At 38.6% G+C, this 72,089-nt stretch overlaps 1 protein-coding gene across 1 annotated transcript; it reads right to left on the bottom strand.

The window, feature by feature from the left end:
• Positions 1-54,768: 54,768 nt before the first annotated feature.
• Positions 54,769-69,319, bottom strand: LOC149791346 (uncharacterized). The gene is made up of 4 exons (XM_089969889.1): positions 69,235-69,319; positions 66,936-67,177; positions 65,078-65,221; positions 54,769-59,840 (listed from the first exon to the last, which is right to left on the bottom strand). The coding sequence occupies exons 2-4, from the start codon at positions 67,156-67,158 to the stop codon at positions 59,662-59,664; spliced, it is 546 nt and encodes a 181-aa protein (XP_089826015.1). The 5' UTR covers positions 67,159-67,177; positions 69,235-69,319; the 3' UTR covers positions 54,769-59,661.
• Positions 69,320-72,089: the final 2,770 nt, after the last annotated feature.

The raw sequence follows: 72,089 nt of genomic DNA, 5'->3' as shown, positions 1-72,089 counted from the left end.
ATGTTACAATTAAGGATGATTATTGTAAATCAGAATTATCAGAAATGTCGAATGCGCCATCTGTGCATGATCAAATCACCAGACACAAAACTGTTTATTTGAATGGACCAGGTAGTTCTGGCAAAACAACTCGAGCGATTGAATTATTTCGAAATTCAGATATGATTGTGCTAACACCTACACACAGACTTGCCAGGGAGATGAAACAACGAGAAGTCAAGTCTTGTACTTGGCACAGCTTTTTCAAATACAGCGGCGGTGCATTGACGCCAGCGCGAATGGGAACAAAATATATTCCTGGGAAAATAATTTGGGATGAGATATGCACGGTACCGTTAGATATATTAAAATTACTCCTGGATTGGCTGCTAACAGCGAATACTGCAGCGATAATGTGCGGCGATCACGGTCAGCCACCTCCGTTTGTCGGCATATCTCCACATGATTGGCTGAGGGATTTTGTTGATTATTACGAAGAAGTGTCTGATGATCATAGAGCACTTGATGCAACGTTGAAAGAATTTAAAACATTAATCAGATTACAACCGAATAAAATTCAATGCAAAATTATGCGCGAGATGATTCCTGAAACTTCAATAAGCGACTTTTGGAGCGCGTGGAAACCAGACGATTTGATAGTGGCAAGTAGAAAGATAGTCACAGACACACTTCAACAGCAGTTATTTCAATTACAACAAGAAAAGTTTCCAATGCTGCCAGTGCCGTTATGTTATAAACCAGCTGATAGGCGGTTACAGAATATAGATGTTGATATTCCTGGGACAGGGAAACAGAATTTAGTATTGAATGATATTGTGTTAGTTGATATTGATGCTGTCAAAGATGCACTAAGCATGAACAGATCCCCGTGGACGCTAGGATACGCAATGACGATACATTCATCTCAAGGACTAACTATCAGTGATACAACTGTCTGGATTGTTGACGACCGCATCGAATGGTCAAACTTAGTCTATTTAGCTGTGTCCAGAGTCAGAAGAATATCTCAACTGCGAAGAATTGTCTTGGAAGAGTCAAACGCCGATAGCGATGAAAACAACAGCGACGCAGTCGCCAGCGATATAATAAAAAGAAAATTAGCCGGTTACAAACAGAGTGACAAAACAAAAATAATCGCGATTTCGACCTCGACACTGACTTCGTTGTTGCGCTGAAACAACAGCAGAATAATCACTGTGCGAGCTGTAATTGTATGGCGGTATTCGAGTAATAATCCAAGACAATTCACCGTAGATAGAAAAGATAACAGTCGCGGCCATACACGTGATAATATCATGTTGACCTGTCTTGAGTGTAATCGACGTCGGGTTGCTGGCACCCTTGGCGATAGTTAAGTGATCGCGGTGGTAATTGGGTGTCCTCGGGAATTACTTGTAACACTGGTCAACAGTGAAATCATTACTGACTTGAAAAGGCCCTAATCTGTAGTATTTTGGTGTGCCGAACACGAATATAACCGTGAAAAATTTGTATTGGCTCTCGTTTTGAAGATATTCATATACCTCATTTTCTATGTTTCACTGTGTAAATTTCTCCAGTAGGACTGCAGCAACATCCGGAATAATGATGTAACATTGCATAATACCATCATGCTCACATCATCCACAGTTGATTGCATCATTTTCTGATGCAATGCAATACTAATGCCATGCGGCTGCTGAAGTAAGTTGACGTCAGCAGTGTACTAGACATGTGTAGGCCTATTATACTAATGCCAGGCGGCTGCTGAAGCTGACGTAAGCAGTGTACTATATAAAGCCCAATCAGATAGGTTCAGCATTTAAAATATTTTAGACGTTGTGCGAGACAGTTCAAGCTACTGTTACATAAAACTTATTATTTTATCCATTTACGTACAATAAAGAACAGTAATGCCTCAAAAGTGTGTTAATACCGTGGACAATTTTTGCTATATTTGTGGGGAAGTGACATTTGCCAACCAGAAGAAAAGTATCAATTCTCAAGTGAAGAAGGCATGTCATCTTTACTTCGGATGCAAGGTTGGTGACCAAGACAAGCCTTGGGCTCCGCATATATGCTGTGCTACATGTACAACACAGCTTTCACAGTGGTTGAATTGCAAAAGGTCATCAATGCCGTTTGCAGTCCCAATGGTGTGGAGAGAGCCAAGCAACCACCTAAATGACTGTTACTTCTGCTTGGTTCCTCCTCTTTCCGGCGGAATAACGAAGCGAAAGAAGTCGAGAATAGTCTACCCAAACATTCCGTCTGCATTGAGACCAGTTCCACATGGTGAGGGACTTCCTATTCCAGAACCTCCAGCAGAATATTCTCTTGATTCATCTGACGAAGACAAAGGTGAGTCGACCTGTTCTTCTCCTGGTCCATCAGCATGCAGTGATCCAGATTTTCACTGTGGTGCATCATCAACCCCACACAGAATAACACAGGAAGAACTAAATGACCTGATTCGTGATTTGGACTTATCAAAGAACAAGGCAGAATTGCTAGGATCAAGACTCCAACAATGGAATCTTCTAGAAGAAGATGTCACAATTACTGCATATCGAAAGCGCCACCAGCAATTGGAGCCTTTCTTCAGAAAGGAAAGTAATCTGATATTCTGTTCCGATATTGAGGGCCTCATGAATGCTTTAAAAATCACTCATGACCCACAAGAATGGAGACTATTTGTGGACTCTTCGAAACTGAGTCTCAAGGCTGTGCTTTTGCACAATGGAAACATTCTTCCATCTATTCCAGTAGCGTATGCTGTCCACATGAAAGAGACATACGATAACTTAAGGCAGCTACTGAATTCCATTGAGTATAACAAGTACAGCTGGCACCTCTGTGGTGATTTGAAGGTAGTTGCCCTTTTAATGGGACTGCAGCAAGGATATACAAAATACATGTGTTTCTTATGCGAGTGGGATAGCCGAGCAAGGGAAATGCACTACATGAGGAAGGAATGGACTCACAGGCAGAATGTAGCCATTGGAGAGAAGAATATCCAACACCCAGCTCTGGTTGAGGCTCAGAAAATCTTGCTACCACCCCTTCACATCAAACTAGGTTTGATGAAGAACTTCGTGAAAGCCATTGACCGGACTTTGCCAGCATTCCGATACCTGCATGAAAAATTCCCTCGACTCAGCGAAGCAAAGATTAAAGAGGGAGTTTTTGTGGGTCCTCAGATTCGAGAGCTTTTCAAAGATGACCGGTTCAACAACTTGCTGGAAGGTGACGCGAAACAAGCATGGAATGCTTTTCGCCTAGTTTCTACAAACTTCCTCGGAAATGTTAGGGCAGAAAACTATAAGGAACTAGTAGAAGACATGTTGATGAAGTATAAGAAACTTGGCTGCAATATGTCTCTAAAGATTCACTTCCTTCATTCCCATTTGGATTTCTTTCCTAGCAACTGTGGTATTGTTAGTGATGAACACGGCGAACGTTTTCATCAAGATATCGCAACAATGGAACAAAGATACCAGGGAAAATGGTCCACTACAATGCTGGCTGACTACTGCTGGACACTCCTCAGAGATGCTCCCGAACAGCTGTACAAGAGACAGGCGAAGAAATCTAAGATGTAGTCAATGACTTGATTTTTTATAGGTAGGCTATTACAGTTGACCTTTTACTATTGGAATGCATTTCGTTATGTAAACATTAATTTCTTGCAGATTACAAAAAAAACTAGAGCCAATTTTGCAATTTGACTGTCATATTCGTGTTCAGCACATAAAAATTGATAAGAATTGACTAATTTTATTTCAGTAACATGACTTTTGTAAAAATTTGTTGTCCAGTGTAATTGCTCACGTGTGAATCCACGTTGAGGAGCAGTTGAATCCAACCTGTAGATTGCTGGTCTGCCTGACGATCTTGTTATGTTAGATATCTTGTGTGTGGTAACACTCCAGATAGGATCAGTTGCTCTTTTTTTACCACCTTCAAGTTCACGTGGTTCATATAAATATCTTACAGTGACATCACCCAGTATTGGCTGCGCTGAAGAATCACGTTGCACGGATATATATGTTTTTGTGATCGCGATGGCAGGTTTCATGTTGGTTGTTCGAGTTATTTCATTATTTAGCGCAGCTATCACACTTGGTAATCTTGCAACCCATTCGCGCGATCTCGTATCCTGAATAAATTCCTTCGCGTATTGATATCCAAATAACCGCTCAGCAAGTGTTCGATTAAATCGCTCAACAATTGCCTGATCACGGTGAATTTCAGTATGCCCTCGTCTGATGGTGACGTTATGTTGCTTCATCAGCGACGATACTGCACCTTGAAATTCTTTGCCAGGATCAACTTGTAACAAATGCGGCCATTGTTGAGGTCCTCGTTGATAAATTTGTTCAAACGCAGAAGCAACCTCAGACGCTGTTTTAGTCGCTAACGGTTCCGCATCTTTATATCGACTTGCAACATCAACTACAGTTAACGTGTACTTGTATGTGTTTTGACGTCTTCGGATTTCAATAGTATCGTGTGGCAGAAATAATATATCAGCCTGATGAACTTCATTTGGTACACTAACATTAAAATGTGCAAAGTGAATTTGTTTAGGACGCGGTAGATAAATTTGCCATATTGCCTGCTTGGATAACCAATTTTTAGCAGTAACTCGCGTAACTTTTGCCGCTTCAGCGAGTTTACTAATTGCTGCGCTACCTTTCCAGTATCCGCTTGGGGAATAATAAATCGACTCCATTATATACCAGCACCTAGAGCTAATTTGCCTTTCATTGCAGATTTTATTAACCAGGATGCTAACCTCTCCTTGAAAGATTTATCAGTGATGGCATTTAACGCGTGAATTAATTTCACATCCGCGAGATGGCGCTGTTGTAAATCCTTGCTTCGGTAAGCTACATCATGCGCATGACATGCGCTATCGATAGCATTTATCGGATACTCACCTGGATTGGGCTGATCTTGGGCATTAAGTCTGATATAAAGTCGGGTTCCAGGACCACAGCAATTATATCCTGGAAGATGTTTTTCTCCTGGGTATTTAGCCCACGGAGTTCCTGGTAATTTTCCTAACTTGGCTGCGATATCACCGCCACGCTTTTTTTTTTCGGAATAAATTTAAACTTGCTTGTGCCACATCGTTCACACTTGCCTGTAAGCGCAGATCGATTATTTTTTGTTGTAGTGGTTGTTATATCTGTGGTTGGGGTACGTGCTCTACATTTCACACAATATAAATCCATATTATTTTATAATATATCTAATGGAGATTACTGACTTTTCTGCTACAAAACGACGAGAGCCAATCAAACATAACTCAGCGCTACCAAACTCAATTCGAATGATTATTATAGGCCCATCTGGGTCGGGTAAGACGCAGTTGTTACCTAACCTAATCATAAAATGGATGGCGTGGAATAAACTGTATTTGGTAGCTCCATCTGTGGATGATCAACGTTGCTACAGCGTACTAAAAGATTTTAACGAGAATGCAAAATCGATAAGCGAAGGTGATGATGTTATTGAATTTATCACTGACATCGATGAAGCACCAAGTATTGATGATATTGATGGAAGAATTAACAATTTAGTCGTTGTTGGACAAACAATCAAATTCTGCCAGGATATTTTCACGCGGCAGACACAAAAATACTGATGTGATTTATGTAACCCAGCGATATACACAAATCCCAAAAGTGATCAGGGACAACTGTAACATTCTTGCGCTATTTAGCGGCGTTGATACCCATACACTGAGAAATATACATCAGACTTCTTGCAGCGGCGACATGGACATAAATAAATTCAGAAATTTCTTTAGTCGTGCTCAGGCAAAACCACACGGATTTGTAACAATAAATTTACATGATCCTCGAACACGGTATCGAGTTGGGTTAGATAAAATTTTTAACTAGCCAAGCAAACTCTGCCAGGGACTTTCACAGAGCAGCAGAGGGGCTAAACATCCCCGAGTGTTTTCGCAGCATAGACCCTTGTACGAGAAATAGTTGTACCGTGGATATTTTCACAATATAACCCTTCCAAGTCAGCAGAGAAAGCCCATTTTGTCATGTTTTTTCTGAATGGAGGGTTTATTTTGTGAAAATAATATCTCTGTCTAAAATGACCTCCATAGAAGGCTCTGTTAAGCGAAATATTTTGTGGGATTCGCCCCCTCTGCTGTTACATATTAAGATGATATTACCTACTCCAGCATTTTCAATGCGTCAATGCACCATGAGATAAGGTTTTAGTAAAGTTCAGTTTCCCTTATGGTAAATTTAATTTAACTGTATTTAAATGAGTTAGTCATGCCAACATTAGATGGTGTAATATGTTAACACAGAAGACATTGTGAAACAGAAAGTTTGCAACGCCTTCACAGGAAAGCTAAACCAGCCAGTGTACATTACATATTTTACGAATGTGAGTCGGGGTCTTTGGCTTGTTATATCATCCGTCATGTGACAAAAGCATGAAATAGTGTGTAATTTAAATACAGAACGTGTGTATTGTAAACGTTTTACAGGTATCTTAAATAGGACAAATGTCTGCAGATTTACGATGCACAAATTTGCAAGTATCTCGAGCATAACTGAATTAAAACCAATCATTTAGAATCATTGAATTTCACAACGTCAACTATTCAAATAATATTTTCAAGTGTATGTATATACAAGCCTCGTTATATATATAGTCAGAATGTGGGCGTTTGATTCATAGTTTCATGAGAATTGCGTCTTCTAAACGTGCTGAAAAAAATTCAGATGGGAAGAGATGTAAAAATAAAATGAAAAATCTTTCTATAGAATTGATCCAATAAGTTTACATTTGACCATTAGCCCACCTGTCCGTCATCTATGGATATTCCGTTTGTCCTGATGATACCTATCAGCCCTCTATGGATATTCCATTTGTCCTGATGATAACTGTCCGCCCTCTATGGATATTTCATTTGCTCTGATGATATCTGTCCGCCCTCTATGGATATTCGGTTTGTCCTGATGATACCTGTCAGCCCTATATGGATATTCCATTTGTCCTGATGATACCTGTCCGCCCTCTATGGATATTCCATTTGCCCTAATGATACCTGTCCGCCCTCTATGGATATTCCATTTTTCCTGATGATAACTGTCAGCCCTCTGTGGATATTCCCTCTGCTTTGGTGATATCTTTCAGCCCTTTATGGATATTCCACTTGCCCTGATGATACTTGTCAGCCCTCTATGGATATTCCATTTGCCCTGATGACACTCTGATGGTAAATCCTTTCTTATCACGACCAAAGTCCCTCGTGTTAGATTTTTAAAAGAAAATACAGTCCATCTCGAAACCTAGTGAAGAGCAAGGATATGTTTATACACGTTTTACTGAACGAAGGATACATACATATTTTGGTGTCTGGTCATCACGACACCCACCCACATTTTATTTACAATAGATATATGTGCTATCATACTGACCATATTTTCATATATGTGATTCTTTAAATCTTATTTTTTACAGACTTTTTCTGGATTATCGGGCAAGGTTAATAGTAATTTTAGATTCTGGTCACTGATTTTGATTTCCAGATCCGGAACACGGATTTCTGGATTAAAGGAGCAAATTATTTTTTAGGAATTCCATTCCCGTTGAAGTATGTCCGCATATCGAGGTTTCCAGAAAAAGGGAGTCAGGATTAACAACGTTCCTCTGTATTTATATTTCATATCAGTGTTATATTAATACCGATCTATGAATGAAGATTCCTCGGTAATAAGATGTGGGATCATATTATATATAAATAACTGGTAAAATCAATTAAAAATAATGAAGGCGGAGACATAACATAATAACATAAAATGATCATTTCAAGAATGTATTTTGCACAAAGCATTCTTCTGTTTAATTCTGCCTGAACCGACGACTAGACGTGTACAGACTGTAATGGGTGATTACCGACGACTAGACGTGTACAGACTGTAATGGTTGATTACCGACAACTAGACGTGCACAGACTGTAATGGTTGATTATGAACTGTTTACAGCGGTGACGGATCCTGCATTTGACTGTATGAAACAAATATTGGACACTGGAAACTAAGCATTAATTTCGATACATTTACTAAAACTCAAATGTTCGAGTAACTGCCATTTTCTTAATGGATATATTTACGAAATAATAGCAATTAAAATATGAATAATAATGATAACTGTTCAGTTCTTTATAATTTTTTACCTTTGTATTATATAGATTTGCAACATGCATTTTCTTCTATTAACGAAACTCGATTCATGCAAGAACCCAAGCATGAAATTAGCCAACACTTCATAGCTCTGAGTTTGGGACGCCTTATTGTACTATATAACTATCCTGTAAGGAGGGTATGATGCCTTATCACACATTATAACTAGCATATAAGGAAGTTAGGACGCCTTATCACACCATATAACTAGATTGCATGGAAGTTAGGTCGCCTTATCACAACATATAAGTAGACTGTATGGAGGTTAGAACACCTTATCACGTCTTATAACTAGACTGTATGGAGGTTGAGACGTCTCATCACAACATATAAGTAGACTGTATGGAGGTTAGAACACCTTATCACTCCTTATAACTAGACTGTATGGAGGTTGAGACGTCTCATAACACCATATAACTAGACTGTATGGAGATTAGGACTAATTATCACATCATATGAATAGCCTGCTTTGGGAAGGAGGCATTACATTAACTACTAATCTGAATGAGGATTATGACTCCTTGTCACACTATCTACATAGCCTGTATGGGATAAAGATGTGTATCACATCGTCTAACTAGTCTGTGGCGGATTAGGGCGCAGCATAGCACCATCTAACTAGCCTGTATTGGAATTAATTTGCCTTATCACACCATCTAACTAGCCTGTGTTGGGATTAGGATGCCTTATCGCACCATCTAACGGGCCAGTTTGGGGATTAGGGCGCATTATTTGATAAGGACGCCTTATCGCACCATCAAACAAGCCTGTATGGGATTATGAAGCCTTATTACACCATCTAACGAGCCTGTATGGGATAAGGATGCCTTATAAAACCATCTGACTTTGGGATTAGGACACCAAATCTCACCATCTAACAAGCCTGTATGGGACTTGGACACCATATCACGCTATCTAACTAGCCTGTATGGGCATTAGGACGCCTTATCACGCCATCTAACTAGCCTGTATGGGATTAGGACGCCTTATCACACCATTTAACTAGACTATGTGGGATTATAACGCCTCATCACCCCATCCAACTAGCCTGTATCGGATTTGGACACCTTGTAGCACCACCTAACAAGCCTGTATTGGATTATAACACCACATCACGCCATCTAACGTGCCCGTATTGCGATTAGGACGCCTCATCACACCATCTAACTATCCTGCATGGACGGATAATCACATCATCAAATCAAGTCTAATATGAGATTATGATGCCTTATCGCACCATCTAACTAACCTGTATGGAATTCGGACGCCTTACCACACCATCTAGCGAGCCTGTTTGTGGAATGATATGATAGACTTCAGAATAGCCACCATCGTCTTCTCTAATCTATGGTTGTCGATCTACTTTATTCATCATCGATATGGAAAACGATTTGCTAGTGAAGGCGACCTATCTCGGACATAATTACAAGAAAACAGTGGACGAGGGTCACCATGATTTTTACCAAGCAAATGTACTTTACATGTTTCTGATGCGTTGATGTGTTGTAAGACGTTTTATTTTTCTCCAAACAGATAAAACAAAACGAAAAAAAACACACTCGAAATCCATTTATTTATCAAGTCCCTTATATATACAAATTTCATATGACCCAAGACTCAATAGAATGTTCTGGAATTCCTTCGATTTGAGTAATTTTTAATGGAATACTCTATGATATTGTAAGAAATTTATTTCCTGATGACTTTAAGCCAGGAAACAATGTTTGGCATTGAACTCAAATGATATTGTATAACTCGTCTATCACTTAATTATGACAAAAGTGATGTAGACAAAATTGTATTCACAACCGTCAATCATGGTCAAATATTAATTACACAATATATACATAAACATGATTATGACTTCAATTAATTTTATTCAGTTTGTTCCTGTTTTGAGTAACTTCTATAAAATTATGTATATGTTTCATTGCCATTTTATTTTCATCCAACTGCTTAACCGTTTTTTTTCTGGTAGACAAAATCCAGAAAGGTTTATATTAATTTCTTTAGATGTTCAAATCCGAGTCATCGTTCTTTAAGTTGAACCAGATAAAATGTGTAAGGACAGATTATATCATTGTTATAGCCTTAACACAGTTTGTCAACACACGATATGTTATAAATATAGGTCAGTGTGACTGGTATTCTTATTAAGGACGATCGACCCATGGAAGATACTGACAAATGTTGTCACATACCTACATTAGCCGAGCCCGAAACTCGAACCCATGCGGACAGAGGTGAGATAGCAGGGATCGGTAAAGGCTAGCGCCTTAGACTACTCGGCCACCCAGGGCCCTTTAAGAACATATTTAAGATGCGTTTTAGTCTACTCGGCCACCCTGGGCCCCTTAAGGACATATGACAGACAACATAAATAGAAACTCTTTTCCTTTATAATAATATTTTACACTCAAACATCAAAATTAATCTACATATATAGTTTTCAAACTGATGTCCCTGGAGGAATAATTAACAATCACCCAAAATAATATTAAACTTCCAGAATTGTCAATAATATTATCCGTTACTTATTTAATTACATACGCACCAATGTAACATCATACCTACTTACCTACTTCATTATTTCCATGCATCTGGAGGTGTAACTGTATAAATATATTTATACATATTCGGACAACAAAGATGTTATTTAATTCTTATTTAAGCACTGAATAAACTTTTACAATCTTCAACGCTTCAGTGTTGTCTTTACTGGTTTGTAAATTGGCTATTGCTTTTCGATTAAAACAGTGATTTCTGCAGATCATACAAGTGAAACTATTCACTTTAAAATCAGACGAAGGAACAAAGGCCACTCAGGACGTAGGAAATAACTTTACTGGGGCATGATAGTGAAATGAGGTGAATGAGTTACGGTCATATTTCAGATATCACCATGGTCAGTTATCCCAAATAATCTGCTAAAGTCAAAATATCAACTTAATCTCGTATGTGTGTGCGTATATGTATGTCACTAGTATGTGTGTTACTCTGTTAACATCGGTGGGGATGAGCTGATGTTAGTATTATGTAACTATGTCCACAATGAGTACATATTCCCTGAGACGAGTGTTCTGTTTGAATTGTTGTTTGAATATTACTGTTATGTATGTCCCCAATAGGCGTAGTTTCCCTGTAGATAAGAAGTAAGGGTGAGGTGGAATTTTAAACTTACTAATATGTACTTAGACAATTGGTGCAGGTTCCCAGGAGATCAGGGGTGGGGGATGGATGATGTTAGTAGTATATATGTCCACAATAAGTGCAGGTTTCCCGAAGATAAGCGGTAGGGGTAGGTTGGAATTTTAACATCACTATTATGTATTACCAAAAATAGGTGCAGGCTCCCTATGGACAATGTGCGTGGATGGGTTGAGTTTGAATGCTACTAATATTGACCTTCACAAGAGTAGCAGATATTATGTGTAATGGTTGCTTGTGTTCAAATGTTAGGTGTAGTGGTTGCTTGTGTTTAAATGTTAGGTGTAGTAGTTGCTTGTTTTCAAATGTTAAGTGTAATGGATGCTTGTGTTCAAATGTTAGGTGTAATGGTTGCTTGTGTTCAAATGTTACGTGTAATGGTTGCTTGTGTTCAAATGTTAGGTGTAGTGGTTGCTTGTCTTCAAATGTTAGGTGTAGTGGTTGCCTTTGTTCTAATGTTCAGTATAATGGTTGTTTGTGTTCAAATGTTAGGTGTAGTGGTTGCTTGTGTTTAAATGTTAGGTGTAGTAGTTGCTTGTTTTCAAATGTTAAGTGTAATGGATGCTTGTGTTCAAATGTTAGGTGTAATGGTTGCTTGTGTTCAAATGTTACGTGTAATGGTTGCTTGTGTTCAAATGTTAGGTGTAGTGGTTGCTTGTCTTCAAATGTTAGGTGTAGTGGTTGCCTTTGTTCTAATGTTCAGTATAATGGTTGTTTGTGTTCAAATGTTAGGTGTGGTGGTTGCTTGTGTTCAAATGTTTGGTGTAGTCATCTAGTGATGACTAGCAAATTGATGGCAAACAGTCATGTTCGTCTTCGTTATTCGAGGAAAGAGAACCCCTCGAAGAGAGCCAACGTCATGAATATGAAGAAGATTCTGCTCGTTGTGAAGTTAGGCCGTACCAATTTCAGCTCGAACTAGTCGAGAATGTTGGCGAGGACGAGAACCCTAATAATAACATAAGGCATATTGAGACTGGACAGTGCTTGGCCTCTTTATTCTGGTAATTATTATTATAATTATTGTAATTCTTGTAATTATTCTTTCGTTAATGTTATTCCAATTTCATAATGAAAAGAGAATAGTCGAATTTGGGCAAAAAACTTGGATGTTTCAAGAGCAGATGTTCATTTAAGCTAGATTCACCAGTAACTAGTGGTGTTACAATTTAAACACCTAAGACTCAGACTAAGAAAGATACAGAAATAAATGCTTTATTAACTTTATGACTCAAGTTTGTTCGTTTAAAATATGACAAAATGCAGACCCCGCGTGTACTTTTTAACCCAACCAATGGGAGTAAAGTTATACTATAGTCCATGGAGAGTAAAATTAAATATCTTTTCTAAAGTGAAAAGGTGATCACAGACCTGATGCATCCAGATGTTTAGCTAGCATGTATTCGTGTGAGTCTAGATGCACAATGCTAGTGGCATAGGATGCATAGTGGTTTATGGGGCAAAGTCGTATTGAGAATACACATATCTGATTAAATCTGCAGTTCAGCATTGTGGTACGAAAGGTTCAACAAAAGTCTGACCATGCATCGCATATACACATATTTTGTACTTTGACATGCAAGACCTTCCTATACATTTTACCTACAAGTTTTCTATCTTACATGAAAATGAATGAAAGAGGGGGGTTTATCATGTAGATTGATTTATTCAGGTGTACCCGTGGAAACTGCAGTAGTAAAGAAATAGTCAGTGAGTGTAAAAGCTGTAAAGAGTTCGGCATGGTTCCGGATAAGACAGAGTAGGTCATTGTGGATAGCGATCATGCGGAAGTTCCCAAGAGTCGGTGATAACTACACAGCTTTCTAAGCACTTGTAGTTATTTCTTACAAATCGGGATGTGTGAGCCTGGACAACCGTCAACGTGTATGGCTTCTGCAGATGGCTATTACATCAGCGGTAAATGTATATCAGTTGGCTCTGTCTTCCTGACTATTTCCTCCAGAGCTGCCATCAAATTTTTCACAGTAATTAAGAAGCGCTGAAAAATGCCATCCACGGCTTATATGCATGCTGACAAGTTACCAAAAGAATTAATGGAAATGGAAATAAGATTTAAATAGCATTCATTTTAACATGCAAATACAGATAAGTTGAATGAATAATTATTTTGCTGTAATTTATGGGTGAATATGTGGCACGCGACGTAAATCCACGTAATCAATCAATCAGGCACAAAACTGAATCTGCATTGTCCTTGTTTTGATTAAAATAAATATGGATGCACACTGCATATGCAGTCATCCATGACATCTTGTACAGTCCCTGTAACAAAATCAACTTGAAACTTGAAAAATGTGGTAAATTATGATGCATGCCATTGGTGTTGTTGTTGTTGTTGTTGTAGGGTTTAACGCCATTTTTCAGCACTATAGGCTATACATGGCGGCCCGTATTAATGGTGGAGGATGAACCGGGCAAATCCCGGAAAGAACCATCGACCGACGAGAAGATACCGGCAAGCTCTCTCACATACCCACTTTGGCCGAGCCCGAGACTCGAAACGATGTAGACAGAGGCAACATGCCATTGCATTAGGTAATGTACTCACACACTAAGTCTTACGTATGACTGAACATAAACTAACAAATCAATCAAACCACTTTTATTACTTTAACAACCATAAAGTTGATAAGTAAGTTTGATAACTTACCAACATATTGCAGATTCTTTCCGCAATAAATAATTACATATATTTATACGGCGGCTCATATGATGATGGGGCCTTGGAAGAAATATGAAACTATAAGAACCATGTAAACATTGGAGAGATTTGGATTTTAAACCTAGCTTTAACAATTTTTCAGTCATATCGCTACGATGTCTTCAGTGTGGCAGTAAATAGCAATGTGTTGCACTTTGGCGTCATGCCGCAGACATGCAGCATGATGTTCCACCCAGTCATTTTATCCTGACAGCAGGCCGACCAGTCCTAACACTAACCTCTTAATGCTGAGCGCCAAGCGAGGCAGCTGTTAGTACCATTTTTGCAAGTTTTTGATATGACGCGGCCAGGGGATCGAACCCAGGACCTCCCGCATTCGAGGCGGACGCACTAACCACTAGGCCAACGGAGCGGTTAAATATTGTTGTAAAATACACATCTAAATATCCCCTCTCTCTCTCTCTTTCTCTCTCTCTCTCTCTCTCTCTCTCTCTCTCTCTCGGTCAGTGAGAGTTCAGCGTACAAATGCCGGACCTTTAGTCTTGTGGTATATCCTACCGACTAAGAAACATACGAACCATGTCTGGTTACCTACAACAACAGTTAGGCTTTTTTGATATCCCTTCCCATGATAATGACCAAAATAATTATATATAACCACATACTTTCCTAAATATCAAATTATGTTTATTAAAAGGAACACAAATAAATCAATGAAAATATTCAGTCACATCAAACCAGTGCATTCATTAATTAGAAATAGGAAAGCAATTCTAACAGATAGAGTGCTTACGGACAACAGGTACAAGCTACGTAGCAATGTTGTTGTTCTTTTCTCGTTGTTTTTGTGTTTTGTTTCTTTTCAGGCAACATTAACCCCCGTAAAATCAGCCCCACCATGAGTTTCACATACGCATAAATAACTTCCCATCATTCCCATACCCACTGATCTAACAGTAGTGAATGGGGCCACCCTAGGGACAATGGGACTTACCATGCAAAAACGGGCCATACACTCTGGGGACAATGGGAATTTAACATGGTGGGCTTGTCTAAGGACAATGGAACTTTAACGTTAGAAAAAGGTATATCAATTCTGGGGACAATGGGACTTTAACATGGGTGGGACTATAGAGGGACAAAATGTATTGGGTCTGTCTTGGGACGATGGGAAAATTACATTACAGTAGAGATAATACAGACAATACACAAGCACTGATACAACATGAGAAAAGAAATTGAGGCAAGAAAGTCATTTCTTTTCGAGGCCTATGAGGGGCCCTGAAAAAGGAATTTGGGTTTATGTTAACATCCTTTCGTTAACACAGAGGGAATGGCGTTGGTCTCCTTCTTTTCCTCAAACTTTGTCTGACTTCTGTTCCGTATATCATAACACTCTTTAAACAGCCTTGTCTCTCCACATAAATTCTTCTTTTCCAAACGCTTGTATCTGTCTTCCTGACAGTGATCCACGATGATCTGACATGCATGATTAAGTCCGTACGGAACAGCATTGACGATACGAGAATATAGGATTCTACGTCGGTCCACATGTTGGTGACGAGAACAGGTGAAGGAATGCAGCGAACTGCGGTTATTTATAAGGAAGGGGGGGGGGGATCGAAACGGATTGAGTTTGTTGACCAATCCAAACACGCGTTACAAAATTCAGTCACCCTACGTCCAATCCAAAGAGAGCAGTCTATGATGTCACATCCTCTGTATAGAGGCGCTTGCGTTTGTGTGCAGTCAGTCCATGCGACACAGTTTTCAATCATGAAGGAAACTCAGAAGACAATGAATGGGTGTGTACCGGTCGTGGAGACGAGAAGCGATGAAATAGCAGCCACTACCCAAGTGAACACTGACCTACTTCCAGAAGAGGCTACTTTTAATTGGGATTTTGTGGATTTTCTTGCCTCGTAAGAATTTGTTCCGGTACCAGTACCTTTGCCAATACCTTCTCTTTCTTTACCACTCACTGATCATTTCAAACAGAGACAGAAGAAAGCATTAGAGAAACTTATACATCAAAAGGAAGCAGAACAAGCGTTTCTTCTTTAACAACAGCGAGAAGAAGAGGCAAGAAAGAAACGACAGGAAGAAGAAGCAGCGAAGAAACAAGGTAGTGAAAGTCAAACGGTAACGGTACTCAAACATTTTAGCAGAGTTAAGAAGTCTGAAACAAATGTATCAGACTTCTTTATTACGACCGAAGAGAATAAGACCTTCCCGAGCTAAACACCTCAAACCTGTGACTACGCCTGCTGTACCACTCCCAGTGATTTCTACTCAATCATCATCGACAGGAGGCAAACCACAAGTAGGCCTTGGCTGTGGCAAAGGCTTAAGGCAGTTAAAGTTGATTTAAACAAACAAAGACCCAAAGGCCCTTTTCAGGGCCACCCACTTCTCTCGAAAAGAGATAGTATTTCAATTGCCAACATCAATTAAAACTCAAAAAGCCCTTTTTTACCCCTATGGTTTGTGTGTATGTGTGAATGTATGAGTGCGTGAGTGTAGGTTCTTATTCTAAAAATCAAAACTAAGAGACACTTACGTTTTATGCCTGGTCTATTCTGATCCAGTTTTTTACAATCCAGTTCACAACAGAACACTTTAAAATGTTCATAAGTTTCTTCTTTGTCTGTCTTCACTCTGTTTTTTTTTTAATTTCTTCACTATAACAGTTTTTTTTCTCCACTTCTTCACTTTTTTCATTTCTTCTTTTCTTCTCCATTTTCTCTTTTTGCACGTGTCTGGGTTCTTCCTTGGGGGAGGGAACCTCTTCTTCTTCCTCTCCATAACCCATCTCTTCTTCTTCTTCTTGCTTCTGTTGTTTCTTAGGGCAATCTGAAGACCAATGTCCTTTTTCTTGACAATAATAATAGGTATCTTGACTTTTGTCTCTTCTAACCCTTGTTTTGCTTTTTTGACGGTCGGGACACTCTGAAGAACAATGTCCTTTCTTCTTACAGATATAGCAAGTATTTTGACTTTTTATCTCGAAAGAAGGGTGAGTAGTCCGTTGGCTTGTCTGAAGAAAATTTTCTAATGACCCCTCGCAAAGCTCTGATCAAAAGTTCGATCTGGGTAGGCTCTTCCATTGTTCTGCTCGGTTTGAGAGTGAAATGAATAGTGGAAGGGCAAGACAAACACCCTTTATATACGTTGGTCTGTCATGGATATAAAGTGACCTATGGTGTTTAACAAGTAGTCACTGGACTTTTTGAAGTCAAGATGAAATGATCGCATCCATTCGTGAAGAAAGGAGAAGAAAGTAAGAGGCAGAAACGTGATATATCGCCTCGTACAATAGCTGAAGTCTTGGCACAAATTCATGCCAGTGATTTTCAAGATGACATGAGTGAACCAAAATCCAGGCCCAGAGAGTCTTCACCTAGCCAAATTTCACCAGTAAACCCTGGAAAGTACTATCACATTCGAGAGACGGAAAAGCGGTCCTCTAGAAAATTTAGAACCACGGCTTATACTTACAGGGTGAAGTTTAAAGATTTCAAGTCCGACGTACCGTTGGAGAAAGCAGAAAGGTTCATCACCGAGGTGTGGGATTCTTTGTTAATCACACTGAAGTGACAATGTCAAGCCAAAGAAGACGATCGATTGAGACTTTCCATACATCACGACAGTTTGAAATCCCCTGTTTGGATCGAGTTTAGCAGCCCCGCAGAATTGACACCTTCCAAAGTCATGGACAAGATTCAACACGTGCAACAATCCAATGACCAATTTCACATCACCGATGGAAACGCGAGACTACTTATGACCCACGTCTCTCCTCCTCAAGGGACTGGACGCAAAAAGGTCTTATTGGTGGACGATCTTCGTAGCACCAAAACAAGCCTCGTCCAAATTAATAACCCTCATGACCAGATGTGTTTAGCCCGAGCCATCGTGGTGGGAGGAACCTATGCCAACAAGAATGACACAGCAGAATGGAAAAGAGCCTGGGAGAACATTCGAACATCGAACCGAGCCAAACAACGAAGTGAAGCAGAACTCCTGTTACAACAAGCGGGCCTGTCCAAAGACACACCCTGTGGCATTCCTGAAATGCAAAAATTGCAAGATGTCCTAGCTCCACGCTACACCTTGAAAGAGCACCCTCAACAAGTGCGTGGACCTTTGTTGTTTCGAGGCCAAAATTTTAAAGATATGTGACTATGGCTATAACAATCGAGAGCAACACAAACATTGTGGATCGAAATGCTCAGGATGTTTGGCCTCTCAACCCTGTGTGGACGAAGGATGAGAACGAGTGCATTGTCCAGCTTGTCAGTGCACTTTTGTCAGCACTGCGTGTTACCAACAACATCTTAAAGACGAAAGGTTCACAGCAGAAATGTGCTTGTCAACTGCTGAGATTGTGCCATACAAATTAATAGATTGAGAGAAGTCATTCTAGACTATTAGAAGCCAATGGAAGACTCTTATCCCTCTTTACATAGGTCAATTTCATTCACAACGTTGTCAACCATGTCCAAAATAGATAGTTACTTGACAAAAAATGTTTGTTATTGAATTGAATGGTTAATTTTTTTTTTAAATGTTGATTGTTAGTTGTGAATTATTTGAATAAAAATGTTGTTTTGAAAAAAATGCGTCTGTCGTTTGTTTTGCTGTGGGTATCATGAACCATGCTGTTAGACTTCTCTCTATCTCTCACATCACACTAATTGAGCGTTGCGATTCGAGACCTTGTAGGGATGTTTTCCTTCGCGTCCGCGCTTTTACCATAAAAGCAGGGGTAGTCTCCAGTCTGACCATCCATTGTCGACTCCTCCTCCTCCTCCTACGATGTGCTCAAGATTAGCCAAGCTGAACGAAGCTTACGTGAATTTGCATCGTGTCAGGCAAAGTCTGATACCAGAGCCGAAGAGATAGAAAATGTCAGAATGTTACAAGTCACTGCAGACCTAATAGAAGAGCTCCGAGCTCCCCAGATGGGAAATTAACAGGGAGAAAGAAGAATGGACGAAGAAGTACAGACTTCAGAAACACCAGAGAGCAGCAGTAACAGCAGCAGCAACAGGAACCTAACAGAGATATTGTCGAATGCCGTGTCGATACTAATAAGTTCTCCTTCTCTTTCCGAAGAAGCAGACCTTATCCTGTGAGAAACTCTGTCACCAGACTAGGCCACAATCTTGGACCCTAAAAGACTGCATCACTTCGTCCATACAAAAACAGCCCTTTTCAGCGCAACCCCATACTCTAGAAAAGAAATAGACATTCCATTGCCAATTGTAGGTTAGTCAGTTAGAAAAAATAGAAGTGAGTCTATAAGCACGTGATTTCTTTATCTTGGTTAGAAAGTGTGACTCTTAAGTCCCTCGTTTCCGTCGCTAGTCAAAAACTGTTGAATAAGTAATTGACAGTAGAAAAAAGTGAGTGAGTGTTTCTTTTAAGTATAGGAAAACGTTCGTCAGTCTGGCTACCCATCGTTGATTGATCAACAGTACAGAATGAGTAGAATAAGCAGCAGACTGACTAATTTAATGGACCTTTATATGCACCTGGAGTAAGCCAGGTGACTCCTGGACGAGCTGGCAGCGGAGGCTATTGTGGAAGAAGCCAGGATAGAAAAGGAGGAGGAAGAAAGAAAAATGAAAGAGGATGAAAAGAAGAGAGGGATCCGACCTCACCTGTTCATGAGGCCAAGTTGTGAGGTGAAGCCTATGGTGAGTGCACCTCCACAGGCAATGGCTGCACCACAGCCACAACGTGAACAACAACAACAACAACCAGTACAGAACCCACAGGAGGCAATGAGATCAGTTCATCCTCGAGTGTGGCATAGAAGACAAAGAAGGCAGAGGGAACAACAATTGTTCACTATTCCACAAACGGAGGAGTGGGTTAGTGAAGCCACTCAACCCCATCTGCTCTTCCAACTACTCGAGTGAATTGGAACAATGATTGGAGTCGACCTTGTGTCTCTGGTGCAAGACACGGAAGGTGCCACCATTAGCCAGGTGCATCTGGAGGTCATGAAAAACAGCCCTTTTCAGGACTAACCAAAAATCTAGAAAAGAAACACTATTCAATTTGCCAATGTGTGAATGTGGAGTAGTGTGATTATAAACACTTACTCCTTTCCTGATGTGATTGTGTCTGTGTGTTTACGTGTTTGTAAGTGCTCAAGTACGTTTGTGTGGATGGTAGATTATTGGGTTTTGTAAGCTCTGAAGTATGTTTGTATAGATAGTTGAGAGTATGGTTTTTTAAACCTTCTCGTGTATGGATAGTATATTATGGTTATGTTTCTGCTTCTCCGTGTGTGGATAGTAGATTTTGGTTATGTTTTTAGCTTCTCCCGTGTGTGGATGGTATATTTCGGGGTTTGATTTGGCATCTCTGCGTGTGTGGATAGTAAATGGTGGGTTTGCTTCTGCTTCTTGTGTGTGAATGGTAAATTTTGGGTTTGATTTGGCATTTCAGCATGTGTGGATAGTAAATGGTGGGTTTGTTTCTGCTTCTTGCGTGTGTGAATGGTAGATTTGGGGTTTTATTTGGCATCTCCGCGTGTGTCGATAGTAAACGGTTGGTTTGTTTCTGCTTCTTGGCGTGTGTGGATGGTGGATTTTGGGTTTGGTGTGGCATCTCCGCGTGTGTGGATAGTAAATGGTGGGTTTGTTTCTGCTTCTTCTCGTGTGTGGATAGTAAATTTTGAGTTTGATTTGGCTTCCTCTCGTGTGTGGATAGTAGACTGTGGTTATGTTATTAGCTTCTCTCGTATGTGGATGGTAGATTTGGGGTTTGATTTGGCATCTCCGCGTGTGTGGACAGTAAGTTGTGGGTTTGTTTCTGCTTCTTGGCTTGTGTGGATGGTAGACTGTGGGTTTGATTTGGCATTACCGCGTGTGTGGATAGTAAATGGTGGGTTTGTTTCTGCTTCTTCTCGTGTGTGGATAGTACATGTTGGGTTTGATTTGGCTTCTTTTCATGTGTGGATAGTAGATTGTGGTTATGATTAAAGCTTCTCCCGTGTGTGGATTTTGGGTATGATTTGGCATCTCCGTGTGTGTGGATAGTAAATAGTGGGTTTGTTTCTGCTTTTTGGCGTGTGTGGATGGTAGATTTTGGGTTTGATTTTGCATCCCCGCGTGTGTGGATAGTAGCTTATGGTTATGTTTTTGCTTCTTAGCGTGTGTGGATGGTAAATTTTGTGTTTGATTTGGCTTCTTCTCGTGTGTGGATAGTAGACTGTGGTTAGTTATTTGTCTCCTCACCTCTGTATGGATAGTAAATACTATGAGAAAAGATAAAATAGGGGATGTTTTCCTTCACGTCAGTTCAAAGAATTGAAAGAGCCTTAAATATGTTAACCAACTGAAATTAGCCAGGGAGATGATAGAGAGGATAATAGAAGAAGTGAAGATGTTGAGAGGATTAATTAGTCCCTCCTATGTCAGAGTGGGGACAATAAAATAAGCTATGGATAAGGTAATAGAAGAAAGATGTTATTTGGAAGAGATAGAGCAATGGTCAGAGTGGCCCTTTGTAAAAAAAAATGAGATCGTGAACAACCGAAGAAAGCGGTAGAACAGATCAGAAAGATGGTATATATAGAAGTGAGGAACATCAAGGAAAGTTGATTAAAAGAGAGAAGAAAAGAAAATATAAAGGATAAGGAAGAGTTTGAGAGGCTAAACCATAACTGGACCAAAATCCAGAACAAGTTTAGAGCCATGGGCCACCCTGACTGGATGCCAGAGTCCCAAAAGAAGAAGAAGAAGACAGGAATAGTGGTAAAGGTCAGGAGATGGCTGAAGAAGTGGAGGAAATAGAAGAAAAAGAAGCCAAAGGCCCTTTTCAGGGCCCCTCATTGGTCTCGAAAATAAATTACTTTCTTGCATCCCAATTCTTTTTTTTTTCATGTTGCATCAGTGTTTGTCTCTTGTCTGTTGTCTGTGTTATATCAGTCTCCCATGTTCAATTTCCCTTGACGCTATACAGGGCCACGATATATTCCCATGTTCATTTTCCATTGACGCCATACAGTCCCACGATATATTCCCATGTTAATTTTCCCTTGACGCTATACAGTCCCATCTATGTTTATTTGCTCGTGACGCTATACAGTCCCATCCATGTTAAAATCCCCCATGTTAAATTTTCATAGACCCTAGGGTACAACTCTCATAGTTTAACATTAAAGTCCCCTTGACCTTAGGGTATCCCACTATACTACTTCAAACTATTAAATGTTAACTGACACTAATTGTGGCAAGCAAGCCAAGATATAATGTAACAAAGACAGTAAACACCAAATGCAAAATTTCTAAAAAAAACTCAATATTTCGATCAGTCCTGACATAAATTTGGTTAATGGACTCTGTTACATAGTGATGTCATACAATTCTTAGAAAAAATGTGTAAAGACTGACCTAAGCCTGTAAAGTCTGAATTAAGTGGGTCGAGGTACCATGTAGGAAAATAAAATAGTTACAGAAAAATAAGACAAAAAAAAAACATTTAAAATCTGTCTGAATGTTTCAGCTCTGTAATGCTTTAAAAGCCAACTACAAGAGAAGAAACTGAACTTTACATTCTTTGGATGGTCAGAAACTTTACACGATAGGATGAGATGTTGCGCTTGGCTTCTGAGAAATCCTCTCTACGAATGTTCACTGATCGTTGCACCCGCTATTTCATCATGCTCCTACTTTCCCACCAGCGAAGACGAGGTAGTCTAGGATACCGAGGATTCCAATTATCAGCCCCAGAATAAAGGCTATAATGGTCAAGGCGAAGGAAGCACTGTAGAACTTCCAAAAGAAGGTCGATTCATCAGCATACACTGCAAACGCTATCATGGCACAGAAAGCTGAAAATATTATTATAAATAAAACACTACTGAGACCCAAAAAAAATCGATTGAATAATATTAGTGTTGCCATTAAGGATTTCATAACCAAACTTGTTTTCTCGATATTGTTGGTTCTTATTTGGGAATAAAGAATTTTTGTAATGTTCTATCACTGCTAAAGAAACTGCCGTAAAGATGAGAGGCTTTGGTTTTCCACCAGACTCACTATTCATAAGCAAATCTATGAAGCCACTAAGAAGAATGTCACAAATATAGTCCATGAAGCGAAATCAGCCCACTACAGTACTACGATCATGGAAAATTAAAGCTACAAAGAGTTTATCGAGATTACTAACAAGCTAATGTCAAGGAACAAATGTACACCACTTCCAGATACCTTCTCTCTAGTCGACCTTCCGGACGAGTTTGCAAATGTATTAGGTCACAAAGTACAAACCATTAGAAATAAACTTGACACCACAATTTCAGTTGACTCGTCGTCACCATACAATTGGGATACAGAATTTTAGCGGCAACCATTAGCAGCATTTGAACCTGTCTCTGTGGATTTCGTACGTACAATCCTGATGAAGAGTGCACCAAACTCATGTGAACTTGATCCAATCCAACACCACTGCTGAATGAGAGCTTAGATCCAGTATTGTATTCACTAACTGATGTTATTAATACCTCTCTCTCATCCGGGAAATTCCCATCAATTTTCGAAACTGCCATTGTAAATTATCTGCTGAAGAAACCAACACTAGACCATAACGATTTAAAGAACTACCGCCCAGTTTCTAATCCCCTATTCATATAAAAAAATCTTAGAAAAGGTTATTCTATCCCAGCTTGGATCTCACCTGAATTAAAACAGCCGTTTTAGCAATGTACAATCTGCATATCGCCCTTGCCACAAAACTCAAACTACTCTTCTAAAAGTAGTTAATGACATTCTCTCTGCTTTGGATAGCGTAAAGATTACAGTCCTCACCCTCCGTGATTTGTCTGCATCATTTGACACAATAGACCATGATATATTACTTCACCGTTTCCAGCATGCATTTGGCATTCATGATACAGCCTTACTTTTTTCAAGTCCTACTTGGTCAACAGGACACAAATTGTATCTGCAAATGGAATACACTCCAGCCCAGTTGATCTATGTTGTGGTGTTCCACAGGGGTCTGTTCTTGGACCTGTTCTCTTCATTCTATACAATCAGCCGCTCTCAAGTGTTATAGATCATCATCCAGTGTCTCACCACTTGTATGCTGATGACACCCAAATATACAAATCTAGCCACCCAACTAAAGTTGATGCTATCATCCAAGGTGTAGAGAGGTGCATTTCTGATGTAAAACCATGGATGACATGTAACAAGCTGCAGATGAATGATGATACAACTGTTGCCATTCTGATCACAACACAAAGACTTTCTCATTCACATCCTCTACCTCAAACAATACATATCAGCAACACCAACATTAAATTCACACAGTCAGTACGAAACCTAGGTGTTACTCTGGACAGTACTCTCACATTGCACCAACATGTCACGAACATATGCAAGGCTTCATATCTTGAGTTGAGACGCACCAGCTCAATTCGCAAATATCTTTCGGTTGATGCCACTAAAACACTTGTGTGTTCATTAGTACTTTCAAGATTGGACTACTGTAACTCAATTATGTCTGGTTCATTTCAGTATCTACTCCAGAAAGTTCAAAACACAGCTGCTCAGATCATACTTAGAGTACCAAGATCAGAGCACACCTCCCAGCTGCTCTGATCCCTACACTGGCAATCCATTCGATCCAGAATCAAACACAAAATTTGTTCTCTTTGCTTCGTTTCACTGACGGACTCCAGTCCAACATACCTATCCGACCTCACCCATGTGTAAACACCAGCAAGATACTTACGCTCCTCTTCTGACAATCGTATACTCATTATTCCCACTATGAAATCAAAGTCATATGGACAACGTCCTTTTGCATACCAGAGCCCAGCAACTTGGAATGAACTGCCCACTGAACTTAGACACAAAGACACAGTGATTACATTCAAGGGTGCTCTCAAAACTCGCTTATTTCGACTGCCTCTGAAGATTAGGCTCTATGCAAAGTCCTCATTACTATTATCATTATTATTATTATTATTAAACACCTTCTCACTCAGTGAACAGTAACGTGTTTTGGATTCTCTAAGGTCCTCATAAGCCGGATATCATGCTGCGTTCTGCAATAATTCATGCATGCTTTGGCAATGTTATCTTTGTTTATAGTTAGGATACTGTCTCTGTAAATATAATCGTATACAATGATTAATTAATGCCAAAGGACATAGACAAAATTTAATTTCGAATTTGACTTCAAGTTCCAAGTTGTCTTTGAGGGAAAATCTTCTATTCACAGAGTTAGTACAACCTACGACAGCGAAAGACAGTCTTAGTCTAAAGCTGGACAGACAGACAAACAGGAAGAAAGAGCGAAAGAATGAAGGAATATAAAATGTAACCTTGGAAAGACGGTATTACAAATTATGTATGTATACAGTAAAACTATTTCACATTCAAATCGAGTTATCACTTTTGCCACAAACTCAGTCTCTCTATAAATAAAGAAAGATTTTATATATATATATATATATATATATATATATATATATATATATATATATATATATATATATATATATATATATATATATATCAACACCTTGAATTACCTCCGGCGAAGCTCAGGCAGTCAGCGACGAGGTACAGAACTTTCTTGGACAAAACCCACATGAAGATGGACACAAGAACCAAGGCCGCCAAGAATAACAGCCAGGAGAGGATAGAGAACGCTCATACAGCACGGTACCCACGGCCCCAGATTATGCCTGCAACGGGAACAGAACTGAGTGACTAATATGAATAGCAAATTTAAACATGAATGTAAATGAATAACTTTACAACGTCTGTGTGTGTGATTAGGATTTTTAACGTAGCTTTAACAATTTGTCAGTCATATCGCTACGATGTCTGCAGTGTGGCAGTTTATAGTGATGTCTAGCACTGGGGCATCATGCTGCACACATGTAGCATGATGTCCCACCCAGTCACATTATCCTGACACCAGGCCGACCAGTCCTAACACTATCCTCTAAATGCTGAGCGTCTAGCGAGGCATCTGTTGGTACCATTTTTGTAAGTCTTTGGTACGACTCGGCCAGGGTTTGAACCCACGACCTATCGCTTCCGAGGCGGACGCTCTAACCACTAGGCCACTATCATGCACGTTAGAGAATTTTACTTCGTACTCTGAGGAGAATCGAAACCTGTTTCGCGGGTCAACGGCACCCATTGCCTTGTCTGGTCACACCAGTCCATGTACCATCACGATTAAGCACACATCCCCAAATGTGATGTTGCAACATCGTGGTTGTTTACTCGTGCATATCAGTCACACTCGCATGTCGACGTGATGGTTAATTTTCAGCTCATTACACAGTCTTTCCGGATTCCTAAGACAGAATTCAAGGTAAATAGAATTAATAGCAATAATATATATATATATATATATATATATATATATATATATATATATATATATATATATATATATATATAATGCAGACCATGTATCTAAATTCAAATGTATAAATAAATGTATTTTAAACATAAAACATCAATTATATCTTATGTCCAAATATACGGACACATCTGTTACAACGGACTGTTCCCGGCATTGTAAGAATTGATATTATGCAAGACATTTAAAGAGATGTTGTTGTTGTGTTGCAGTTGTTGTTGTTGTTGTTATAGGGTTTAACGCCTTCTTTTCAGAGCAAAGATAGGCTATACATGGGTGTCCAGTATAAACAGTAGAGAAGGAACCCGGGAAAACCCTGAAAAAAGAACCACCGACCAACGAGAAGCTACTGGCAAGCTTTCTCACATTGGCCGAATCCGAGACTCGAACCCACGCAGACAGAGGTAAAGTAATAGTGATCCGTAACGGTGAGCACTAGGTAACTAGCGCCTCCCCCCCCCCCAGAGTAACGTGTTCCATCTATCTATAATCCGAGCATTAAAAAGGTAGTTCCGCGGAGATTTCAAGAGGCCTTGCGATTAGATATTCTTGTCATCACTAGAAAACACAAACTTTCTCATAACTTATTTAAAACTGAATACTTTATAGTTTACAAATCTGTTCGATACACTATTTCATCTTGGAAAGCTTAAAAGAAAACGAATATTATTATTATAACCAATAACTAGTTTTATTTTCATACAGTCACTTAAGTTCGTCCACAAACGAGTATATTACATTGTGCAGAAATAAGATTTGAACAATCTAATGTTGACATTCAAAGAACAATTTCTAATTTAAGCAATACAATGCATGTTTGGGTACACAAACTATGTAATGTCTCATCAGATCTTGATCATCTGGACGATTGGATTTTAAAGTGTGACTAAAGTAAGTATACCTGTTTGACTAAAGTACGTATACCTGTTTGACTAAAGTACGTATACTTGTTTGACTAACGTACGTATACCTGTTTGACTAAAGTAAGCATACCTGTTTGACTAAAGTACGTATACCTGTTTGACTAAAGTACGTATACTTGTTTGACTAACGTACGTATACCTGTTTGACTAAAGTAAGCATACCTGTTTGACTAAAGTACGTATACCTGTTTGACTAAAGTACGTATACTTGTTTGACTAACGTACGTATACCTGTTTGACTAAAGTAAGTATACCTGTTTGACTAACTTACGTATACCTGTTTGACTAACGTAAATATACCTGTTTGACTAAAGTACGTATACCTGTTTGACTAAAGTACTTATACCTGTTTGACTAAAGTACTTATACTTGGTTGACTAAAGTAAGTATACCTGTTTCACTAAAGTACGTATACCTGTTTCACTAAAGTACGTATACCAATTTGACTAAAGTAAATATAACTGTTTGACTAAAGTACGTATACCTGTTTGAATAAGGTACGCATACCTGTTTGACTAAAGTACGCATAACTGTTTGACAAAAGTAGGTATACCTGTTTGACTAAAGTACGCATAACTGTCTGACTAAAGTACATGTAACTGACTAAAGTACGTATACCTGTTTGACTAAAGTACGTATACCTGTTTGACTAAAGTACATATGACTGTTTGACTAAAGTACTTATACCTGTTTGACCAAAGTACATATAACTGTTTGACTAAAGTACATATAACTGTTTGACCAAAGTACATATAACTGTTCGACATATAGAATAATCAGGAAATTGTGATATAAAAAGGGTAACCGAAAGATCATGCGTACCTCTTTTTTTTTGTATCGTCGATGATACCATTCGCAAATGCGTAGCGTTCACATATCTTTAATAATTTCCTCAGGCCTGCTATAGATGGGCATATCAATAGCATATCATAGCAAAACTTAAACTGTTAAGAAATAATACATTTGCTGTCGAATGTATCCCAATTTCACACTAACCCGGCTTACGATTTAGTTTATCTCTATACATATTAAATAAGAATGGGGAAAGAACACCTCCTTCACTAGTTAAAGTTCTGTAGAGCCATTGGAATATAAAAATGCCAAAAATATATTGTTCTTGATAAAATAAAAGGACATTAGTATACAATGAGTATGTAGAGAAAATATTGCATGTTTAGGGTTAGAAAAGTTTCCCTTCTGCCATATCTACCTACATGAAGATAAGTTAGCGTTATTGTTTGTGATCAACATCTTGGAATGTTATTATGATATGAATATAATTTGCTATATAATATAAGGTTTCATACTGCATCTTGTCTTGTATGTTTTAGTGTAAACAATCGCGTAATTATAAGCCTGTTTCCATGACATGAGGACTTTAGAAATTATTATTATTATTATTAATGAAAAATGCATATCATCATTGTTAAATGGGATATTCCACAGTAATTTTAAAGCATGCAATACTGATGTTAATATATGAGTAATAGATATGTCCGTTTGAAATGCCTATAGCTCAATCAAACAAACACATACATTAGGTACTTCTAAATGGCTGGGTTGGTGCAAAACGTGGTCCCATTAATAATGCTTAGTTAGTAATCGTAGTTATCAATATCGTCACTCTTCCATGTCGACGTCATTATTCTACGTAATGGGATCGTGTGTGGTCCATTAGAAGTAGTCCGTGTAGACATCACCACTGTCATCGTCATCTCCACCACCAAGCTTTTCATTGTCGTTGTCATAATCATCATCCACACATTATAGCGATGGTATATTATGACTGGCCTTACCTGTAGATATATCGTACTCTCCGATGGAACTGCATATCTTGTACATTGGGCCTTCTCCGCAGATAACCCAGAGGCCGGCATAGTTCTTATGGCCATTGATTTCAATCGAATACCAGTATGGAATGGCAAATCCAATCAAGTCGATGATGAAACACAAGTTCAACAAGATGAACACAATTTTGCACAGCAAGGACTTGTCTCCAAAACCCATTTTACTGCGATGATGAACTGTCAGTTTTCTACTAATCCGAAAAACAGAAAAAATTAATTTAAGTCTAAAACTTTCACGGTTTCACTGGCAAGATTAAACTTTTTTGTCATTAATTACGACGGTTATCATAACCTTAGTACACGATGTTTCATATTCTTTTGTTTTTGGAAAGTCGACTAAGTAGATGAGAATGCGTTGCAATAAAACTTTTGTCGTTTAATCGGTACTTGTCTAACTTAGATGTTTCGGTAGCTGGCATAGTTTTTCAATATTCAGAGCTGTTGATAAATCGCTTAAACGGAGGTCAGTATAGATTGAACGACACTCATCACAATTTCCCTGCTAACCACATAAATCAGCTAAAAGTCGTGCAATTAATCCCTGAGTTATCGTCTTGTGTTTGGTCTCCATGGTTAAAAACCGGCCATGTTTGTTGTTGTTTATCTCTCCCAGAAAACGCTTTGCTTCGTGCGTGCCAGGAAACGTTATGGTTCATGCATCTCACCCAATTTCATTTGATTTAACTACAAAAGTTAATGATTGCATAATCACCTGCTGCAACAGCTCACATTGAAAATAAAACAGGTGTACATTTTATAGCAAATATAAGAAGATTTAGTCGCTCAATATCCAAATTATCTTACTTCGAATAAATTTGTCTTGGAGTACTTTTTTATTTTGCTGTTGTTGTCGTTTTTAAAATCGCTGTTTCAATCTTGAAAAAGTTCGAGAAAGGTACTTTGAATTTCAATTGCATTTACGTTTTATGACTACCTCGGATTCTACATATTGAGATGATGTTACTTACCCCGGTGTTTTCAATGCGTCAATGCACCATGAGATAAGGTTTTTATTAACGTTGGGTTTCCCTTATGGTAAATTTAATTTAACTGTATTTAAATATGCAAGTAATGCCAACATTAGATGGTGTAATATCTTACCACAGAAGACATTGTGAAACAGAGTTTGTAACGCCTTCACATGAAAACTAAGCCAGCCAGTGTACAATACATATTTTACGAATGTGAGTCGGGGTCTTTGGCTTGTTCTATCATCAGTCATGTGACCAAAACATGAAATAGTGTGTACTTTAAATATACAACATGTGTATTGTAAACGTATTACAGGCATTATAAATAGGACACATGTCTCCAGATTTATGTAGCACAAATTTGCAAGTATCTCGAGTATAACTGAATTAAAACCAATAATTTTGGAATCATAAAATTTGACAACGTCATATATTCATGTAATATTTTCATGTATGTGTATACAAGCCTGGTTATGAATATAGTCAGGATGTGGGCGATAAGACCATAGTTTTAAGAGTATTGCGACTTATAAACGTTCTGAAAAAAAATTAGAAGGAAAGAGTTGTAAACATAAAAAGAAAAACTTTCTATAGAATTGATCCAATAAGTTTACATCTGACCTTTAGCCCACCTGTCCGCCCGTATGGATAATCCGTTTGTCCTGATGATACTTGTCCGCCCTCTATGGATATTCCATTTTCCCTGATGATAACTCTCAGTCCTCTATGGATATTCTATTTGTCCTGATGATACCTGTCCGCCCTCTATGGATAATCTATTTGTCCTGATGATACCTGCAGTTCCTCTATGGATATTCCATTGGTCCTGATGACACCTGTCCGCCCTCTATCGATATTCTATTTGTCCTGATGATACCTGTCAGCCCTCTATGGATATTCTATTTGTCCTGATGACACCTGTCCGCCCTCTATGGATATTCTATTTGTCCTGATGACACCTGTCCGCCCTCTATGGATATTACATTTGTCCTGATGACACCTATTAGTCCTCTATGGATATTCCCTTCGCTCTGATGACATTCTGATGGTAAATCCTTTTGTATCACAAGCTAAGTCCCCCGTGTTATATTCGTAAAAGAAAAGACAGACAATCTCGAAACCTATTGATGAGCAAGGACATGTATATGCACGTTTCATTGAACGAAGGATACATACATATTTGAGTGTCTGGTCATATATATATATATATATATATATATATATATATATATATATATATATATATATATATATATATATATATCAACAAATCATTGGGATACAATTCCCTCCTGCACTCACATACATACATACATACATATATACATACATACATACATACATACATACATACATACATACATACATACATACATTTACATCAGTACTAAATAACCTGTTGTGTGGATGTGCGGTAGAGCACCTAACCAAACAAACTAAACCAAACATATACGGATGTGCACTTAACATCGTCGCTGCAGTTACTCCTATTCATGCTATAATTGTTTCTTAAGACTATCATAGCATTCAAAAAACAGGCTCGTCAGATGGTGTGATATGGCGTACTAATCCCCATACAGGATCGTTAGATGGTGTGGTAAAGAGTACTAATCCCCATACAGGCTAGTTAGATGGCGTGATAAAGCGTACTAATCCCTATACGGGCTCGTCAGATGGTGTGATATGGCGTCCTAATCCCATACAGGCTCGTTAGATGGTGTAATAAGGCTTCCTAATCCCAAAGATATGGAACGCCAGAGCTGTCTTAAGATGATAACTTTTATTATATGATGTGGACACCTCTTTATATGTTTTCGTCCTAATATGATGTGGAAACCTCTTTATATTATGGGTTTTCGTCCTAATATGATGTGGAAACCTCTTTATATGATGTGTTTTCGTCCTAATATGATGTGGAAACCTCTTTATATTATGGGTTTTCGTCCTACTATGATGTGGAAACCTCTTTATATTATGGGTTTTCGTCCTCATATGATGTGGAAACCTCTTTATATGATGTGTTTTCGTCCTAATATGATCTGGAAGTAATAAGGTGGGCCACCATAGGGACAATGGGACTTACCATTAAAAAAACCCTGGGCCACTATAGGGACTATGTAAATTTAACATGGGAAAAATTGCTGGGCCACTATAGGGACAATGGAATTTAACATGGGAATAGATTTTGGGCTTGTTTAGGGACAAGGGGAATTTAACATGGGAGAAAAAAAAAACTACTTTAGGGACAAGGGGAATTTAACATGGGATTTTTTTAAAAAAATTTTTTAAAAAAGGGTAATCAATTGAAAGTCAATCTCTTTTCGAGACCTTTGAGTGGCCCTGAAAAGGGCCTTTGGGTTTATGTTAATATGCCCTTAACATAAAGGGCATCTGCGGCATCTTCTTGTCCTCAAGCTGCGTCTTAGTGTAGGGCCATAAATCAGAGTCCTCTTGAGGCATCCTTTTCTTTCCACATAGAATCTTCGTATCCACAGACTGGTGTCTGACTTGTGGACAACTGTCAACTTGGATCGGACATACATTAGCATGTCCGTCCTAAACATCATTGAAGACACAAGGGTGGATGATTCGACTGTGGTCCACATCTTGAGGCGCCGAGAACAGGTGAATCAATGCAGTGAACTGCGCTTATTTATAGGTAGAGGAAGGATTGAAACGGATTGAGTTCATTGACCAATCCAAACACGCGTTACAAAATTCAGTCAGTCCGCATCCAATCCGAAGAGAACAGTCTGTGACATCACGTGGTCTATATAGATTCGCTAGCGCCTGTGTGGTGTCAATCCATGCGACAGTGATTCAACATGACGGAAACTCAGAAAACGATTCATTGGGGTGCACCAGCAGTGGAGACCACCCAAGGGAACCCGTCTTACTTTCAGAAGAGGTGAATTGGGATTTTGTGGATTTTCTTACCTCGCAAGAATTTGTTCCGGAACCTTCGTCACCTTCATTACCACACGGGGAGAATTTTAGACAGAGACAGAAAGTAGAATTGGAGAAATTTATACAACGACAAAAGGAAGCGGAACAAGCTTTTCTTTTACAGCAACAACAGCAAGAAGAGGTAAGAAGAAAACAACAACAACAACAACAACAACAAGCAGCAGCAAAGAAACAAGAGGGTGAAAATCAAACGGTCACGGTACTGTTAGACATTTTAGCGGAGTTAAGAAGTCTGAAACAAATGTATCAGACTTCTTTATCACGACCGAAGAGAATACGACCTTCCCGAGCTAAACACGCCAACCCTGTGACTAAGCCTACCGTACCACCCTTAGTGATTTCAACCCAATCATCAGAAGTAGGCATCGGCCGTGGCAAAGGCTTAAGGCAGTTAAAGTTGATTGCTTAAACTCACCCCTACACCAAAAACCAAAGGCCCTTTTCAGGGCCACCCACTTCTCTCGAAAAGAGATACACTTTGAATTGCCAATAACTCAAAAAAAAAACAACATTTTACCCCTATAGTACGTGTCTGTGTATGAGTGTGTGTGTGTGTATGAGAATAGCTTCTTCTTTTTAAAATCAACACCCAAAGACACTTAACTTTATACCTAATTTCTTCTTTTATAAATATTTACAATCCAATTCACAATTCAAAACATAGCAGTTTAAAAAGTTCATAGATTTCTTCTGTCTCTTTTTTCACTCTCTCTATTTTTTGAATTTCTTCACAGCCACAGTCTTTTCCTCCTCTTCATCCTCACTTTCTTCCCTTCTTCTTCTTTTCTTCTCCTGTTTCTTTTTCTTTACCTGGCTGCTTTCTTCCTCTGTTGAATCCCTCTCTTCTGAAGAAGAATCCCTCTTTTCTTCTGACTCCTCTTGTTTCTTTTTTGGGCAATCTGGAGACCAATGTCCTTTTTCTTGACAATAATAACAGGTATCTTGACTTTTGTCTTTTCTAGCCCCTTTTTTTCTTTTTTGATGGTCTGGACACTCTGAAGACCAATGCCCTTTCTTCTAACAGATATAGCAAGTATCTTGACTTTTATCTCGAAAGGAAGGAGAGTAGTCCGTCGGCTGGTCTGAAGAGAATTTTCTAATGACCCCTCGCAAAGCTCTGATGAAACGTTCCATCTGGGTAGTCTCTTCCATCGTTGTGCTCGGTTTGAGAGTGAAATGAATAGTGAAAGGACAAGACACACACCCTTTTATATACGCTGGTCTGCCATGACTATAAATTAGACTATGGTGTTGAAACTTTAGTCATTTGACGTTTTGCACTCAAGATGAAACGATCCAATTTATTTGAGAAGAAAGAAGAAGAAAGTAAGAGGCAGAAACGTGATCTATCGCCTCGTACCAGAGCTGAAGTCTTGGCACAAATTCATGCCAGTGATTTTGAAGAGGACATGAGTGAACCAGAATCCAAACCTTCTAAACAAAGTTCGCCACCCTTAGTCAACCCTGAAAAATACTATTCCATTCGAGAGACCGAAAAGCGCTCCTCTAGAAAATTTAGAACCACGGCTTACAAATACACGGTGAAGTTTAAAGATTTCAAGGCTGAAGTACCGTTAGAGAAAGCAGAAGGGTTCATCACCGGAGTGTGGGATTCTTTGCTCACCACACTCAAGCGACAATGTCAACCCAAAGAAGACGATCGCTTGAGACTCTCCATACAACACGACGGTTTGAAATCCCCTGTTTGGATCGAGTTTAGCACCCCTGCAGAATTGACCGCTTCCAAAGACATGGACAAGATTCAACACGTACAACAATCCAATGATCAGTTTGACATCACCGATGGAAAAGCCACACTGGACATGACCCATGTCTCTCCTCCTCAAGGGACTGGACGCAAAAAGATGTTATTGGTGAACGAGCTTCGCAGCATTAAGCGTAGCCTCGTCCAAATTCACAACCCTCAAGACCAGATGTGTTTAGCCAGGGCTATCGTGGTGATACGAACCTATGCCAACAAAAACGACACGGTAGAATGGAAAAGAGCCTGGGAGAATATTCGAAAATCGGACCGAGCCAAACAACGAAGTGAAGCAGAACTCCTGTTGCAACAAGCCGACTTGCCCAAAGACACACCCTGTGGCATTCCTGAAATGCAAACATTGCAAGATGTCCTAGATCCAAGATACACCTTGAAAGTGTACCCTCAAGAAATGCACGGGCCTCTGTTGTTTCGAGGGAAAGACTTTAAGGATGGAAAATACATTCATGTCTATTATCACGATGACCATTTCGATACCATTACCAGTATCACCGGATTCCTGGGATACATATATTACTGTGGGAAATGTGACTATGGCTATAACAATAGAGAACAACACAAACATTGTGGATCGAAATGCTCAGGATGTTTGGCCTCTCCACCCTGTCTGAGCGAAGGACCAGTGCATTGTTCAACTTGTCTGCGCACGTTTGTCAGCCCTACCTGTTACCAACAACATTTCAAGACGCAAGGTTCACAGCAGAAATGTGCTTGTCAACTGCTGAGATTGTGCCCTACGTGTGGACAAGGCATACGTACCAATAATGCCAAGGCACACGTATGCTTAGGAAAGAAAAAATGTCACATTTGTCACCACATCGTGGACTTGGAACACCAATGCTACGTGCAAAAATACCAACCCCCACCAGAGAAAGAGGACGGTCACAAGAAGAAATGCAATTTCATCTTTTTTGATTTCGAATGCATGCAAGAGACCGGCATTCACATTCCTAATTTCTGCGTGGCTCATCGAGCGTGCGAGAAGTGCATTCAAGAACCTATCTTCAGTCATTGTCCTCACTGCAGCAAGATTCCTGGAGGGCGTGAAAAAATCTTTCGAGGACCGAACACGCTAGCCGTTTTCGCACAATGGGTCTTAGACCCCATCGACAAGACGTGGAACCAAGAGGACATCGAACGTTACGGAGATTCTCATCATCATGCCACGGTGATGGCTCACAATTTTTCCGGATACCGGGTCAGCGTAGAATTGTTCAAAGCTCTGGACATGGGATACCAACTGTTAGAAGTGTACGAAATTTGTCACTTTCCCAAGACACAACAATACCACAAGGGTGACCCCACGCAGAAAGGGATTTTCGCCGACTACGTGGATGCCTTTTTGAAACTGAAGCAAGAAGCCAGCGGCTATTCTTCCTGGTGTCACACTCCCAAAGACGAAAAGACATTCAAAGAGAAATACAATGAACAAGAAGGCATCACTTTAGATCACATCGAGAAAAACGAAGGCAGGCGATCGTTTGCCAAAGTGATGTTAAATTGCTTGTGGGGAAAATGGCACAACGACCGTGTTTACCCAAGACGGAATATTTGACAGAACCTTCCCGCTACTTCCTGATGATTCACGACAAAACCAAATACATGAAACACATGGACGTCGTTCGCGAGGATTTGATCTTGGTCAATTACGAAGAAGATCTGGACTTTGTACAAGACGACCCCTTTGGAAATGTCATCATTGCGGCTTACGTGACAGCTCATGCTCGCTTAATATTGTACGAAGCTTTAGAACTGTTAGGGGAACGTGTCCTGTACTTTGACACGGACAGTTGCATTTACATCCATCACCCGAGTCAACAGCACCCTGACATCGAAGGAGACCGTTTAGGAGCCTGGACAGACGAGCATCCCGACGACAAGATTCTAAGTTCGCCAGTGGTGGTCCTAAAAATTACGGTTACGAATACCGGGACAAACAAGGAGAAGTCACACGCAGTGCAATGTGAAAGGATTGACTCTGAATTATCGTACCAGTCGAGTGGTCAACTTTGGGGTACTGAAAGAAGCCTTGCAGTCTGGAAAAGATCAACACTTTAAAGTGACCACCTATCAACCGAACAAGATTGTACGTTTACCCACTCACCACATCGTCAGTCGACCCTTGGAAAAAGTCTGTCAAATCGTGTACCAGAAGCGAGTGCGACTTCCCAATCATTTCACCTTTCCGTATGGACACGCGGTATTGGTCTGTATATAAAAAGGAACCCTAGGCAAGATCGATAGTTCATTGTGACTACCAAGACCAAGCGAACAAGATGAATACTTTCAGAGAAACACAAAACAAGTTCAGAAAGGCACAATTCAAGTATGGGGCTTCTGAAGTGGAATGCGATTGTGAGCCTTGCGATGGGAACGATGCTGTACGCTGTGACCTTAGCGATGCCGTAAAGCATCATGGGAACTTTGTTCTCACTACCCCTATCGTGGAAAGTGATGCTGTGCGTGTCAAACCTGAGGGATGCGAAAGCGATGCCGCTCGTCCTCTTGGACATTTTGCTGGGTTTCGTTTTAAAGGTGGATGTTCACCTTCACGTCTACCCCCCCCCCCACGGATGTCATCCAGCTCTGAGCAAACTCCTGTCCATGTCACCCAACCCTTATCGAAACGAATCTGTGAAAGACGAATATTCGTTTCCTGTGCGTTTGTCGGAATAGTGCGACTTTGAAAATCGTCTTCAATCGTTCAAAGGAAAATGGCCGAAGTATCTGGGAGGACCGACCCCCGAAGAATTAGCTAGAACCGGATTGTTCTACTTGGGCGAAGGAGATAAAGTCAAGTGCTTCAGTTGCGGTGTGTCACTTCATCACTGGGAACCGCAAGATTCGGCCTACGTAGAACATGATCGATCGTCACCGAATTGTCATTACTTACCCTTAGTGGGACCGAGACATTGAAGTAACTTACGATAATCTGTTTATGGATACTTTACAAGAGAACATTCGTGCTTTGCCTGTGGAGTTGAGAAAACGCATTTACCGAGAGCTGGTCGAAATACAAGTGCAACGTAAAGAACAATTGCATCCGTTACGTCACCAGATGTTTAACCACTGGTACCTGAATGGTATAAGAGAACTGATTCGTCAGAAATTGTTTCAGTGGTCAGACCTTGTTCAATACTTCCAGGCTCCCGATGATCCACGTGTTGATCATTTTGGTTACTTCGAGATTCACCTAGTGCAACGCATTGAGGAAGACAAGTTAAAGGATTACCAACATATTTTACGTGGAATCTACTTAGCGGAAGAGGAAACATCTAAACAAACTTTGAAGTTTAGGTTACAGTATGCAAGATTTAGATTCCCCACTGGAGAACGAAGATCTCTGGCTAGAAAGTACGTGTATTGTTTCCGAAACAAAGAGACTATAAAAACAGGCTGCCATGCCACGACTTATGTCGTATGTAATTGAACAGATTCCGTGGAAGGAACTCAATGACCATATTCAAACCGTGGATCATTACCATCGATTATTACAAGAACTGTATCCATTCAATTTGGGTCGAAAAGTGGTGTGTGTCTTAGTGACTTGTTTTCTGGGAATTCGTTTACCAGCCGATTCCTTGTGGACTCTTTACGAACAGTATTTACCACCCCATTCAACATGAAAGTGGTGCCTTTAAATGTTCACGAGAGACTCCTTTTGCTCAAAGCCTTACGTTTTCATTTGGATACTTCTCGACCTCTACGGGAAAAAAAGATTCGTCAACTTTTAGCTACCCAAGACGTGTATGACGATGTGTGTGTAGCTTGTGACTTACATCCCCATTGGACAGATGTCCGTGCCTGGAAAAAATGGGATTTTGAGGCTTGGACCCAAGAAGTGCCCCAGTATGCTCGAGACTTGTGATCCTTCCTTTCAACGTCCAAAGAATAAAGTTACTTTTATACCTGTGCAAGTGACGGTGCCAGAAGAACCCGTCACCCAGGACAGGACTGTCGTGGACAGGCCTGAAAGACCCTTTCGGGAGGACACTAGTGTGACCTTACCCCCTATAGAACTGGTCAGAACTTTACCCAAAACATGTTGTACAGACACCTGTTTTTATTCCACGTTAATGATTTTCATGTGCCTTTTATCGTTGTACTTAAGCCTTTGGCTTTTATGTATTTTTGTCTTTCGTATTCATGTTTTAAACATTCAATAAACGTGTTCTGAAAAAAAAAGTATATAAACTCTCGTCTTGTTTGTTTTCGTGTCACAAGTGACATTCCTGACACTATGGCTACTTCTGCTGTCTCTGCTCCCTCTTCCTCCACTGTCAAAGTCATCGACGAACACTTAGATCGTTCCAGTTGGGAGGCTTTGTATCTTCGCAATCCCTTTAACATGCTCATTGCTGAACCTAGCGGTTCAGGAAAAACCGAATTCGTCAAACGTTTGATCGAACATAAACATCATTTGATCGATCGACCACCTCAGCGGATCGTGTGGTGTTAAAAAGAGTGGCAATCGGCGTACAGCCTCTTGCGAGAAAGTCAAGGCGATTCCATCGTGTTTGTGGAAGGCATTCCTAAAGAAGACGACGGCATCGTCTCTGACTCCCGTCAAACCCATTTGGTCATTTTTGACGACATGTTAGGAGAAGACGAAGAAGAAATTAAACTGTGGTTTACGCGAAAAGGGCATCACCGTAATGCCAGTGTCGTTTACATCACCCAAAATTTGTTTCAACAAAGTAAAGCCCATCGCACCATCAGTCTCAATGCGCATTACGTGGTCTTGTTTAAAAACCCTCGAGATAAATCGCAAGTGCAAGTCTTAGCCAAACAGTTAGGAACGCCTTGGCTGACTCAGGCGTACGACGATGCCACTCAAACTCCACACGCCTATTTACTCGTCGATTTGAAACCTACGACCCTCGATGATTCGCGATTTCGTAACCACTTGTTTCACCACTGGTGCCAAGACGGAGGGCCTGTCCTGTACACGTCTCCGTCCTCGACTTAATTTCACTCCACAAAAAAATCTATAAAACCCTCAGACCCTTTTCGTCTGTCTCACACACAGTGTGAACATGACGTCCCTTCAGTCGCATCTTCCCGTCAAATTGATTCGTGCCTTGTATGGCATCAGTCGAGAAAAAAATCCACAAATACGAGCTCGTGTCTTAGAAGCTAGTCTCAAAGAAGTCTTACGATGGTTCACGGTGACGGCACGTCAATTACTCCAAGGAATCATTCAGATTCCTCATCAAACCAAATGCTTTTTTCATCGAAACAAAGTCGCTTTGACCCAACTGGCCGATCCCCGCATCGACACTCAAACCAAAAAACAAATCATTTTGAAACCTGGTTGGAGCGGTACTCTAGAAGGGGTCATCATTCGTTCTCTCTTAAGATGGGATCCTAATGCCCCCAAACTTCTCCCCAAGAAAAAAGTCAAACGAAACTCCAAGAAGAAGAAAAAGACCAGGTCCCCAAGGAGAACTTCTCCAGTGGCGGGACCCTCCTCTTACCAGACACCACCCCGGAGAAAGAAAAGAAGCCCCCAGAAAAAGAAACAGAGAAAAAGTCCCCAGAAAAAGAAAAGTCCACAGAAGAAAACTAGTCGCAAGAGAGGCACTTCGGTCAGGACGCAACCTTACACTCGCAAACCACGACTTGCCACGGCGGTGACCGCGTCTCCGGCAGCCTCACGTTCATCCACTTCAGCGTTGATGACACCAAGAACTGAAGAGTACTTGGAGACGTTGATCACACCAAGAACTTCTCCGTTGATGACCACAAGAACTTCCCCAGTGGCAGGACCCTCCAATTTAGTGACAGTGGCTGCTGCTCACAAAGTACCTGCTCCCAAAATCAAAGTTCAAGAAACATCGGGCATGTTACAAAGTTTACTGGATTTGTCCAAGCAAGAACTGGCTCGATTTAGTCCGTTGTGTACACCTGCATGACGTGTCATGCCTGTCCTGAAGTTGATACGACGTAAAGACAATCAGTGGCGACGCGTTCCAATATAAAAAAGGCCTGTGACCAAGTCGGGGGTATCAGTGTTTTTGGTGCTGAAGACTCAAAGATGTCACCCTCCAGAAAACATCCCTCTTCTAAACAGCCCCAAGGAAAGAAAAGGAAAGGACTGCCTCCTCGTTTAGTCAAACATGGGGACATGTTATCTGTCCTGTCCAAAGCTTCTCCACCTCTACGAACAAAACTCATTCAATCAGCCTCCAAAGAGGTCATCGATACCGTGTGCGAATGTTGTTTGAACGTTTTGAAAGGCACGATCCCTTTGTCCAAACACCAGAAACAATGCTTAGGCAAACATCGTCACGTTCTTCGCCAAATGGTTCAAAAGAACATTCCCATTCGTCAAAAGAAGAAGATGTTGGTCCGACGTGGAGGCATTGTACCCCTCTTGTTAGGCCCCTTACTGAAAGGAGCGTTGGGAACCATGTTGGGAGGACTGGTGGGAGCAAGATAAAAAGGCCCTCGGAAGTCCCAAGATCTCAGAATCGACCCCTGACAACCCCATGGAAGGACGAAAACTAGCTTTAGTGCCTTACAAACGATGGATGGAATACCATCGTTGGCAAGAACAACGCACACCGCATTTACCTCCCAATCCCAATTTGAGCGAGATGTCCCAGTTACAACACGAACTGCAGTCCTTGATGCATTGCCAAGATTTGTCCGAAACGGAAAAATCGCAAAAGTACGGTCAACTCTTGCAACGACTGCAACTCTTTCACCAGAAACCTTTAGACGAAACAGCTCTACCCACTCTGAAAGATTTTAAGACCTTGATGAAAAGTCCAGCACCATCATCACTACCATCAGCAGCTCCCATTTCAAGTAAGATTGCAGCATCCTTGTTGACCCCGTCCCCCACACCCCAACGAGAAGAAATGAAAGCTTGGGTAAAACAGATGATGTCCACTCCTCCTTCGACAGAAGTGAAAAAGAAAGAAGGGACGACAGAAGTGAAAAAAGAAAAGAAGACCAAAGCCATTCCATTGCCACTTCACCACCACTACCTTCGACTTCTACTCCCGTAGCCCATCGGACACGTAAATCCGTTTCTAAACCACCCTTTGGTCCCACCCAAAGTAACATCACGGAAGAGTGGGTGACTTATTAACAGACCAAAAAAATGGAGAAAGTGTTAGCCAGCATTTACTACGATCCCTCGCATCCTGCAGGTTACGCAGGAGTTCACAAATTGTATCGTGCTGCGAAAACTCTACTGAAAAGTCTCTGTTTACCTCAAGTGCAACGATGGTTACAAGAACAAGCTACCTACACTTTACACAAACCCATTTGACGCAAGTTTGCCAGAAGTCGCACCCGAGTGGAAGGCATCGATCATCAATGGCAAGCCGATTTAGCCGATGTCTCTCATTTGGCCAGCTATAATCGTGGCTACAAATATTTGTTTTGTGTCATCGACGTCTTTTCCAAATTTGCCTGGGTGGTACCCTTGACTTCCAAATCGAGCAGCTAGTTAGTGCGAGCCCTGCAACGGGTGTTGAAACAAAGCGGTCGTCACCCTCTTCGATGGCAAATGGACAAAGGCACCGAATTTCTGAACCAAGCTTTCCAAAAAGAATTAAAGAAACGTGACATTCATTTTTTTACCACCGAGAAACCCGAAACCAAAGCCAGCATTGTGGAACGTTTTCAACGCACTTTGAAAGAACGCATGTGGAAATATTTTACGCATCACCACACTCTGAAGTACATCGACATCTTACCGCACCTGGTGCAAGCGTACAACCAATCTTACCATCGAAGCATTGGAAGTGCCCCGCAAGAAGTGACTCCCGACAACGAAGTGCTGGTGTTTGAGCGCCTGTTTGGTACGTCCCCGACGAGGGCTGTCCCCAAGAAAAGTGGAGAGTTGACCGGAGGAGATTGGGTGCGCATTGGCAAAACCAAACGCACTTTCGACAAAGGTTACTTACCTAACTGGACGACCGAATTGTTTCGTGTCACTGGACGAGTGCATGGCCGTCATCCTGCCGTCTATAAATTGGAAGACATGAACAGAGAAGTGCTCAAAGGAACGTTTTATTTGCCCGAGTTACAACGTGTCACCAAAAAAGAAGACGACGTGTACGACATCGAAAGCATTCTCGAACGCAGAACCCGTAAAGTGGGCAAACGACGTGTCAAAGAAGTCAAAGTACGTTGGAAAGGATATCCACCCAGTTTTGATTCTTGGATCGACGCTTCGCAAGTCATCGACTTTCACACAGACGCAGCTACGTCGACCACTCCTTCACCCAGTTCTTCTCTGCAAGATTTACAAAAACAACCTTTGTGGGTGTGGTGCGGAGAACGTGTGCCTAAAACGCAAATCGTCTTTTTCTGCCAAATCTTCGTGGTGTATTGTGTCATCGGGGCAGCCATCGCCAATTTGAGTTTGCAACAAGGAGACAAACAATTCTGGACCATTTTACTGAGCAGTTACATCGGTTACCTGCTTAACAATCCCTCCCTGAAATTCTCCTCGAACGGGAACCTAGTGTCCAGTGCCAGTGCCAGTCACCACTCCAATAACAACAACAACAACCCCATTTTGGGCGGAGACACACCTCTGACGTCCAGTAACCCCTCGGACAGCCACAGAACTCTGGAATTTTGAGTCACCAAAACCAATTTTACTTAACCTTACCCAGTGACAGTTCCATGGAGGTGTTTCCCAAGAACACGTTGTGCTGTTACACGGCCAAATTACCTCAGGCCATCCAATTAGATCACGAAGCCCATTGGGAAGTGGCTTTAGTGGAAATCATTCACCCGACCCAAGTCCTCAATGTCCTTCCCAATCAAAACTTTTTTGATGTGGACGTTTATGACGAGCAAATGCAGCAGTACTTGGATAACCATGGCAAATATGACAAGAAAACCCCTGGCACAAAAAATCAAAAGTACACCACCTATCACTTGTTCATTCCCCCAGGCTATTATTTTAGTGGTCAACATTTGGTGAGCACCATTACCTCCAGGTTTAATGTCGTGTTTCTGAAAGCTTTGGAAAGTGTCAAAAAAAGTGTCACCATGGAATACCACAAAGCAGCTCGTCGCTTCTTAATGAAATTTGACGGGAGTAAAATCGTGTCCATTTTATTTTGTCCTGAATTGTTTAACATGTTGGGCGGAGACATGGACATGAGAATGGCCATGATCAAGAAAAACGAATTACCAATCGTTTACGACAACGAGTCTTTTAGCAAGTTATTTCGTGCCCCGGTAGAACTGAACCAAGGACTGAATTTGATGTTTGTATACTCCGATGTGGTGGAGTAAAACGTGGTGGGACACACCTCCGTACCGTTACTGCGTGTCATTCCTTTCAAAGTGGATTCTGCCACGAACGCTGACGAGGAAGGTGGAAACACTTACCACGTTCACTGCGAATTTGTACATCCTCACTATTTGCCTGTCAGTAAGACTTATTTGGACACGATCAACATTGCTATAAAAGGAGATCTGGGACAAAATATTCCATTCACCAAAAGAAAAGTCACGGTGAAGCTCCATTTTCGAAAACGGTTCTCTCACGACTCGTAAGTCATGTATCCAGTGTACCTAGGGGTTGCTCGACAGCGAGGACACGGTTTAGGAGATATGCTGAAATCGGTCTTTCGTTCGGTGGCCCCAGTCTTGAAACCGATGGTGACACGCGGATTGCACGCCTTGAAAGATGCGGCACTGACGCAAGGCAAAGAATTTCTCCAAAATGTCATCATCGACAAACAAAACCCTAAAGAAGCCTTCATGAGGGCAGGCAAAAATGTCTTGCTGCAAACAGGCAAAGACCTTTTGGGCCGACGAGAAACACCTATAAATGCCCTGCACGCTACCGAGTCAGGCATTCAGCAAGGACAAGGCCGAAAGGGACGACGAAGAAAACAACCTTTCACCAGACTTCACACGTCTAAAGCTAGAAATACAAAGAAAAGAAGAACCGTTCGAGACTTAGACGTTTTTGATTATTGAGAAAGAACAAAATGATGCACCGAGAATCTTGCGCTTGTTCCAAGTCAGAACTGGATCTGTTTGCCATGCCCCCACCATGATGACCATGCAAGAATCCCAGTGGGTGGAATTTCACCCCATCTCCTCTTTGACAGCCTCAGCTCCCATCGAGGTTGAAATCAAAGGACAGCCCGAAGATTACATCGATCTGAATAGCAGTTACTTGTTCCTGAAAGTCAAAGTTGTCGATTAGGATAATACGCCCCTAGATGGTGATGAGGTAATAGCTCACGTCAACAATTTCATGCATTCGATTGTTCAGTGGAGTGGACTTGTACTTGAATAACAAACTAGTCAGTAGCAGCATGGATACTTACCCTTATCGAGCGTACCTGGAAAATCTCTTGCCGTACGGAATAGACGCCAAGAACACTCATCTCAATGCCTGTGTGGTATGGGAAGCTGACGATGCAGGCCAGTTTGAAGAATTCGAAATTAATACAACCAAAGAACACAATGCGGGATTTGTAGAACGAAGAGACAGAATCAAAAGTGGAGATAGTTTAGAACTGATGGATCGTTTGCATTTGGACATGTGGTTACAAGAAAAGTATTTGCTGAACGGAGTGAATCTCCGCCTGAGACTGAATCGTAGTAGTGCCGCTATAGGTACTAGTGCTTGCAAAACTGTCATCGAGGAAGCCAGGCTCTACGTACGACGCGTGGAAGTGTTACCTAAAGTGGGTAACGACATCAGTCAGACGTTGAGCAGAACGACCGCCAAGTATCCCATACGACGCGTGGAAGTGAAAACCTTCACCATTCCTACGGGGCTGCGATCCATGATCGAAGATCATCTGTTCCAAGGACAGTTACCCAAACGTTTGATCCTTGGTATCGTCGAGAATGCAGCCTTCAACGAAGCTTTGGCTAAAAATCCTTTCCACTTTAAACACTTTGACGTGTCCAAGATCGAAGTCAGTCGCGATGGCAAGACCTTGTGTACCCGACCTTTCAAACCTAACTTTGACAAGAAGAATTACTTGAGGTCGTACTTGTCCCTGTACGAAGCCACCGGTCAGTTAGGAACCAACACCAGTCACGGCATTACGTACGAGGATTACGCAGGAGGCTACGCTTTGTGGGCTTTCGATTTCACTCCAGACCAAGGCAGCGACGAGGGACATTTCCTCCCTATAAAATCTGGCCAGATTCGTGTGGAAATTCAGTTTACTACAAATCTAACAGAGACGGTGAACGTCCTCCTGTATGCAGAATTCGATAATACCATGGAAATCAACAGTTTGAGAGAAGTCATTCTAGACTATTAGAAGCCATGGAAGACTGTTATCCCTCTTTATCTAGTGGAGAAACTTTGGAGATGGAATGTGAGGAGACCGTGGAAGGAGAATCCCAAGACAAAGACGATGAAGTTATGATGAAGTCAAGATGACCAGAACAAGAAGCCTATTTAGTCTCCTGTTTTGCCAAACACTTGGCCGAGAAAATGACGGAATTGATCAAGAAAGATTGCTATGGATGTCAAAACGATCATCCCAGTCAAATTCAACACGATAAATGCCTGATGCTGAGTCAAGAAGAAAAATTGGATGAGTATCTGGACGAAGCTTGGAGTCTCATCTCGGACTAAGCCGTGTTGCATCAGTGGTATAAAGACTTGCGGGAACATTCTTGTCCACCATTAACCACGCAAGAGATTCATCGTATCGAAGCTGTCCTGAATCAGAGTGGGGAGACGAAGCGAAGAAACGGTTACTTGTCAGACATTTTCAAGCAAAAAGTCAGGATCGAAATGATCACTTATCATTACCTGTGAAGAAGAAAAAGACATGGATACCTGGGAACTTTATTACCTTTTGAACCACAGCTCGTACACGGCTTCATGGAATCCTGTCGTCTGTGCTAAAGATGAACTCCCTCATCGCAAACCTCAAGACCATCAAGCTTATGTGATCAACACGGACGACAGTCATCTCCCAGGAACCCACTGGGTAGCCGTCTACTTTCCTCAAGAAGGATGTGTGGAATATTTCGATTCGTACGGATTGCCCCCTTTGGAAGACGATATCATCGACTTTATGAGACAAAATGCTCAGACCACCCGATTCAATAATGTGAAATTACAAGGCACAGATTCCTTGGTGTGTGGACAATATTGTGTGCATTTTCTGCATCATCGCAGCCTGGGCTATTCCTTAGAACATTTAGTGACTCATTTTGATCCTCGTTCTTCTTCAAGAAACGATGTGAAAGTAAATCGATGGTTTTGTGACAATTATGCTTATCATTTGTCTCAAGCTAGGAAACGTAGTGTCCATCAATGGCCTAATGACTTCCAACAGTGGAAATCACAATTTCATTCGCAACGTTGTCAGTCCTGTCCAAAATAATGTGTAAATTGAAAAAATGTTTGTGATTTGAAAAAAATGTTTGATGTTATATTGTTGGATTATTGTTAAAAATGTTACAGTTGTTTGTTAGTGTTAAGTGATTTTGAATAAAAAATGTTGTGTTTTGAAAAACAAAATGCCTTTGTCTTTTGTTTGGCTATAAGAATGTTGATTCATTCTCTTTGACTTCTCTCTATCCATCTCATGACACTCATTGAACGTTGCGGCTCGAAAACCGTAGAGGGATGTTTTCCTTCGCGTCCGTGCTTTGACGTTAAGAACCGGGGTAGTTTCCAGTCTAACCATCCATTGTCGACTCATCCTCCTACGAAGATGTGCTCCAAACTAGCTAAGCTAAACGAAGCCTACGTGAATTTGCATAGGGTCAGACACAGTCTGATACCGAAGCCAGAAGAGATAGAGAATGTGAAAATGTTAATAGTCACTGAAGACCTGATAGAAGAGCTCTTCAGAGAAGAAATGAAATGGGAGAAAGAAGAATGGACAGAGAAGTACAGACTTCAGAGACAGCAGCAACAGCAACATCAACAGCAGCAGCATCAGCAGCAACCTGAACCTGACAGAGACTTTGTCGATTGTCGTATCGACACCAAAGAGTTCTTCTTCTCTCTCCGAAGAAGCAGACCTATCGTCAGAAAGTCTATCCTCAGACGACGTCGCATTCTTAGAAACTAAAAGATTTGCCATAGCAAACAAAAAAAAAACCAGCCCTTTTCAGGGCTACCCAATACTCTAGAAAAGAAATAACAATCGATTTGCCAATGTGTGTATGTAGAGTAGTGTGAATATGAACACTGACTCTTTTTTTATAGTGTGAGTGTATGTATTTGTGTATATGATTGTGTGTTTGTAAGTGCTCAGGTACGTTTGTGTGGATAGTAGATTAAGATCATGTTTTTTGCTGTTTGATGTGTGGGGAGAGTAGATTTGGGGTTTGATTGGATTGCTTTGCGTATGTGAATAGTATATTATTTGTTTAATAAAATTTTTTAGAATAGTGATGGGCAGTATACAAAAGTGAGTGAGTGTTTCTTTTAGGTCCGAGCGTTGTTTGGTTATGATCTAGGTAAGATCAATTTTGTTTTAGGGGGATGTTTTCCATCACGTCCGCGCTTTCAGTATAAATTAGAAATCGTTCGGCAGTCTAGCTACCCTTGTTGATTGATCAACACCACCAGAATGAACGCCAGACTAGCTAAACTGCTTGAACTTCATGTACACCTGGAATGTGCCAGGCGTATAGTGAATGAGCTGGCTGCAGAGGCCATCGTAGAAGAGGGAAGGATGAAAGAGGAGGAGAGAAGAAACAAAGAAGAGGAGGAGAGAAGAAACACAGAAGAGGAGAGAGGAAATTTCAGAATCCCAGAGACAGAAAATTGGGATTCTGAAGCCACTTATCCCGATTCTGCTCTTCCCCCAAAAGAGTGAAAAGAGACTGGGGAAGAAGATGTGTGTGTGGTGCCAGGCCTGGAAGGTGCCATCATTAACCAGGTGTCATGGAGTTCAAAAAAAACAAACAGCCCTTTTCAGGGCTACCCCAATCTCTAGAAAAGATATAGTAATCTATTTGCCAATGTGTGTATGTAGAGTAGTGTGAATATAAACACTGACTTTTTTTTCTAATTGCGAGTGTTTGTATTAGTGTTTGTAAGTGATCAAGTAGGTTTGTGTGGATAGTAGATTATGAATTTAGTTTTAATGATTTGCGTGTGTAAATAGTAGATTTGGGGTTTGTTTATTGCTGGTTCACGTATGTGGATAGTAGATCATATGAAATGAGAAAAAAGTAGGAATGTTTTCCTTCACGTCCGCGCGTTGTTTGGTTGTGATCTAGGTAAGATCAGTTTTGTTTTGGGGGATGTTTTCCATCACGTCCGCACTTTCACTATAAGAACCCACAGTATTCGTCGTTCAAACCATTCTACAAAGAATAATAAAGAAGATGGCTTCAAACCAACTTGATAAAATGAAAACATTGCAAGACGTCCTGGACAATTTGGGTATAATGGAGCAAATGTTGGTTAACATAAACGAGGATCACTATTCTTATAGTCCCCATCGTGTGAAGATGGAGATAAACAATTAAAGAAAAGTAAAGGAAATGATCAGTGCTCTGATGAAAGAAATAAAGGAGGAGAAGGAGGATGAAGAGGAAAGGATAAGGATGAGAGTATGGAACGAGAAAATTGAAAAGGAAGAAGAAAATGAGAAGAGGAAGAAAGAAGAGGAGGAGAAGCAGAAAGAAGAGAAAAAGAAGGAAGAAAAGAAAGAAAAGAAGAGAAAGAGTGTAGGACAGAAAATAAGAAGCTGGTGGAGAAATAGAAGAAATTTAAAGAAGAAGACGAAACCCAAAGGACTATTTCAGGGCCACTCATAGGTCTCGAAAAGAGATTGACTTTCAATTGCCTACCCTTTATTTAAATTTTTTTTTTAAAAAATCCCATGTTAAATTCCCCTTGTCCCTAAAGTAGTTTTTTTTCTCCCATGTTAAATTCCCCTTGTCCCTAAACAAGCCCAAAATCTATTCCCATGTTAAATTCCCTATAGTGGCTCAGCAATTTTTCCCATGTTAAATTTACATAGTCCCTACAGTGGCCCAGGGATGTTTTTAATGGTAAGTCCCATTGTCCCTATGGTGGCCCACCTTACTTCTGGAAACTTCTTTATATGATGTAGTTTCGTCCTAATATGATGTGGAAACCTCTTTATATCATGCGTTTTCGTCGTAATATGATGTGGAAACCTCTTTACATGATGTGTTTTTGTCCTAATATGATGTGGAAACTTCTTTATATGATGTGTTTTCGTCCTAATATGATGTGATGTGATGTGATGTGATGTGATTTTGATTTTTAACGTTGCTTTAACAATTTTTCAGTCATATCGCTACGATGCCTGCAATGTGGCAGTTTATAGTGATGTCTAGCACTGGGGCATCATGCCGCAGACATATAGCATGATGTCCCACCCAGTTACATTATCCTGACACCAGGCCGACCAGTCCTAACACTAACCTCTTAATGCTGAACGCCAAGCGAGGCAGCTGTTAGTACCATTTTTTAAGTCTCTGGTATGACTCGGCAGGGGATCGAACCCACGACCTCCCGCATCCGAGGCGGACGCTCTAACCACTAGGCCACCGGAGCGGTCTCCTAATATGATGTGGAAACCTCTTTACATGATGTGTTTTCGTCCTAATATGATGTGGAAACATCTTTATATCATGTGTTTTCGTCCTAATATGATGTGGAAACTTCTTTATATGATGTGTTTTCGTCCTAATCTGATGTGGAAACCTATTTCTATGATGCGTTTTCGTCCTAATATGATGTGGAAACTTCTTTATATGCGATGCTTTTGTCCTAGTATGATGTGGAAACCTCTTTATATGATATGTTTTCGTCCTAATATGATGTAGAAACCTCTTTATATGATGTGTTTTCGTCCTTATGTGATGTGCAAACTTCTTTATATGCGATGCTTTTGTCCTTATATGATGTGCAAACTTCTTTATGTGCGATGCTTTTGTCCTAATAGGATGTGCAAACTTTTTTATATGCGGTGTTTTTATCCTAATATGATGTGCAAACTTCTTTATACGCTGTGCTTTTGTCCTTATATGATGTGCAAACTTCTTTATATGCGATGCTTTTGTCCTAATATGATTTGCAAACTTCTTTATATGCGGTGTTTTTGTCCTAATATGATGTGCAAACTTCTTTATGTGCGGTGCTTTTGTCCTAATACGATGTGCAAACTTCTTTATATGATATGTTTTCGTCCTTATATGATGTGTAAACTTCTTTATATGTGGTGCTTTTGTTCTAATATGATGTGCAAACTTCTTTATATGCGGTGTTTTCGTCCTTATATGACGTGGAAACTTCTTAATATGCGATGTGTTCGTCCTCATACGATGTACAAACTTCTTTATATGAGGGGTTTGCGTCCTTATATGATGTGCAAACTTCTTTATATGCCGTGTTTTCGTCCTTATATTCCTCTCTCTCATCCAGGGAATTCCCATCATTTTTCAAAACTGCCATTGTAAAGCTTCTGCTGAAGAAACCAACACTAGACCATAACGATTTAAAGAAATACCGCCCAGTTTCTAATCTCCCATTCATATAAAAAATATTAGAAGAGGTTGTTCTATCCCAGCTTGTATCTCATCTAAATTCAAACAATCTTTTTAGCAATGTACAATCTGCATATCCCGCTTGGCACAGTACTGAAACTACTCTTCTAAAAGTAGTTAATGACTTTCTCTCTGCGTTGGATAGCGGAAAGATTACAGTCCTCATCCTTCTTGATTTGTCTGCAGTATTTGACAATATAGACCATGATATATTACTTCACCGTCTCCAGCACGTATGTGGCATTCATGATACAGCCTTACAGTCGTTCAAGTCTTACTTGGTCAACATGACACAAATTGTATCTGCAAATAGAATACACTCCAGCCCATTTAATCTATGTGGTGGTGTTCCACAGGGGTCTGTTCTTGGACCGGTTCTCTTCATTCTATACACTCAGTCGCTCTCAAGTGTCATAGATCATCATCCAGTGTATCACCAATTGTACGCTGATGACACCCAAATATACGAATCTATCCACCCAACTGAAGTTGATGCTACCATCCAAGGTGTAGAAAGGTGCATTTCTAATGTGAAATCATGGATGATATGTAACAAACTGCAGATGAATGATGATAAAATGGAGGCCATTCTGATCACAACATAAAGACCTTCTCATTCACATCATTTACCTCGAACAATAAATATCAGCAACAGCAACATTCTGTACGAAACCTAGGTGTTACTCTGGACAGTACTCTCACATTGCACCAACATGTCATGAACATATGCAAAACTGCATAATATGAGCTGAGACGCATCAGCTCAATTCGCAAATATATTTCAGTTGATGCCACTAAAACACTCGTGTGTTCATTAGTACTTTCAAGACTGGACTATTGTAACTCAATTCTGTCTGGTTCATCTCAATATCTACTCCAGAAAATTCCAAAAGTTCAGAACACAGCTGCTCGGATCATACTTAGAGTACCACGATCAGAGCACACCTCCCCGCTGCTCTGTACCATACACTGGCTATCCATTCGATCCAGAATCAAACACAAAATTTGTTCTCTGTGCTACGTTTCACTGTCGGTGCTACGTTTCACTGTCGGACTCTAGTCGATCTCACCCATGTGTATAGACCAGCAAGATACTTACGCTCCTCTTCTGACAATCGTATACTCATTATTCCCACTATGAAAACGAAGTTATATGGACAGCCTTCTTTTGCATAGCAGGGCCCAGCAAAGTGGATTGAATTGCACACTGAACTTAGACACAGTGATCACATTCAAGAGGGCTCTCAAAACTCACTTATTGCAGCATGTTTTTTTATTTTTTAATGTTTTTCTAATTCCATGGTGTTTGTTTTTTGTAATAATACTATTATATTTTTTTTATCTTATAGGTCTTGTCTAATGTTGTAAAGCGCTTAGAGCTTCTAAAGATAAGGCGCTGTACAAAGTCCTCACTATTATTATTATTATTATTATGTGCAAACTTCTTTATATGCGATGTTTTTGTCCTGATATGATGTGCAAACTTCTTTAGATGCGGTGTTTTCGTCCTTATATGATTTACAAACTTTCTTTTTATGCGGTGTTTTCGTCCTGATATGATGTGCAATTTTCTTTATATGCGGTGTTTTCGTCCTTATATGATGTGCACACTTCTTTATATGTGTTGCTTTTTTTGATATTGTAAGAGAGTTTATTTCCTGATGATTTTAAGCCAAAAAATGTTTGACATTGAACACAACTCGTCTGGCATTTTAAATTATGATAAAAATGAGATAGGCAAAATTGTATTCACGACCGTCAATCATGGTCAGTTAATTATATTCAGTAACTTCTATACAATTATTTATGTTTCATTGCCTTCTTTTTTTCATTTAGCTGCTTGACCATTTTTTGGTAGACATAAGCCAGAAAGGTTTATAATAGTTTTTTTAGATGATCAAATCAGAGTCATCGTTGTTTAGTTGAACCAGATAAAAATGTGTCAGGACAGATTATGTCGTTGTTATAGCCTTAACACAATTTGGCAACACACAATATGCTATAAATATAGGTCAGTGTGACTAGTGTCCTGATGAATATACTTTTACATTCTTCACCGCCTCAGTGTTGCCTTTACTGGTTTGTAATTTGGCATTGCTTTTCGATCAAAATACTGATTTATGCAGATCATACAAGTGAAACTATTCACTTTAAAATCAGACGAAGGAACAAAGGTCAATCAGGACGTAGGAAATAACTTTGCTGGGGCATGAAAGTGAAATGAGGTGAATGAGTTACGGTCATATTTCAGATATCAACATGGTCAGTTATCCCGATTAATCTGCTAAAGTCAAAATATCAACTTAATTTCGTATGTGTGTGCGTATATGTAGGTCACGAGTATGTGTGTTACTCTATTAATGATGGGTGGGATGAGTTGATGTTAGAATGTCTACAATGGGTACACATTCCCTGAGGCGAGTGTTCTGTTTGAAATGGAGTTTGAATATTAGTTATGTATGTCCCCAACAGGCGTAGTTTCCCTGTAGATAAGAAGTAAGGGTGAGGTGGAATTTGAAAGTTACTAATATGTATGTCGAAAATTGGTGCAGGTTCCCAGGAGATCAGGGATGGAGGATGGGTGATGTTAATAGTATCTATGTCCACATTAAATGCAGGTTCCTCGAAGATAAGCGGTAGGGATGGGCTGGAATTCGAACATCACTATTATGTATTTCCAGAACAGGTGCAGGCTTCCTATCGACAATGTGTGCGTATGGTTTGAATCTAAATGCTACTAATATTGATGAACATAAGAGTCGCAGATATTATGTGCAGTGGTTGCCTGTGTTCTAATGTTAGTATTATTGATGTTCACAAGAGTTGCATATATTAGGTGTAGTGGTTGCTTGTGTTCAAATGTTAGTATTATTGATGTTCACAATAGGCACAGATTATCCAAAGACAAATGGTGCAGGTGGGCTGGAGTATAAAGTTACGATTAAGAATGTCAACCATAGTCGATTGTTTCCTGGAGACTAGGGTTAAGAGTTAGCTGCAGACGATTTTAAGTCTTCAATTCTAGTTGTATCTTTACAAAAACGTGATGTAGAAAAATACGTTCAGGTCAGTGGGGTCCAAAGGTCTTTTTCTTACATGTTTTCCGCTCGAAATTGACAGTAGTGTGTGTGCGTGTGTGTGTGTGTGTGTGTGTGTGTGTGTGTGTGTCTTTATTGACTACAACTCCAGCTCACGTTCTGAATGAATAAATATGACTTTGTTTTAAATAATTAAAAAGTAAAATTTTAATATCTTGATGATATTGACCAGTTGTTAAAATACTTTATTGCAGTTTGAAAATATCATTTACAAAAGTATGCATCGAAATGTTTGACCTATATAGATTGTCACAATCTTTCTCGCAATAGATATGCGCTTCATCTTTGATATTGTCTTTATTTTCCTATGTTCCAAAAATCTGCATTTACGAAAATGAATATAATGAAAAATTATATTATTATTTGTCTTTATTGCTAGAATTGGAAATTAACTGCTAATTATATTAAGTAAATGAAGACCTTAAGTCGTAATTAATATAATTTTTACATGAAAGAGTACATTGAAAACTTCAAACAAAACAGGCAATCATGCCTCAAGCTGTCAAACTCAAAATATGACATTTAACTTAAAACAGATTTAGTTTTACAAAAGTTTGTTGGAATTCTACTCATAAAGTGGCAGTTGAGGATACGTAATTGCTTAATAGAGACTATTTTCGAACCAGGTTTGACTGCAATTTTTTGTATGCTCATTTTCTGATTGCTGAGATACTGTAATAGAGTAGATGAAACACTATTTATTTAATATTTTTAAAATTGGCCCTGAACCAGTTTAATATGTTTTATACAAATTTCTTTGAGATAATGTTTTTAAAGTTTCAATATAAATGCCTTTGATATAATATTCACCACAAGTGTCTTTCATTTTGTAAGAAAAAAGAAACTTTTTTCAATGAAATTAACTTCAAACCTTTTCTTAACAGAAGCAAAGAACCTGCTGTAACTTTAAGTTTTTAACGTCACTAATTGAGTTACTAAGATTAAAACATAGCACGTGTTTCATACAACATTGTTCTATATTCGAAGTAAGTGGAAAAAAAGTAAACTAATTTTCAAAGAACAGCCATTTAATGTATCGAATGACAGTATTATACCTCGAGCAATTTACAACCCGACAAATATTTAGCTCTCTACAAAGCAAACGACAAGATTGTATATGAATATTCAGAAGGTAGTTTTTCATAATATTGCTGATGAACCCAATGAAAATCGTGGTGAATACAAAACATAATTAAATTATTAACTGTGAAAAGAGGCAGAGTATATAGAATTTACCTCATGATCAGACATAATTTTCCAAATCAAAATGATGTGGAAATGAGAAAAGGAATGCCGTCTAAAGAGACGCCTAAACTTTATGTCCTATGCGTGTACTATATTTACAAAGTTCTGTTGTTGGATGTGTTGAGTTGCAACAGTCAGAAATATTATATAGCGTATAAGAAATTGTCTTCAAAATCATCTCCTGTTAAACTCCTTTCTAAGACAGTTCGCATATTGTAGAGATGTAGGACGAATTTAAATGGGTTATACAACTCCTTAGCAGTTCACCTATGAACAGAGAGTTTTATCAAAAGTATTTTAAACTTTCTTCAAAATGTTTTAATAATTGTGTAAACTACACTGTTATTACCAAGCAATTACATGTTTATTGTATTTTTTTAAACTTTACTATTGCCATGGAGTCATTCACTGTTCATTTATGTATGATGCTGATATTTTACACCATGCAAACTGTATTGTTTACAAGTTCATACACGTCACACCATACAATATACTGACTGGTTACGTGGTTTTCCGTGCCTGCAGCAATTGGTTGAATTATATCATGTGGTTTATGGGAAAGGTTACCAATAGGAGTGAGCTTGTCAGTGCTGGTCAGACAACCGCTGACAGAAGTCAACATTATTCATTACAAAAAATATTCTTTATCTTGAGAAATAGCATGCTACAATATCAAAAAAAAAAAGAATTTATTATTATTATTATTATTATTATTATTATTCCACCACATATCACGTGACAGCATCCCCACCTGTAAACTAGATTTTAAACAATTAGAGCTTTTGTTTGTTTTACAATTCATTCAACATAACTGAATTGTTATCAACACTATATTGATGACCCCTCTATACCCAACATACACATGCACACACATTTGTGACCTTTTCTAACATAGTATTCTCATTTCATATGTGTAAGTCAATGTAGGACCCGAAAGGACTGATAGGGTTCTTACGGTATAAACCAACCCAATCGTTAACTTGAAAAAGAGTCAGTACAAGCCAAATATTGTGAGTAATTCTCTATCACTCATAAAACGTGTACCTAAGAGGTGTGTACAGATGATACAAATGTGGCGAGATATTACATGCGAAGAAAAGTTTTTCAGACATTTAATTTCGCTGAAAACTCATATCGGTCTAAATGGTATGGTCTTTCTTGCTTATCAGAGAACAGTCGCCATCCCACCTTACTCCACAAATAGACAATTACCCCATATTCGACAATACTACATCAGTTCATGCCGATCCTTTACTTTGAAAAATTTATTTTAAGTACAATTCTTGATTATACAACATTTTAATGGATATTCCTTTGCAATATTAAGAATAACTGTTAATTTGACTTGTATCGTAAGGTTTTGAAGGTTATATTGAGCTTACAATGTCAGTGTCTGTGGTTTTTGTCTACAGTCAGGCTTTTGAGAATACAATTGGTGGAGCTTGTTCGGGCCTTCGCTTCACAACCATGCAATTATCTGACAATGACACACCGGTGACGAGACCATGCTGAACAAATGAAAGACTACAACATGAAGTAATGTATGAAATCAAAAGCGCAAACAATAAATGGCTTAGAAAGTTACAAACAGTGCTTGAAAGTCCAAGGCGTGCAAGAATAGACAGGAGCTGTACCACTCAAAACTGCATTATGTATTATTATGAAGACAACAATAAATTACATTACATACAATCTTCTCTCCAAGATTTTTGACCGGGTTTGGTATCTCGGTCTTGTGTACAAATTAAGAACCTGTGGAATTCGATATCCACTTTTGGAATGGTTCAGAATCTATAGAAAAAGATATGTGCTACCAAACACATGTTCGCCGGAATTTAAACAAGTTATACCGGGTGTTGAACAAGAACCAGTGTTAGGGCCACCCCTTTTTTGTACATTAACGATACTGCTGAAAATAACTTTATTCTTGCATGATTCTGTCCTGGCGACAGTTCTGGGACATACAAGTATGAAATGCGAATTAAAATTCAATATGTTTTGAACACAGATCCATAAACTATTAAGGCCGTTGGATACCTATAGCTAGAAACTTTTAATCGTGACAAAACATATGTGTTGCTGTTGACTCTAAAATCTCAATTTCCCTCGTAAATGTAGCCATTGATAACGAAACCTTTAACTTAACAATATGCCATAGACACGTAGACATTCTAATTAAAATCACCCGGAGAGTGACTACAGAAATATACTTGACAGTGATGAGTGACTAAAGAAATATACTTGACAGTGATACTGCCACACTTGCAGTATGTAAAGGATGTTTGGAGCTAATATTAGTAAACCACTCGGACTCAGACTATAATCAGTCTCATTAGAAACATCATTAATTATTACGTGACTTACCAAAGGTACCAGAACTGAATATAAATTGTTTTAAAATACTGTTTGGCCAAAATTAGGCAGGATACTGAAACGATATAAGTTGTATAACTTTAATATTACAAATAGTCAATAGTCATTTTATCTTGATGATCTAATGCCATCTCTACCAGCTGGTCAAATAAGTTATACTCTTGGAAATATATGTCATTTCATATGTTAGTTTAGAATTAGCAAAGATGTCATGTATTCATTCGACCTTATCTGTGTGGAACAACAGCCCCGATAATGTAAGATTTAACCCATCCGGTTTAACTTAGACGAGTTGTAAATTGTGAACTATGTAACCAACCTGTAATGTATCCGTGTTGTGAGAGATAATATTATATCGTCAGTGCATGAATTATAAATAAGTATGGTGCTATATACAATGCCTTATATAATTGCCATGAAATTAAATGATCGTTATATAATTATGAAGATTTCCAACAACTGCACCTAATCAAACTTTACATAGTGTAACAAATTTGGAGACCATCGGAGGATCTTATTTCTAAATCATAATGACCAACATTGACCAGCAGCGATTGACTTGCTTCTTCAAGGTTCATCTCAATTATCTAAATGACCCAAACTATATAATTACAAAACCTATTTTAAACCATATAGTCTCTATAAAGCATTTTCATAAAATAATATGTTACAACTAACTAATAAAACTCAAATTTTTGGGTGTAATGAACGTGCTACTAGAAACTAGTCCTTGTACTGTTTACCACTTTAATTTTATGCAACAGAGAAGACTTATAAGCAGTGAAGTGTTATTAGTGTAATTCAGTCTTCAAATTGCTTTCTACTAACACATTTTGAAAGGTGATTTTGTTGAGACCTTCCATTTTCCTACATAAAAATAGAAACATTTTAACAACTTACGTTTCAATTAAGTCGATATCTCGTCCAGCAAAGACCTCTTGCAACTTGTTTGGTTTATTTATATATAACATTTCTTTTTCTTTCTGCGTTTTTTTAAGCACTTTGAGTATTTGAACTAAACAACAATCTCTGTTAAAATTAATCAGTTTGCAGCCCCTAAAACTAAAGAGCTCAGTCAACGGTCATAATCACAATGTTTTCCCACAGAAAAAAAAATAAAATATTAAGAGCCAACTAGACCAAATATGATAAATGCAATACAAATGTCGATGATTATGGGGATGATAATGATGATGTTGAAAACTTATTGTTGGTGAAAAATAATAAGCCTAGTCCATCCTATCCTAATTGATCTTCAGAAAAAGAATATTTTTACATAGTGATTAGGTACCTATTGATTAAGTACATGATTTTATACCATAAAAATTAATATTGCATGAATGTGAATATACACATTCAAAATGTCAAAGATGTAGAAAACATATCCGAAATTCTCCTTTCGATGCACAAACCGTAAGAAAACCGTCAGAATTTCTAGTCTAATATCCCGACTTTGCCACTGTTGACCTTTACAAGGTCGATAGTTTCCATTATTCCGGCCAGGATTCCGAGACCGAAGACAGCAATGGTGATGTAGAAGCCCAAACTGAACTCCCTTTCATAACCTTTCGCCTCCACCGCGTATACAGCAATAGCTATTATGGCGCAGATCGCTAAAAAATAAAACGAAGCAAAGGCTATAGTACCAGATTCAAACAATTTCAAACACAATTAAATTATTGCGCGTGAACAAAATCAGTATTTGTACAGATACGATAAATAATAAAGACTTAAAAACGTTTCTCCTGGATATAAAAATTAATTTGTTTCATAGACGTATTTGACCATGTTTACGTGCAGATTAAATCGCTGGACGACCTGCGTTCTTTTAATATGAAAGTACACCCTAGTCAGAAGAAACAATCAATCAGATCAAACAAGAAGAGATATTGAAGTCGTTAGAGAGACACTGAGCTTCTCGAATTCTCGAAATGAATATGATTATATGGGTCATTATTTCAGGGACATGTTTCAATATTAAAAATATCCAGTGATCAGCATGAGACAGAACCACTTTTCTTTGATTCTATCTTTATTGCCAATGTCTGAAAATTATGAATTCGACTAATTAGAACAAATATTCCTCCTGTTGTAAATGACAAAATGGAATAGAGGCATTAAAGATTGAACCACTTACTATTATGTTTTGGACTGAGGTTCCTACCGGAGTCGTTTACAAAAAAATTTCACCACTTACAAACAGCAACTAAAAACGAAAGCGTTAGATCAGACAGAACGAAAAAAAAAACATTTCGCAAAAGACAATACAAAACCACCGCGAAAACAACAAATAATATTTGAACAAGTAAAGCAAAAGAATGCAAGTAACAAACAATTTCAATTAAACATTAAATGGACCAACAAGACTAATTGCTGCATAATATAAACAACTTGGCTCTAAAACTAGGAAGCCGAATATTAAGGAAATGAAAAATAATCAGATTTAAAAATCCAAATTCAAAAGACGAAGCATCGAGTGGGATTGAGGGATCGAATAAATATCAAAGATTCATAATTAACACAAATCATCTAAATGCAATCGAAGTTGCCGGCGACTGAACTGAAACTCAAGCCAGAAAAGGCTATGTAGATATGCAGCTGATAGTTTTGTCAGCCTGCATATAAATAATTGTACACAAACACTGTGTGTGTGTGTGTGTGTGTGTCTGTGTGTGTGTGCATGTGTGTGTGTGTGTGTGTGTGTGTGTGTGAACTCTAGCCAGAAAAAGTTATGTAGATATGCAGCTGATGGTTTTGGCAGCCTGTTTATAAATAATTGTACACAAACACTGTGTGTGTGTGTGTGTGTGTGTGTGTGTTCGATGGTATGATGAACAAAGGTCACCTCCTTATGTTTATTGTAGCTGGTAAGAAACATACAGAAAATGCCCAAGATGAAAAACAAATTAAGTCGGTCCATGTAAACGAAAGACTGTTAATAATGGTCTTACGATAGCGGAGTTCAACGCGGGGAGCATACAAAGCAGAGAACCGGACTGAATTGAAACATATTACAAGAATTAAACTAAAATAAACGTAGCTCTTATAATTCGTAAAGGAATGACAGTTATGAAAATAAAGAAAATAAAAAATAAACATGGAAATAAAGGAAATTAATCTAGTATATGTCATTATTGCTAGAATTGAAAATGAGTTGCTAATAATATTAATTTAATGAAGATCATAATTCATAATCAAAATTATTCTTTCATGAAAAAGTAAATTGAAAACATGAAGCATAACAGACAACCCTCCCTTAAGCAGCCAAAATATAAAGATAGCATTTAAAGACTTGTGTTTGCTTCAAAGAGGTTTAAATTTACAAGAATTTGCAGGATGAGATCTCATAAAGTGGGGGCTGAACGCAGGTGATTGCTTTAAAAGGATGACCTTCAGTACAGGTTTGATTGTAATGTGTTTCGATCTTAGCTTTTCTAATTGATAATATACTGTTAAAGAGTAGACGACACAATTATTTATTTATGTATGTATTTATTTATTTATTTATTTGGAAATAATAAAAAAACTTATGTTAATGTATCATTTTCCCCGATTGGTCAGTCCCACCAATCCTGCCACGCCTATTCCGACCAGCTGCGTATCCACATGTCAGTTGTGACATTCCTAGTCTGATCTGTTTTTGAACCGATTTTGACATGATTGTATAGAAACAAAATATATTTTTAAAAGTGGTTTTGAAACAGTATTTTATATAAATTTATTGAAGATAGTCTTCCTTAGTTTTAATCAATGGCTGTTGTCCAGAACAAGTGCATCATCCATTCATTTAGGAAACGAAGAGACCTTTGTCAAGAATACCACTTTCAAGCCTATTGTAACAGAAGGAACGATCTCCGGCTGGAACATGAAACGTTTAACTTTGCTGATTGAGTTTCTTGGGTTATAACATAGTAAATGCTTAGTACAGAAAGTGGAAAGAACGTGCATTAAATTTTAAAGATATTATCTTGCAACCGGATCAATATTTCGAGTGACATACATTTAACTCGGTTCTCTGCTTTAATGTATAAACAAAGTAAAGACAGTATTTGAATCACGTACAACATGGCAGTCAACTTAAATCCATTATCAGCTATGGAAGTTGTTGTCAAGAAAGATGTATATATTTCCACTGAGTGTGATCTACATGATAATCTACAGTGAACCGAAGTACCCAACTATAAAGGAGAGGTCACAAGAAGGTGAAATCGCTGTCTTTTTTTACTGTTACGGTATGTAACCATGGACAAAACATAAAACACGTTAATTGGTTGCCATTAGAAACGGAACGAGCAAGGACAGCGATATCATCTAGTGGATAAATACAGCAAATTATGTAGTGGAAACCACTGTGTACGGTCGTTTCCTAATAATTTGTCATCCGTTTCACAGGTCATGCGTTTTTCATTTATTATTTTTATTCTATATTTTGTTCTTTTAATGTCACCATTAAGTCTTCCGATGACATAATTAGCATAACCAGTGTGCAGTGCACATGTCTGAGGTCAAGCACAATCTTCACAAAGATAACATCATAAGTGTAAATGCTCATCCAAAGTGTGTGTGTGTGTTTGTGTGTGTGTGTGTGTGTGTGTGTGTGTGTGTGTGTGTGTGTGATTTGGAATTGTAAAGGAGCTTTAAAAAAAATTCAGTCATATCGCTACGATGTCTGCAGTGTGACAGTTTATAGTGATGTCTAGGACCGGGACATCATGTCCCAGACATGTAGCATGATGTCCCACTCCAGTCACGTTATCCTGATACGAGGCCAACCAGTTCTAACACTAATCTCTTAATGCTGAGCGGCTAACGAGGCAGCTGTTAATACCATATTTTATAAGCATATGGTATGACTAGGCCGGGGCTCGAACCTGCGACTACCCGCTCTAACCATTATGCAAGTGGAGCATTTGATATTTGCATTTTGATATTTATATATCAAAAGGAAAACATATAGAAGGATAGAAAAGGGATAACGCGAAGAATACCCTTTGAAAACATGAATCGATGGTTTCAATTATGATGAAAATTAGTAAATTATTCCGGAAAATGTGATTCTCCTGACATTTATAGCTGTGTGTCTTTATGGTCAGTAATGCCCAGTAAACGTGATTTATCTGCGTATGTACTACAAAGAACCACCATCAGCCAATAGTTTAAACAGAAGAAAAGCAAAATAAGTAGAACAAAATTGAAAAGATCACCCACATAAAATTATTTGGGATTTAACACACAATACTAAAATTTCTTTTTCTTTTAATTTCTTATTGTCTGTTGAAATAAATCAATAGCTGAAAGTATTAAAAAAACTGTTGGTTTTCACTCTTTTCTGTTACATGTTTTAAGACCACAAATATGATAAATTGGAAATGACAGGTCCTGGAAGTACTGTAGATGATTAACTATATAGATTTCATCCTCCCAATCAGTTCTGTGACTCGGACCTAGACTGTACGATCCGACTGTCAAAATAAAATTACACAGCCTTTAAAAAATTGATGTTTGACTAAAGGAATGTCTAAGTTACAGTACATATATCTGATGCAGTGTTTTTCACTTATACAGGGAAGATTAATTCCAGAGGTAAGATATTGCTTAATCAAGTTTACAGAAAATAAACTTTTGTCATAAATTTCAAAAAAGGTCTATGACGTCGTTTTTTGGCAGACCAGTTTACTGCGATCTTTTGTGTGGGGGTGGTACGTACCACGGTACTTTTTAACTATAACGATCCGTCGGTAGTTTTCGTCATGTACTTAATTTCCAAAGGAATCTTGTTACGAATTTAATGATATTAACAGTGTGTTTTCAGTATTCTTGACAAAATGATTTTAAAAAATAATAAAATTTTATGCTCCGTACTAAACCACTTCACGTACTAGTGATACGCATAACCACTCTATATAGGTGATGCGTTTCCTAAGCCGTTTTTCTATGAATAGAGAGTTTTATAAATGGTGTGTTTAAGCTTCCTTGAAATATTTTAATAAGCAACTTAACAACCTTAATTATTAGAACAGAATATAATTACCAGTTTATTTCATTTCTAGGTATACTTTTCTAATATCCTAATTCACTATTAGTATTTGTAATAAGATGATTCAGCAAAGCGATAAAGTGAGGCCCATACAGATGTTAATATGGATACTACTGGAAAATCCGTGCAAGTCCTCTGACTACCAGAAACCCAAATCCATATCCGTGCGTGTGTGTGTGTTGTTGTTGTTGTTGTTGTTTTTTTTTTTTTTTTTTTTTTTTGTCGTTTTGCTCAGGGTAATCTTGTGCATGCAACATCCGTTTGTATTTTATTGTTTAAATTAGTGTAATGGTTAATTACAAACTGCCTTTCAATACCACTTGAAATCGTGCATGCGAAGAGCTCTAAGACTGCGTGAAAAGAGTTGGATATTTTAAATAGGTGTGTGAGTCAAGTCGAATGTACGTGTCCGTTTTACAAGGATATGTTGATTACTGAGATGCAGGATATAACTTGGCTCTTGTAGATCAATTTCTGACTCGTTTTGAGAAAGTAACATTGGCATCTACCCGATACTCTACGGCAAAACAATCTCATGGTGATATGACGTTTGGTTTATTTTTTGGGCATGCAAAAATCTACCAGTATCATTTTTAATTTATAGATAACTTAAAATATTCTCCGACACATGAAACGTGAATATGACTTGAGTGTACGCATTGGTGTTACTTTCGATATTACGAGACTAAAATATAAATAATATGACTTGAGTGTACGCATTGGTGTTACTTTGGATATTACGAGACTAAAATATAAATTTATAGACAACGACATATTGCAGCAAGTTGTAAATGCTTTTGACAATAATTTTACCTCCTGCGAACGTGAGACAGACGGCTACAATGTATACTACTTTCGTCTTGGACTTTAGGCACATCTGGACGATGACCACCACGACCGCAGCAAGGAATATCAGAAAACAAGAGACAGAGAATGCCCTGACAGCTATTAGCCAATCTAAAACAGTGAAAGGAAATAAAAACATTTCACTTAGACTTATTGATATCCATAACCTTACATTACGGGTCATAACTCGTCTTCCAGTACGCATGAATCTTTGCGTTGGTGTACTTTTTGCAATGATGTTTTAATCAAATATCAAAATGTTTTTTATTATTTTGTTTTCATTCTAGAGACAATATTTTTTCCCCGTCAATGTTACAAAACTAATTAATTTTTTAAAATTTAACAGCGGTTATTCCTCATGTCACAATGAGGTGAGTTCAGTGTAGTGATACGAATAAAAGCACTTTGTTACAGGGTGTTTCCAGTGTAGTGATGAAAAAATAGCAATTTGTTGCAAGGTGTGTCCAGTGTAGTGATGCAAAAATAGCAATTTGTTGCAATGTGTGTCCAGTGTAGTTATGAGAAAATGACAATTTTGAACAAGATTTGTCCTGTGTAGAGATAAAAATAAAGACAGATTGTTACTAGGTGTGCCCAGTGTAAAGATAACAAAAAAGGCAATTTGTTACAAGGTGTATCCTGTGTATAGATAAGAATAAAGGCAATTTGTTACAAGATTTGTCAAGTGTAGTGATGAGAAAATGGACATGTTTTACTATGTGTGTCCGTTGTAGTGATGTGAAAAGGGCAATTTGTTACAAGGTGTGTGCAGTGTAGTTATAAGAATACTGAGCATTTGTTACAAGGTGTGTCCAGTGTATGAATAAGAATAATTACAGTTTGTGTCCAGTGTAGTGATAAGAATAATGTCAATTTGTTACAAGGTTTGTGCAGTGTACTGAGAAGAAAAGGGCAATTTGTTACAAAGTGTGTCCAGTGTAGTGATGGGAATAATGGCAATATGTTACAAGGTGTGTCCAATGTAGTGATACGAATACTGGGAATTTGCTGCCAGGTGTACCCAGTGTAGTGATGAGAAAATGGCAATTTGTAGCAAGGTGTGTCCGGTGTAGTGATAAGGAAATTGCAATTTTTTACAAGGTGTGTCCAGTGTGGAGTTGAGTGAATGGCAATTTGTTACAAGGTGTGTCCATTGTATGATGAAAATAGTGACAATTTTATCCAATAGTCTACACACTTTTTATTGCCTTTCATTTCACTGGCATAGAGTAGAATGTGCATTAATATAATCCATGTTGTAAGTAAACATCATGCATATTCTTTGTTAGCATAATGCAAATTGTGTATTGTAATAACATTCTTATGCCGTTAGCTTTCTTTCCTACTATCCTTTAGTAAATTTTAAACAGTAAAATGTTAAGAACAACATCAAATTTTATGGACAAATTTAAAGTTTCCACTTTATAAATGACTTTTTATTGCAGTTTAAAAAAGGAATACAATTAATTGTTAATGATATATTAAGACATTTTTCCAATTAAAACTAATAACAGATTGTTTAGTGTATGAAAAATGTTTGGAAATAAAATATTGGAACGGAGAACGTGTTCAAGCGTTTAGACATCTACCAAAATATTCAGTACAGTAAAATATATTAACGGTACTTTTCACCAAACCTTAGATTCAAACATTGCCCAAAAGCAACTACCCATACCTTTTGGAATTCAACACTTTTCATATCAGACAGGGTGTTTTTATTGTAATAAGATCAGTATGTTGCAGACATACAGAGAAATATGAAGATTGAAGGGGAAAAAGGTTTATAGACGTTAAGATAGATAAATAATAGATACATGTAATCTACCTGTGTCGGTGTCTTCACATCTTTTGAATAAGTTACTCTCTGTGCAATTTGTCCAGGGGTTACCATAATATGAGACACTGATTTCATAGTCGATAGAGACGAACTCTTTCTTATGAACCAAGTACCACGTGCTGTTAAAACACCCCACTATGTCCAATAGGCAGCAGAATATTTGTAGTACAAGCACCAGCGTGCCCAGTACGGTAGTGCCTTTGCAACACATTTATATCGTTCTTGTTTATCTAAAGAAAGAAATATTTTTTTTTCAGCATGAAGATAAAAGCTGTCCAGTACACGTACATACAATAACTATAACTGATAATATAAAAACTCCTAAAATGTTGCCTCAAAATCTCAAGACAACTTTCATGTCAAATGGAGATTTATATACATAACAATGCTTATTCAGGCTAACTGAACCATTATGTATTTTTAGATAAATGTCCAAAAACAACTCCACATCATCAACCAAAATAACTACTAGCATCCAATAAAGTTATAAACGGAAACGTGAAGACAAATAGCACAGACCCCAGGTTTCCTAAATGATACTAGAAGAATAAAAACACACAAATTGAACTCACGCAACTAAAAAAATGTTTCAGTTGCTATCATTTCGCCTACTCCCTCGGCACTTTTTATCACACACATATCGATTTTAAGAAATGAAAAGAGTGAATTATATAAACAAAATACACAAAACGTAGTAATTTCTTCAATTTATAATTTCTAACCTGATTAGGACGATCCTTAACGATGTCATGTTTGCATTTGAAACCAAACAGCATCTTCTCTACTAACCCGGCATCCATATTTGTGTGGCGAGTTTATATTTTCAGACAATTGGAGTGATGTAGTTCCATCTTTTCCACGAAACAATTCGTAAATTTCGGTAACTTTGGGATTTACGCTCCTATGAATCCATACACACAAGACTGAAACCGATTGATGTTTTATAGTTTTCTGCAATTATTTCGAAAAATTACAGCAGGACATTTCAAATATTGGATACAAACGGCGCATGTTTTCCTTCGATATATGTGTAGCACAAGATCTTTCACCCCTTCACTGAAAATGGACTTGTCAAGGAACCAAAAAAGTATGACCAGAACACTCTCACTGGCTTTGAAATGCAAACAAGATGACGGTATTAGATACCTCCCTTTGACAGTTAGGTCAGAAATTATAAATGAATCAAATGATTACGTGCTGTGTAATTGTTATCCCTATGTTGCTAAAAACGAACCTTTATCATACATTTTGTACAATCTTTCAATCCAAAAGCAAACAATATTTTGACGATTAAGTTTGAAAAGGAAAAGCCTGAACTGCAAACATGGTTCGAGTTTTTGCTTGAAAACATTTCCATTTGACATGAATGTGTTCGAATTCATATGATCGTCACAATACTATAATAAGTCTACCTCTTTTCTTTTAAAACAATGTTAGAATTTTACTCGTAAATATCCAACAGTAAAGTCTCAATTATATATATATATATATATATATATATATATATATATATATATATATATATATATATATATATATATATATATATATATATATATTCAGAGTTTATGGAGAATAATGACGCAAATAGCTTGTAAGTCGAACTACGCATAACACGTTCAAAGATAGCCAACACATATACAGTTATAACCTTCTGGAAAAAAAACTATTTCCTATGATTTTCTTTAGCTAATAAACCTCTGAACCCTGATAGACATAGTGTTCCCTTAATAAAGATAATTTAAAAGTTTATATGTTTAACCTTTGAATGCAATGAACACCAGTATATTTACTGATACCACTACTACTACTACTGATAATAATAATAATAATAATAATAATAATAATAAAACTAGTACTATTAGAGTCTGTATCATTCTGTAATAAAACTAAATCGGTTGGTTAAATATAGCGGCTCCTCCATGAGGTACAACAAAACTCTTAATAAAACTAATTACGAAATGCTACATAACTAGCTCACTGTATCTGGTACTAGATAACTAGCTCCCTGTATCTGGTACTAGATAACTAGCTCCCTGTATCTGGTACTAGATAACTAGCTCTCTGTATCTGGTACTAGATAACTAGCTCCCTGTATCTGGTACTAGATAACTAGCTCACTGTATCTGGTACTAGATAACTAGCTCCCTGTATCTGGTACTAGATAACTAGCTCCCTGTATATGGTACTAGATAACTAGCTCCCTGTATATGGTACTAAATAAATAGCTCTCTGTATCTGGTACTAGATAACTAGCTCCCTGTATCTGGCACTAGTTCCTTTCTACCTTCTGACAATCGCTAGGATAAGCCTGTTTTGAAACTGGAAGCGCGTGCAAGTTAATCGATACTCATTCATTCCTTTCGCCAGCCAAGTTTTTGAATGTAAACACTTAGGCTCATCTGATTATTTATATTTCGATCGCCACTCCCCGTTACATCAGGGGTCCAATACGATATTGTTTATGCTTATTTACTTCATTTTGATTGTAATTGCGGCTTTCTGTTATTATACTGTGCAAAACTTCTGCGCCGTAGTTTTGAGTGGGTGTGGCTGTGTGTGAATATTCGACTTTCACGGCGTGTCACGGATTTAGTTATTTAACATCAAATTAACTACAGCATTTCTTGTGTCTAGGACAATAACATTTTTGAAAAAGCACGACTTTTTAGGATGTATCCTTGAGATACATTGAGATACATTTCACATGACAAATATGTTATACCGTAACAGTATAGTATATTCGTGGTATTAGCATTGCAGACTTGAATATTACCCAAAATATTATTTGATTAACATCATAGTCTGAAGGGTATACATAATGACCTATATTTAATAACTACGAATGTAGTGAGCACAATCGACTAGAATGAATTGTACTGAATAAAATATAGTTATACTAAAACAACTCCTGTTATATATAAACAAAGCAAAACGTTACCTCACAAAATCATAATTCCAAACTATTCGGTTACAAAAAATTTCCCGATATTATTTATTCCAAACGTTGAAGAAATAACAAATTTTCATACCTTAATCTGGCAGCGCTTAATGGCCATGCTTTAGCTCATGGCCATAGCAATCGTAAGCTTTGCTTTGCATATCGTCGCTTTATACTGACTTTTGTCTAGATAAAATGAAGTGCACGAGCTAATCCCCGCCATATTGCCCACATAATTTTTGTATTATACGGTGCACTTTGGATAAGTTTTGCCTCACTCGACTTTAGATAATACATTTCTTTCCTTTATTTTATTTAAAAACTAATTTAATATAATGCACTAATCAGATAAATGAATACTTTTCAGTTTGTGACAGTTGAATTGTAAACAAGTTTCGAGTTATGTGTTTAACTGGAGAGCTTTGTATTTAATTTTGTGCTGCTGTGGCGTTGGTACTTTTTGAGACTCTTCCTGAGTCCACAATTTCGCCAATGTGTGGCGCATTGTTTGCATGTTCTCAAGCAAATTGCAAATTTTGTCACAACGTACAGTAAATTTCTCTAAGGCACAATAGTATATATACTTACTTTAATATTCGCTGAATATCTCCTTCTGGTGGTCGGATCATTCGTCCAAAAAGACCTAGCGTTTCTTGGATGATTTGTTCATAAAGACCTAGCGTCTTTTGGATGATTTGTCTATAAAGACCTAGCGTCTTTTGCATGATTTGTACATAAAGGCCTCGCGTCTTTTGGATGATTTCTTCATAAAGACCTAGCGTCTTTTGGATGATTTGTACATAAAGACCTTGCGTCTTTTGGATGATTTGTCCATAAAGACCTAGCGTTTCTTGGATGATTTGTCCATAAAGACCTTGCGTCTTTTGGATGATTTGTTCATAAAGACCTAACGTCTTTTGGGTGATTTGTCCATAAAGACCTAGCGTCCAAGAGGGGCCCATTGTCTTTTGGTTGGTTTGTCTATAAGGACCCAATGTCTTTTCAACGATTTGTCTTAGCTTTAAGGGATCATAGTGGCAAATGTTCAAGAGTTATGGGAGTCTCGTACAAAGATTTTGTTTCAAGTCTCTCGATAAAAATAGTTGCATTAGAGGGATAAAATATTGCATGAGCCTAAACATTCTCTGCATTCTGTACATGTGTGCAGACTACATCTCTTTGGACGTAGTTTACAAGGTTTAACGTATACAAAGAACTGAGTCCATGTAATATGTAATAATTAAAATTTAAGATTTTTACAATTGTGGTCCAAAATCGTAAAGTATGAATTTTCTTCCTTGCATTTTTGGTCAACATTTTTGGGTTGAAAATTGTCAGGTTTCTTGTTTATCCATTGTCTGCATTTCCACTTTTTAACAATTAACGTACTCGAAATAATCAAGGTCTTTTAAAACGTTTAGATTTTAGAAAGTTTGTAAATTTTTAATTTCAGAACTTTTATTGATCAAATAAACACCGAGATTCGAAAGTGTTGAATATATATTTTCATTTTTATTTCGACAGAGTTTGCGATTTAGATACTGTGTATCCAATTTTAATTTCAGTGGGTAATTTGTAAACTTTTAAAAGCTAACTTTTTGTATTTAGCTCTGAAAATAACACATAAAACGAATTAATAAATGGATATGTAAATAACAAGTGATAAAAGAAAATGTTTTACAATCATCATTAAAGAGGTATTAACTTCAAATTTGAATTTTACACAAAGATGCTGAAAATCATTCCACCCAAACGAGGTGACCTTTTTGCCCTTAGCCACAATACTAATTTGCATTTGGTTCTTAATTACGCACAAGTGTGGAAAGAGAAGTTATATGTCAACTAGAACAGGTCAATAGGCATAACCCTGCAATAGAAATAAGAAACAGAACACTGATCAAGACGGTATAGCCTGGCTAAATCGTCTTGTTTATGTGTACCATACACAGATCATGTGTACCTCGGTACCTGTTTAAAGAATGAACAAAGCCCTAACACCTATCCCACAAAAAGATTAAATAGAAAGGCTATTTATAGAGCAAAAACTACAATGATTCACATTTGCACGTACAATTTATGTTACTATAAATAAAAACCTATGGGGTTTTGTGGATAAAAAGCAAACTTAATACGTATTGCAGACGTCAGAGTGACTTTCACTGAGTTATTGAACACACTTTTAGATATGGCAACTGTTGTCT

This window comes from Sinohyriopsis cumingii, chromosome 9 (genome assembly GCF_028554795.1).
Source record: "Sinohyriopsis cumingii isolate HCF-2022 chromosome 9, ASM2855479v2, whole genome shotgun sequence".
Lineage (NCBI taxonomy): Eukaryota > Metazoa > Mollusca > Bivalvia > Unionida > Unionidae > Sinohyriopsis > Sinohyriopsis cumingii.
Note: the sequence above shows the minus strand (reverse complement) of the source record. Positions and strands in the feature narration are given on the sequence as shown.

Excerpts from the sequence above, each read along its gene's own strand:
- LOC149791346 (XM_089969889.1), bottom strand. The coding sequence starts at position 67,158 with ATGTGTTGCAAAGGCACTACCGTACTGGGCACGCTGGTGCTTGTACTA. Across the intron at positions 65,222-66,935 it reads ATGTGAAGACACCGACACAG|ATTGGCTAATAGCTGTCAGG; the intron begins GTAGATTACATG and ends TCACTGTTTTAG. Across the intron at positions 59,841-65,077 it reads CTGTCTCACGTTCGCAGGAG|CGATCTGCGCCATAATAGCT; the intron begins GTAAAATTATTG and ends TTTATTTTTTAG.